We start from the raw sequence: 72,089 nt of genomic DNA, 5'->3' as shown, positions 1-72,089 counted from the left end.
TCAACACGATTGTGAATAGGACCTAGTTTTATCAGGCCCCACGGTGGGCGCCAAATGCTCTCGCCGGTTGACTCGGTTGCCGGTTGACTCGGTTGCCGGTTGACTCGAACGACAGCTTCAGGCCCCGCCTGTCTCCGTCTGGAATCGAACTTCCTTGGGTAGAAGAAAGCTTCACTTGTAAAGACAAAAGGGCGCCCTTATGGCCGTTTGCACTCCGACGCTCAAGACAGTAAGGGCTAGAGAAACAGTAATGTGTAAAAGCAGTTTCAGTCTTAGAAACGGCGTACCATGCTAAGGTTCTTACCACCCTATTTATAGGTTGTATCTAGGGTTACTTCTGCAATGCTCCCACGTCTCTTAGTGGGCTTAGGGTTCCTGGGAGAATGTCCTTGAACCGCTATTACACAATCTCAGCGTAATCTGACGCATAGGACTTCCCTTTTCTAAAGTGCATAGACCTAACAACGTAGCCGCCAAGGTACCTACTCATGTACCAGCGCTGCGACAAGTATTCACGTGTCATGCATGCAGTCTTTCCCTGGAAACCCTAACCCTAACGGGCCTTAGTGCCTCCAAGGAACACTTGCTTGTGCCGTACCCGAATGTACCATACACACCCCATGCATGATCCTCCCGTGACTTAGGTCCTTTTGGTATCTAGATGTTAACTCATACTATTCGTGGGGCCTAGCTTAAGTGACCCACTCTTGCTATCAGTCCATCGATGTGTGATGTCTTTCTCTCAGGCCGATGACCGAGGTCTGGTTTGTACAATATTGTTGAGTTTTTAAAATAAATTTTTCAAACTTTAGAAAACTTATTTGTAATGTAAAGTTATACTTTCAAACTTTTAGAGAATTTAGTTATAAAATTTATTGAATACATTAAAACTGTGTAGTTTTTAATTATTTATTTATAAATAGATTTAATTATATTTATTTATTGAAGTTTGAAAATTTTTGAGTGTTTTATTAGTGTTTTACCATAAATCTTTGGAATTTAACGCATGTTAAAAGAACCTTCATTATTTTGTTTAAGTTTTAGAATAAACCTTTGAAACTTAACAAAGGTTAAAAAAACTTCCATTAATTTGTTGAGGTTGTAGAATAAACCTTCATTGAAAGTTAAAAAAACCTCCCTTATTTTGTTGTGATTTTAGAACAAACTTTTGGAATTTAACGAACATTAAAAAAATCGTCGTTATTTTGTTGATATTTTAGAATAAACCTTTGAAAGTTAACGAAGGTTAAAAAAACCTCCGTTATTTTTGTTGATGTTTTAAAATAAACTTTTAAAATTTAACAAATGTGAAAAATAGCCTCTGTTATTTTGCCAAGGTTTTAGAATAACCTTTGGAACTTAGTGAAGGTTAAAAAGACCTACATTAACTAAATCAATTCCTAGGGTTATATTAACCTCCGTTAAAATCTTTTTTCTTGTAGTGTACATCCTTTTGATATACTACCAGTAATTTGAAACTCACGTATTGCTTTAACAACTAGACCACTAGTTTTTTTAGATAGAGAAGTTAAAACCATCCAGCCCAAAACTCTTACAACTATCACAATTCCATACAACTTTCCTTATTTTAGATTAAGAAGTCAATTAAATTAGAGTTGTATCATCCTCAGTTAAAGTTGGGAAAAGTACTTCATCCAGTTTAACTAGGGGTGGGCATGCATTGCATTTTCCAAAATTCAATCTAGATCCAATCCAAATCCAAATAAATGGATTGGATTTAAAATCCATATCCACTTTAACTAGATCAAATATATTTGGATTTTTTTTAAATCCATTTAAAGTGGATTAAATCTGTTGATCAAGAGTGATCAAAGGCTTTGAAGAATCCAAATCCAAGTGTTTGATGCGAGGCTGGAGTTGCTGCTGTGTTTAGGATAGGATCTGGGTAGTTTATTTGTGTAATCCACTCTTTGTTGAATCTAAAGCTAAAGTGTTTTTAAAATCTTTTAAGATTAAAGTGTTTTTCAAACTAAGTGAAAAACAACCTGTTGTTTTTTCGAAACAACTGATTGTTTTACTCTTAGGTGTTTTTGAAAAGGTTGAAAACTGTTTTGGTTGGTTGACTTGCTGTCAAACCAAAACAATCGATTGTTTCGTGATTTCAATCGATTGTTTGTTTGAAAATCCTAACAGAATTCTGTTTTGTTAGTTGAGTGTGCCTTAAATGATTTTCAACTGAATACGCTCCTGTATTAAATGCTTTGACCAATCTTTGAAAGCTATAAATAGTTTGTTTATGTTTTATAACAAAAACAAAGAAAAACAGATTTGAGCTTTTTAGTTGTGAAAGATTGCTTTCAAGTTTTGAACATTCACTTTTTAGCTTTGGTTTTCTCAAGAGAGAGTGGAATAGGATTACATCTGTATTGATTTCAGTTTGTTCTGTAAACAAGAGTAATTCGTTCTGAATTCTTTGTAATTTCCGGTGTTGTAAGCCAAGGAGTGTTGTATGCTTTGGAGGTTGTCAAGATCAACATTCTTGGTGTGTGTTGTGCCAAAGGAAGTGTGTTTCTTGAAGGGTTCAAGGTCACTTCTTTGGTGGTTTTGTGTGTAATTTGTATTTGATTGCTTAGTGGATTGCCCAGTGGCTTCTAGGGACTGGATGTAGCTCTTGGTTTAAGAGTGAACCAGTATAAATTGTTTGTGTATCTCTTTCTTCCCTTAAACTCATTTAAATTCAGTTGTTATTGCTTTGCTGGTGTAAACAACCGATTGTTTCGAAGAAACAACCGATTGTTTTTCTGGTGCTTAGCTATTTTGTGCTTTATATCTTGGCTAACTAAATTTCTGATTGAGTTTCATACAAAGGATTTTGTTCTAGCTTAAAAAGTTTTCAAAAAATCCCTTTAAACAATTCACCCCCTCTCGTTTAAGACTATATATTCTAACAAAATCTACATTAAATCCATTTTGTTAATTATATTGAATCCACTTTGTCAATTACATTAAATTCATTTTGATATGGACACAAACTAACTTGGCTCGAACTGGGCCTAAGTCGACTCAACCTGGACGTGGACCGACTCGACTAGACATCAGTCCGGGCTCGGACGACCCGACATCGGTTCGGGCCCGAACGACCCGTATTCGGTTCGGGCCCAGACGACCCGACATCGGTCCGGACCCGGACGACCCGACATCGGCCCGAGCTTGGACAACCCGACTTCGGGCTAGGCCTGGACAACTCGACAACGGCCCCGGCCCGGACGACTCGACATCGTCCCCAACCTGGACGACTCAACATCGTCCCCAACCTGGACGACTCAACATCGGCTCCGACCCGAACGACTCGACATCGTCCCGAACCGGAACGACTCGAAATCGAGCTGGGCCCGCTCGCCTCGACATTGGCCTGGGCTTGAACGACTCAAAATTGGCCTGGGCCCGCACGATTTGACATCGGCCCCGGCCCGAGCCCGAATGACTTAACATTGACCCGGGCCCGCTCGACTCGACATCGGCTTGGGCCCGCTTAACTCGACATCGGTCTAAGCCCGCTCGGCTCGACATCGACTTGGGCCTGCTTAACTCGACATCGGTCTGAGCCCGCTCAGCTCGACATCGGTCCGGGACCGCACGACTCAACATCGACCCCGACCCAGACGACTCAAAATGGGCCCGGTCCCAAACAACTTGACATCGACCTAGGCCCACTCGACTCGACATCGGCTCGGGACCGCTCAAATCAACATCGATTCGGGCCGCTCGACTCGACATCAACTCGGGCCCGCTCATCTCGACATCAGCCCGGGCCCGCTCGTCTCGACATCGGCCCGGGCGACTCGACATTGACTTGGGCTCGAACGACTTGACATCGTCTCGACTTTGCTTGGCTTGACTTTTGCTCCGGCCTGCTAGGCTAGACATGGGCCTTAGACTACTCGGCTCGACATGGGCCTAGGTCCATTCTGCTTGACATGGGCTTGGGCTGCTCGTCTCGACATGGGCTCGGGCCCGCTAGACTCAACATTGGCCCGGGCCAGCTCGACTTAATATCGACCTTGGCCCGCTCAGCTTGACATCAACCTAGACCTGGACCTGCTCGGCTCGACATCGGCCTGGGCTCGCTTGGCTCGACTTTAGCCCTGGCCCAGTGGTCTGGATATCGACCTGGGCCCGCTCAACTCAATATCAGACTTGAAAGACTCAACTCGACATGGGCCTGGACCGGCTCGACTAGACATTGGCATGAGCCAACTCGGCCCAATATCGGCCCCGACCGACTCGGGTCGACTTAATATCGGCCACTCAGCTCGACTTGGCCCAGGGTTGACTCGGCTTGACTTTGGCCCAAAATGACTTGGCTTGACTCTGGCCCATATCGACTCAATTCGACTTGGGCCCGAACGACACAACTCGACATGGACTTGGGTCGACTTTGCTCAACCTGGACCCGAATTGTCTTGGCTTAACCTAGATCGAGCCAAGTCAAAATCCAACCCAAAATGCAATTTGGATAATCCAAAAATATATCCAATCTATATCTAATCCATATCCAATTAAATAGATTAGATTTAAAATCCAAAAATATGGATTTGGATTTGAGATAAATCTATTTAAATGGATCAAAACTAATATGGATTTAGATAATTATGGATTGGATTTTGTAATTTGGATTTTTTTTCCACCCTTAACTTTCACCGTACAATCTCCAAAATTTGAGAATCGTTCCTGGAAGCTAATTTTGATTTCCTATTTTAGAATATTAGGTTCGTCACACCAAGAAACCCTAATTCTCAGGCCATTTATAGTATTGTGTGTGGCTTTCCATTAATTGTAGAGTGGTAAAATTTTGAATTAGAGTCACCTTTTTTTTAATCCATTTTACCCTAGTCTTTTGCTAATATAAAGCTTTTATTTTATGATTCAGCAAAGATAATTCAACCAACAATTACTCCTGATCTTTTTTTCCTGCTAAGCTTAGATTTTGAGAGTCGTCCTTAGTATCTTAAACTTTTATTTCCTCTAGAATTGTTTATTTTCTACAATGTAGGTTGCCAAACACGTCCCTATTCCAGTCTTTTAGCCCCCTTTCACAGTTTTGAGCTTTTCCTTTCATTTAGACATATAATTTCTACCCCAAACCTCAGTTGTCCATAGCTTTTCAATTTCCTTGTGAAAACCACTATGATCCTGCAAAAAAAATTCATAAATCTAAAGGGTTTTAAGCCCCAATCAAAAGATTTTTCCTTAAGGATATATAAGAGGACAATAGTAAGATATGCCCCTTCTAAAGCAAATTGCTTACTAAAGATTTGTGTTAAAAAATCACTTACAATACATTTTAAGCTCAATCCCATTACAAAAACGAGATAAAACATTCTAAAAATAAGATTTTCATCACCAAAATCTTCATTTTTTCAATATACTTAGAACTTTAAAAAATAAAATAAAATAAAATAATATATATATATATATATATGTCCAAACTTCTATATGATCAGTATACCTATACGATACGCTCAAACAATTATCATTAATTTATATTTTTAATCATCAGTTATCAATTAACTTACAATTAGTCCGTATTTTGTTGTGAAATAGATAAAATATTTGTACTTACTTTCTTTCAATAGGTATTTTATATCCACTATTATTTTAGTGTTAAATTTCCATGAAAGAGAAGAAACGTAATTTGACTGTGAAATAGATAAAATATGTTTGTAGTTACTTTTTGTGAATAGGTAAATCTATACCCACTATTATTTTAGTGTTATATATGTAAGACAATTAAAATTGTAATGTTAAGATAGAATTGCATATAAAGTTTTCACAGAGTGAAAAAGAAAGTCTCTATTGTATATCATTATTAATTATTAATATTGGTTCTGTCTTCTGTGCTCTCTTAAATATGTACTATGTGTTTGCAACTTTTTATGTAATACTTTTGAATCCATTATTATTATACCAAATGTTTCTACATTGTTGGTACAGCGAATGATATTACACTTAACCTTAAAAAAAGTGTACTTTTTGAAAATGAATGCCCAATTAAAAGATGCACACCCAAACACTTCACATCTTGTAAACATTCATGGGTAAAGAGTACAAGATAGCCATGCAAATGGATTGAGAGGAAGACAATTGTAAAATTTGAATAAGCACTGGAAAAATATACATTTTTGTTTATTTATGAACAATCCTTCAGAGCTGGTACACATCAAAATTTTTGAGTTGATGACAAAAATTGCTGAACTTATAGCAACCAAGAAAAAGAAAAGAAAAATCTAGAAATCCAGTACTCGTATTCTTTCTTCCAGTTACCTAGTTGGTGCGGAGAAGATTCTGTTGTACCAAATAGAATGAAGTATCATATGAAATATGTCATACCTGACGGGGTTCTTGTGCCAAAGGAAATGGTGCTGCACCTTTTTTACCCTCATCTGCAATCGAAGATACTCCTTTTCCGGGATAGAAAGGAGTATATTCTTCAAATTAGGAATATCCTTCTCCAAAACAATGACTGCAAAGGATTCCCAATTCAAAACCTCAAAAAAGGGTGGCACAAAATTGTCAGATATTATAACTGGAACACATTCGTAGAAAATGGCTTCCACTACTCTTGGACTGTTCACTTCATAGCCTTTGGCACAAATGCAGTACTTGCTGGTCTTCATGTACTGAATGTAGTTCTTGTTGCCCTTTGACTTTGGCAATCTCCCAAAGATTTTCATGTCAGGGTCTTTGTTTTCCCAGTGCTGCAACAATATTGGCCTCACATATCCATGCATGCTCCCTGCAAAAAATGCCAGCGTTGTCCTCTTTGAAGCTGAATTACCGCCAAAATCCTTAGTGGGGATTTGAGCATTCCGAACATACGTTTCAGGAAGAGATGCATCCTTCCCAAAAACAAATCCTTCTTTTACATCAGCATTACAAAGGGCCCTTATGCATTTAGCCATATCAACCTTAGTTTCTCCAGGGGCCTGCATAGTTCAGAAGTATTTCGTATCATAAGATAATCCTCAGATGACACTAATGTGGTAGGAAATATCCAAGCTTTTGTGTATACTACACATACAAAGAGACAGCGATTTGTTCAAACTTAGAAGTAAGATATTATTTGAAATACAAACTTTTATGATAAAAACAGTTTTTGCTTCCTTTTTGTGCAGCTTAAAGAATAATAATATTTTGAAAATGTATCATGGTATGTTAAATGACATGTAGTTAGTGATTCCAACATTTTAACACAGAAAGGAGTTGAATCTGAAAAAGCATACCCAGTCATGGCAACCAACGAGAAAATGATCAGCACCTCCTGTTCTGTTCCAGAAAGTATATTTCCCTGAAATCATTTCTACATAGTTATGCAGATATTGAACAAGGTTCTTATGATTATGAGAACCCTGCACATACAATGCTTCCTCTAGCATTCGAGAACTGAATGGTAAGTAAAACAAGTGGGCCTTCTTTGGGTCTTTAGTTACAAATCTGTCATTGGCTTCCATTTGCTTCATAAACCATCCCTCAGAAGCATACAGTCCTGTGAGAAATGGTGAGTGCAGTATTGGCTTAGCTCCTTCCGTGTATACATACACTTTTAGAGTCTCTTCCATTAATTCATAGCTCCTGAAAATTTTACAGTCGCAAGACTATTTAAAAGGTGAAATATTTAATAAATATCAAGCATTCTGCCACACCGTTGGACACTTCTTTTACAGAATCACCCTTAATCTCTTCTCCTATGAAGAACATGTAGTAGCATTAGATAATTTTCCATGCAAATGTAAAACCTCCTTAGCCCAATATTTTTACATTTAGCTAAATGAACAAATCTGCCAAACATAATACTCCTGGTGGAAAACAAGGACATCATTGGGAGTCAATAAATGTAGAAATGTTGATTTAGTGTGCTAGATTTTGTTTGAGGTAACCAAAACAATGATACATATGAGGAAATGTTTTAACTGCAAAACAGACTGCACTTGTTTCATCTGAATGTGAAGATACATGTTTTCTGAAATAATCTGTCAGTAACAGTTGTAGTTCACTTTGTCAATAAATATTCATATATTGGAAGAAGCAATTTCACTTCTAGAGAATGATTCTAAAACATGCTTTTACTGAGGAGGGGATTAACCAAATAATACCTCTTGAACATGGAAACATTATGATAAATTGGACCATAAAAATTTGGATCCTTCTTTACAATTGGTGCATTTTCAATCTCTGATCTTGTGTGCAGTAGCTCTTCATCAACAGCTTCAAACCACCTTGGTCTCTAAAATAAAATTAAAAACATAAAAAGCACTGTCATATAAAAAAGGAAAACATTTCTAATCATTATAATAAAAGCTTAAATTTCACAATTTACTCACATACCATAGAACGATACGAAGCGTGGCTTTGAAGTAATAACTTGTTCATTTCAAATACTATTGTAACTTCTGGAATTGGTGTATGATAATCTTTATTCTCAGTAGGCACACTGACCTTAGCATCCTTTAGTGATGAACTAACACTCTCTTCCTTCATGGAGTTAGTTATGTTGTCTTTCTGAAATAAAGATACGGTGGAATCATTTGATAACACTGCAGTTGTAATATCTGTGCTCACATTAGTTGAAGAAGCATATGGAGTTTCAGATTTTTGTTCAGATGATGAAACGTTGTGTTCTTGGAAACGGTTTGCAGAGAAACTCAAGCCGATAGTTTTGTTAAAACTGCAAGGTCCAGGATCTTCTGCCTGCTGTGTTTCAGATTTTCTGTCTGGTCTCATAATACTTTCCACCGTGGAACTTTGGTTAGAGCCACCAAATCCTAAAGATATGTTTGATGTGCGTTCTGGTTCCAAGACAAAACTAGTTCTTGGAATGGTCTCATTTTCCCCAAAGATCAAAGTTTTATTGGCAATCTCAAAGACATGATCAACAGTGAAGTTTGCTGGATTGAAAACTGTCACATTGCTAACCAATTTGGATTTAGAGGGCACATCTGAAGACTTGAAAGTACTACTTCCTGGTGTTGGTATCTTGTCAGCAGAGAATAGAGAGACTAGAACAGTTCCATATGGAAACTCAAGGTACTGAAAAGTTAAGATGACCGCAAAGGTAATGCCAATAAGCCACAACAATCTCTTTGTTTCCAGTTGAAGCAAGGATAAAAATTCTTGACCCATTTAGCTGAAATTCTTCAACTATTTCCGTTGAAGAGAATGTTCATAGCACCTCTGCAGGTAATACCAAAAATATAATAATGTCACTGTTAAACGAAAAATATGCAATTTTTTGTTCTGTACACCTCAAACAAATGCAACGTAAATACAGAGAACCATAGAAAAATTGACAAAAGCAAAAAGGGTAACCAAATTAAAGACTAGAGTAGAATTCACTTCCAGAAACAGATTTATCAATGTCCAAACAACAATGAATATACTTTTTCCCCAGTTTACACTAAGATACAGATGGCCTAAGAAAAACAGAAAATAGAAAAAGGAAGGTAATTGCTAACAGATCAACAACCAGCGTGGCGCAAAGAAACCAACTAATTTCCTAATTTTGAAGCAAGCAAGAGCCAAAAAGATCAGAAAAAAAAACAACAAATGCAGTACCTTCCTAACACAAAACCCACCAAGATGTTATCGTACCTCTTACCAGACACCAAACTACTAGTTTACAGCAACATGCAAACAAGAAAAGATAATTTCAATGACACCACCTATATAACACGCAAATCCCAATTCAACCAACAAGTCAAATTCCAAACTACAGCTTACTTTAACCAGTTATTTTTATATTTCCCAAGATATGAAATTAAGTAGAAAAAAAGATCAAAAGAAAAAATAATGAGAAATCACTTTGCAGGAACACAGTGAAAAATTTGATCACCTCTTTGGATATACGAACAAGAAAGAAGAATCCGATGCTTACTTGATATCAATAAATGAACTAAGGTTGCAAGATTTGTTCTTTTTGACTCAATCTTTTGCATGCAGCTTAGCAAACTCCAAGGTGGGGGGGCTGCGTGAAGAGTTGATTAAATTAATACTGATAAAAAGTTAAACAAAGAGTTAAATATTGGCTTGGAACCTTACGTGACACAGACACTGATGTTGGTCGTTCCTTCAACGCTCTTTCATTCACAGGTTGAGTTCTCAAAGTTGGAAACCATAAGAACGTGACTGAATTTATATCCACAACTTTCAAAGGGAAAACGGCAGAAGTTGTCATATTTTGACACAACACCCATTAGTCACGACACCAAGAAAGCCACCAGAATTTCCAATTTCACATTTCGAAACAAAACAAACTTCTCTTGCCTTATTGAATAAACTTTAATAAAACTTCAAACATGTTCTTTTTTATTAAAAGTTATAAAAATTTATGATTCTTACATGTTATTTAAATTTATTTTATTTTATAATACTCAATAAACTATAATCAATAATAGAAATATGTCAAAAGAAATAATCTATGGGAAAATGTGCCCTTTAACATTAAAATTTAAACGTATAAGGATATTGGAAGAGAATTTTTGATTATTTAGCTTTTACTACTTTTTAGCAATCTCTCCACCTTCTTTTTTTTGAAAAAAATATAGAACCTATTTAAACTCACTATACAAGAATTGACTTTGACTTTGTTGTGACTTGAGATATAATATTTCAATTTGACTTAATAACTATGTAATGAAAAAAAACCTTCATTCAGTATATTTAAATTTCAGTTAGCGATAATAATAGTAATAATATTATTTTATACATATATACTCGTTAAAAATATAAATTATACGATAAAAGATACTTATAAATGCAAAAAAGTGAATAAATTTCGTGTTTATTTTAAACATGTTATCATTTTACATAAAGAATCATAATTTTTAAATATAATTTTAACTTTTGACTGTAATAATTATGAAGAAAATGTTTGCGTGTAAACTATATCACTTATCCTAGACATAAAAATAAATGAAGTAGGCTTCAAATTTTATATCTATTTGTCAATCTTTGCATATTCAGGATGTTCATATAAAGGAAAAAGTATTACTACTTTTGAGAGCTATGAAAGATGATACAGAGGAGTGAGTACTTAATCATCTCTAAGTTATATAAAATCAAAGATAAGAATAGTAACTTTCAAATATAGAATACTCTTTAGGAGAAACTTAGAATGTATCAAGTTTTACTCTCACATCAGTTTTAACGTTATCTTTATTTCAAACCATGATCGTGATTTTAATTTGGTCTCTAACTTTGTATGGATCCACATTTTCACTTCGGAAATTGATTGGGAAAACATATATCTTTCATAAAAGGTAACAAGTTGATCTTTGGGTGAATTTCAATCATATCAATATCAATGGGCACTTCCTCGTAAACAAGATAGTCTCCATCTATTTTAAAATAGTTTCTAATTGTCGGAATGGTCTATTAAGGTATATATTATTCACTCATGAACACAGCCCTTCTTTTTATTTTGATGGCAACAAATAGTTGCCAATTGTCACGGAGCTATTAAGGAATAGATTATTCACTTATGATTAAACACAAGTCTTCCTTTTATTTTAATGACAATAAATAATATTAGGTTTTGATTATCTAACATGTTTATAGTGAAATATACAAAAGATTTACTCTCAACTTTCTCAAAACTTGTATATCATACCCATGTTATAGAAAATAGATCCACACGCAATTTGAAACTTTGGAAGTTTTAATTGCAATTTTATTCTATTGTTCTTTTGTTATTGCTTTTAAGTCTCCATGGCACTTAGAACGACTCTATCAAATCCATTAGTTGATCTTCCTTTGATCTTCTAGGACTTTTTATCGCACACACACAATTAATGAAAATTTGTTTTGAAGTATCTTTAAAAGAAAACTAGTGAAAAACTATCTGAGGGAACTTTAGTTAGGAAAGACTTGGTTCTTAAGTGATTCTGGTGACTCAACTCTCTTTTCTAGGAATGAACTCAGAGAAACATTGACTTTCTGACCTTTTGAGAAATTTCCAACCTTGAAAACCTTTTGTGAAATTTTTTATCACTCTTTGTTGAATTAAACCTTTGTAAAAATCTTTAGTTTTTCATTCAACAATGAGGGATCATTCCCATAAATCTAGTGTGCATGGGAATCTTATATGCAAAAAAGAAGAAATATCAATGGATGAACTAAAAACCATGTTTGCTTAGTACATGCATGTGCTGGCGGGTTTAGTTAAATCAATTTCAGTTTATCAAATTCCAAATCTTTTACTTAACAAGCAGACCAAGTCAACTGTAGTACAATCGAGAGTTGTCATATCCATAGGGAATTAATGATATCAAAGTATAATTATCTTTTAAGATGAAGTTATACATGATTTGGGGATGATTTGCGTATAATATTTATGAATAACAATTATAAATAACTCTGGAATCTCAAGATGCCCAAGGATTGAAGATTGAAGCAAAAAAGAATGCTTAAGGATGAAGAAAGCCAATCCACTAGCGAATCACGAATCACCTTGAATCCCTATGAATCCTATTTCGAAAATCTATAAATAGGGACATTGGGGCAATGCTTAAAGCATCTAGAGGCACCAAGAGGTATCAATAGGTATAGAGAAATATCAATAGATAGGGAAACACGGTGATTAAAAGAATCAAGTGAGATCTTGAAAGAAGTTTATATATGGAGATTCTGTCATATTAGACTCAGAGAGTCTAGAACTTCAAAATCAATCAGGCTACAAGGCCAAAACCTCAGAAGAAGTGAAGACCAATCTCTAGAGAAGGAAACTTGAAGCCAAGCTAGTAACAACACTCAAGGATCCGTGTTTGTTATGTTCAACTTTTCATCTTGAACTATTATTGTAAGGTATTATCATAAGTTTCTAAATCTATTTTGTTGGGATTGAATGTCTACATAATATTTTGGATTTTTTCTTGTTTATAGATGCATGTTTCTCTTTTATATTCACATTTATTGGTAATAAGTGTCATATTTCAGTAATATTTCATATTAAGATACAGGTCCTTGTGGATATTTATTGATAAAATAACTATAATTTAACCCCTAATTTATGAATTTAAACCTTTTTACATATTTTATGATTATAATATGAATAAGAATGATTTATTCCCAAATTTGTGTTAATTTCAGGATTTTAGGGGAAAATGGAGATGAAAGGCCTAAAGGAGAATAGACAAGATGAAAAGGAAAGGTTGAAACGCTTAAAACTCACCCAAAAACTCATTTAAGCTGGTCACTCCAAAGGAACTCACCTAAGCAAGCCTAATCTCACCCAAGCGAGATCACTCCAGAGAAGTTGGGCTTTTTCTCGTCCAACTCACCCAAGCAAGCCATAGCTCGCCTAGGTTAGAAGTCACTTAACCCAAGCCCAAATAGGTTAAATATGAGGCGTGAGGCATAACCCTACACATCATTGGAAGAATAGAAGGTGATAAAAAAACCTTAGAGAAGGTAGTTGTCAAGGAAAAACATCTTGCATATTCTTTTCTTGCTTTCCATGCTTGTAATTGCCAACATGAGTGGTTAATTCTACCCTTTGGGATTGGGAGTAATTTGTTCAACTCTTATGTATTGAGATGATATTTAAACATAATATTTTGTTCTTGATTGATGATTGGTATTGTCATTTTATTCTTAACATTTGTTTTATCATGATTTTGATCCTTAGATTTGACTGAAAAGTACTTCTAAGCATCTAACCTAAATGATAATGTTTAACATATTTGAATGCAAGAAATAGATTTGAAATGTTAATTGTTATCAACATCTATTCGTAACAATAAGGAGCTTTTATAAATATGTGAGGAATCGATATATAAGAGACTATCTTAATAATTTTATATGTGAGGAATCAATATAAATGAATTTTATATGGACATCAATATCAATCAAAGATAGAATATTACATGCTTTTCAAAATAAAAAAGAGTGAGAAAGATGAACCCCAAGCCCAATTTTCCTAATTGAATAAAACAACTCTTTACTTTACTTTATTTACATTCTTGCAATCTCATGCACAACAACCATCCAACCAACTTTTACTTATTGCTTTCTATTTAGTGAATATTATACTTGAGAATTCAATTATTCCTTGTGGGTTTGATATTCGTCCTTAGGGAAAATTTTATTATTTCTGACATGGTACACTTGCCGTAAAATAGTCATCAATTGGGTATGGAAGGAAATTTCGTCTTTTTGAACCCTATTCAGTCAACTATAGGATTCAACGGTCGCAGAGCATGGAGCTGAGACTATGGTGAACTATGTCATCCTAATGCAGAGGTAAATCATAACAGTGACTTATTATTCTAGATAACCTTGCACTAAGAATCGACTTGGTTTGGACAAAATAAGAACAAAGATTTTGAACAAAACATCACATTTATAAATAAAAATAACAAGTAAATTCACAAAGTTATTTCATTCCAACACATGTCCTATGTTGTTACTTCCTTGCTTTGTTGATTTGCCTAACACTTCACCCTTCGATCTAAATATTTATTATTATTATTATTATTATTGTTGTTGTTGTTGTTATTATTATTATTTATAGTGGTTATTTATGAATATTACTCATCTTAAAAGATAATTATACTTTGATATCATTAATTCCCCCTAGATACAATAATCCTTAGTTGTACTACATTTGACTCGATCCGCTTGTCGAGTAAAAGATTAGGGATTTGATTGAAATGAAATTGATTTAACTAAACCCACCACCAAGTTTTCTGAACATACATGCCTCAACAAGGTAATTTTAGGAGCAGACATAACAAGGGATCAAATAAGAAAAGAGAGCATCATAAGAATCTTCATTCCCAAATAAAAGAAGGGGTGTGTATTAATCGTTGCTATACTAGTTCTTATTATTTAACCCCTAAATATCATTACAAGTATAGAAATCATCCTCATTCTACAAAGCCTATAGTAGACATCCTTTCTTTATATGGAAATAAAATTTTTTAGGCATATTTAGAATGGGAGAGAAAGGTTAAGAAATTTTTTGAATGACACAAAGTACATGAATATAGAAGATTATCCATGACTAATTTAAGTTTTCAAGAATATTCCATGTTGGTGGAAACAAATATATGATGATGTTACAATTGGAAGAAAATTAGAAATATTGAATTGGAATGAGTTAAGGGTGTGTATGAGAAGAAAATTTGTTCCACCTTCATATGATAACAATAAAAAGCCTGTTGAAGATATAAAAGAGCTTATAGAAAAAGGAAGAAAAAATTTAGATGGAAAAAATGAATTTATAAAAAGAGAAAAAAAATATATAAAAATTACAAACTCTTAGTAGAAAGAAAGAAGAGAAACAAAAGAGGAGAAGGGAAGAAGAGGAAGAAAAGAGAGAAGAAAAGAAATAAAGAATAAAAAAAGGAAAGAAAAGAAAATTCTTTATGTGGAGTTAAACCAGACATTGACATAAACTCCTCTTTAGAAAAATTTTGTAAATAGTTGATTTTAAAGGAGAAGAAGAAAAAAAATAAGAACTTTTAGAATAATCCATAAGGCTTTGTTTGGATTAGAGGTTGTGGGTGAGTGGAAAGTTGAGGGTGTGGGGGAGTGGAAGTGTGAAGAAAGTGTGGAGAAAGTTGAGGGTGTTTGGATTGAGATATGTTAGAGTGGATGTGTAAAGAAAGTTTATTGGAAATTGTGAATGATGTGATAGTTGTGAGAGTATTTTAATATATTTTGAATAGTGTAAATTGTAAGATTACAAATTTACCCTTGTATATAAATAAATAGGAAAATAAAATATTAATGTTAAATTTTGTTTGTAGATAATTTTAATATTATTAATGATTATTTAATAAATTTTATGTTATATAAATATATAATTGTTATTAATTATGATTTTGATTACTATTAATAATAACATTAATATAATTTAAGAAAAGATGTCATGAACATTAATTAGTTGCAAAAATATATAAAGTCATTACATTTGATGTAGAGGGAGATAAATACATGTTAATTTGAAATTATGCAAATTATTACAATATTTTTTTATAATTTTTTTAATTTTAACATTAATAAATTATGTTAAGTCTAAAAAAATTAAAATCCTAAACATTATAAATTTTGAATTCCATTCCGTCAAAATAAATTTTTTAAATAAAAATTTCTATTTTTTATAAACAATTAATTTTTAAAAAATAATTACTTTCTACATTTATTATTAAAAAATCAGATTTCTTCTCAAAAGTTTGACTGGTTTTTTTAATTAATACAACAATTTTTTATAAAGTTTTTAATTATAACATTAACAATTTATGTCTGATATAAAAAAACCCTACAAATTTTTAATTCCATTCTGTAAACATATTATTTTTAATTTCATTATGCAAACATATTCATTTTAAAACATAATAATTATCTACATTTATTACTATAAGCTGAAATTTCTTATCTAAACTTTTTCTGCTTTCTTAACTTACTAAAACATTTATTTTGATTTTGTAATTTATAATATTAATTTATAAAAACCCTACACATTACAAATTTCTATTTCCAGTTGTAAAAATATTCAGTTTAAATAAATAATTTTTTTTCTTATAAATAATTAAATGTTATAAAAAATGACTACAACATTTTTTTAATGTTTTTAATGATAACATTAATAATTTATGTAAAATCTAAAAAAAAATTAACTAAACATTATAAATTTTTATTTCCATTCTGTAAAAATATTATTTAGAAATAAAAAGATATTTTTTTTAAAACAATTTAATTTTTAAAAACTAATAACTATATACATTTATTATTAGAAATTTAAATTTTTTCTCTAAACTTTTTCTGCCTTTTTAAATTACTATAACATTAAAATAAATAAATAAAAAATTAAAAGACCTGAATAAAATGGAGACCCTTTGATTTATGTGGCATGTAGGAGAAAAGAGAAAAGAAGGGTAGAAAAGCAATTTTATACATCTGATGTGGCACTTGCTATGCAATCTCCCCTTTCTCTTCATTTTGGAGAAGATGCAAGATCCCCTACACTTTCCCTGCAGTCTCTCCCTCACCCGCACACATAACTGGAAGCAAACGGGGTGGTACTGTGACTTCCGTCGTCTTAAACAGTACCACCCCTAGAAGCAAACGGTACCTAAAAGAAGAAGAAACTCTTATGATATCCCTTATACATATAGTTGAGAAAGAATCATTAAAGGGAAATTGCAATACTTTAGATTCTTCTTCTCTTTTAAACCATGATTTTAACTAATCTTCTCAATTTAAAAAAAAACACACTTTATTTTGTTGTTTTCTAACACAAAACAATGGACACAACAAATTGAAGAAAAATATAATTTTAAAATAAAGGCCCTTAAATTTATTCATCAAGATTTTTACAAAGATATAGGACCTTATTTTTTTTTCTTTTCTATAAATACTTTTGTCTTCAAATAAAGAAAATTATTAAAAAAACTCTGCTTGTTGTTTTTTTAGATGGATCTTTGATCTTGGAGGATATAAATAAATAAATAAAGGTGACAATCCCTAAGCATCACTCGAATTTGAGGACAGATCCTTCTCGAGAAGGATTGTATAATAAAATCCATCTAACTACTTATCATGAACTAAGAATATTGAAGAAGATGAAATCTTATTGGAGGAGAACACCCATATACTGCAATAAATTATTGATTTTGTGACAAAAAATGACTGACAGATTTGTGTTTGTCGGTAATTTTTTTATTACCGACGAATTAGTAGTAATAATAATAATTAAAATAATATAAATATTAATAATAATTAAAAATAATATTAATATTAATAATAATTAAAATAATATTAATATTAATAATAATTAAAACAATATTAATATTAATAATAATTAAAATAATAATAATATTAATAATAATTAAAATAATATTACATAATAATGTTAATAAGATTAAATAATAATAATAATATTATTATTAATTATATTATTATTATTATTAATATTAATAATTATTAATATTACTAATATTATTAATATTAAGAATATTATTATAATATTAATAATTAATAATATTAGTAATTATCGACAAATTTTGACTGTCGATTAAACCAATTTTATATGTAGTGATATTTGAAGAGTCTTCCTTCTTTTTAGCCTTATAAATAATTATACATAATAGTTTAGGAATTATATTGAGTCTGGTATTTTGGGTTAAGAAGCATGGAATTTCATTTTGGACCTTGTATTGAGCCAAACTTATATTAGGTCAAATAACTTAACCTTGGGAGAAGGGAGAGTCATCTATGGTATAAACCCTAGCTTGGGCATTGATAGAGTTCTCCTTTACTCCATGCTTGTTTGTGGGTTAGGATGATGAATTGATGGAGAATATGCAACAAAATTGGAAGAGATTTGGTCAAGAGTAATGGTATTTTTATATTTTTGTTTCCTCTTCTGCATTTCTCTTAGTCTGACATAGTATTGGCTGGATGGACCTCCATCAGACCCTTCTTAGAAATGATATGTCTTCAGATCTTCGTTATGCTCCAGGGTTGTCACCTTTATTTTTATGTTGTTCTTATCTCTTACCAGTTCATGAATCCATTTGTAAAATACAACAAACATTAGAACAATAAAAAAATGTGTTTAACAAATATGGGAAAATTATTGGTTTTATTTTTTCTAATAGTTTGTTGTGCCAAACTTGATTTGTTTTTTAGAACTATAACTGTTCTCCTTATGTATATATTTTTTTATTTTCTCCTTTTCATTTTTTTCTTTTAGCTTTATTTCATCCTCTCTTACTTGCTTAATGTGTGATAGAACATAAGAAAAAAAAATTCTTTGTAAAAGAAAGTGTGACCTTCATGTATAGTTCTATGGTTATATTATCAAAGTCTCTCATCATATCTCCATAGGGACAACATCAAACACAACATTTTTTTCATATTTACATATGGAAATTAACACACTCATTTGTTCTTTTACTAGTATGTCTCCATTCATACTAATCCAATCATGTTTGTAATATTTAGGATGGGGTGTAGTGGTCAAAGCTAACTTCTTTACCATCTTGAAACTACAACAATTACAATAGGAACCACTATCTAGAATTAAAGAACATGTATTTCTTAAGACTTGGCATTTGGTAAGAAATAGATTTTCTCATTGTGACTGCTCTAATTCTTATGGTTGGTTCTTAAGCAATTTTTTCATATAAATCCTCTTTACAAGGGAGAATCTTTTCTTCAGACACTACAAATTCTTCTTCACTGGGTGAAGAAGTTGAGTTATCCATGCTTCTAGTGTTCTATTATTTTGAAACAATATTTCTCTTTTGAGAACATTCAGAAGAGTAATGTCTTTTCTCAAGACACTTAAAATACTTGACATTCTTAGTCCTAGTCTCCTTAGAAGAGAGTCCTTGTAATTATATTTTTCATTTTCTTTATTATGATCTTTATCCCTCTCTTTTTCTCGTGATCTTTCTTCTTTAGATTTGGAGGAATGTCCCTCCCTCTTGGGATCTCTTTTGGAATAGTAAGAACTAAGGTAGTATTTTCTAGAAGAAGATTTTCTTTTAATTTGTTCTTCTACCCTAATACACAATTGAACCAAATCATTTTAATCATTATATGTCAAGAGTTCAACGATATCCATAATTTCTAAGTTAAGAACACTCTGGAATCTAGCCATTGTTATCCTAGGCTCTTCCTTAATGTCAACCCTTATCATTATCAACTCCATTTTTTTTTGTGTATTCTTATACTGACATATATTTTTGTTGTAGATTTTGGAGTAGATACATCAACTCCCTATCATAGTATGAAGGCACATATATTTTCTTCGGACAAACATAAGTTCATTCTAGTATTTTATTGTTAGGGTTATTATGAAACCTAAGTTATTTAACTAAGGTTATCCACCAGTACATAGCTGGTTCGTGAAAACTCAAAGTAGCTAGGGACACTCTTCTTTCTTGATCTATCTGGTGACAGTAAAAAATCTGCTCAACCTTCATCTCCCTATTCAAATAATCTTCTATGTTTTCTTTTCCAGAGAAAGGCGTAAGGTCAACCTTGGTTTCTCTAAGGTTATAATTATTGATATGTCTATGTTGTTCAGAAGGTTGTTGATAGTAGTCTAAGTTGTGATGAATATTATATTCATCTTCTCTATGAGAGAATTGGTTATGATGACTTCTTCTTTTACTTGAATCCTCTCCATGCCTACTCCTAGACCTTTCCTTATTTCTATCTAAAATGTCATTTTTTGTGTTTTGTATTTCCTCCCTAAGCTCATCCTCATCTTCCCTCCTTAAACTCCCATGCACATTAGAACTATATGATTGATTATTCATTGTTGAAATTAAAACTTCAAAAATATTTTCACAAATATTTTTATATTTCAACAAGACTAATAAAAGATTTCACAAAGCCTTTTTAAGTAGAAGTTTATCAAAGGTTGAAATGTAAGACTGTCTTCAGGTTTACTCCTAGAAAAGTGAGATGAGTCACTAAGACTAGTTAAAAACCAAGCCTTTCCTAGAAAAAGTTTACCTTAGATAGCCTTGATCACAAATGTTCCCTCAAAGAACTTCCAAATCAAGTTTCGATCGTAGTGAAGTATGTGTAATGCAAATGATAACTTATAGACCAAAGATGCCATGGAGACTTACAAAACAATAGCAAAGTAATAAAATGAAGTAAGTAAAATATTGAAAAGCAGAGTAATGCAAGTGAAGGAATATACTAGACATATCCTAAGTGAAAGTGCAATTGACATTGGAGCCAATTGACACACTTCCGCACTAAGTTCGATTTTATTACAATGCTTAATGAGATTTCATTGGAAGCATTTAACCAAACATGTAAACTACTTAAAAAAATTCACAAAATATAGCAAGAATTCAAAGCTTTCATGACACAAATCAAGCTTTACAATACAACAATTTTCCAAAATTTGAACTAAAACACTTCTTCTTTACTTGCATCGTGGTTCACTTTTAATTCAATGCTTGTGATTCAACTTCCTTTTGAGTATTTTTTCTCTTGATAACACTTGTCAATCTAAATTTATCTTCAAGATTCCAACTAGAAATTTGGCTTGCCTCTTCAAGCTTTAATGCACCACACTCAATTATAAAAGTTCAAGAATAAAAAAAAGCTAATTTGAAATAGCTAAATTGTTGTTTGACATACTCAACTGAATTCAAAAAAAATGGACAGACAAGAAATTATTAAGGAAAATAAAAATTGATTGGCCCTTCAAAAGAATAATTTCAATAGCTATAAGTAGATGAATAAAACCAACAAGAAATCACTAAGATTGATTATATGAAAGTGTTGATTCCTATATTTATGCAAATTTATCTAAAGCAAACTAAGATCCCAAATTTTTACCACAACTTGATAACATAATAGGTAATCCAGTAGCAAAATTACTAATGTAATGTTTACTAGTGGGATCTAGGTTTGATTCCTTCTAACAATCTAACAACATTAATAACAATAATAAATAATTTTAATAAATAAAAATAAAATTATTTTTAAAATAATATTATTAAAAAAATATAACATTCCCAATTATATCAAGACTTTCACTTTTCAATAATAGTAGTCAATACAATACCCCAATCGTCATAGTAGTAGTATATTATTTCACAAGTAAGAGGGAATTAAACCTAGGTTCAATGAAGAATAATATGATGGATTTCAATGTGATTAAGTTTTTTGGTATTAATACTCGTACTGGTAAAGTTCTTCGTCCTCTTCCTGTTAGATGAGAGTTTTCTTCACCTGGTTGGGTTAAAATTAACACTGATGAGATTGCTAGGGGTTATCCAGGTCTTGCCACTTGTGGAGGTATTTTTCGTGGGAGTATGGGGGAGTTTATTGGAATTTTCTCTGCATTTCTTGACATTCAGACTGCTTTGGTTGCTGAATTTTATGGAGTTATATATGCTTTGGAGGAAGCTCAAAAGTTGGGACTTACTAATGTCTGGCTGAAATGTGACTCTGCCTTGGTTTGTGTTGTGTTTACTGCTAGGACAAATGTTCCATGCATGCTTCGTAATCGATGGAATACTTGTCTGAATTACTGTGGAAAAATCAGGTTATGGTTACTCATATTTTTCGTGAAGGGAATGCATGTGATGATAAGTTGGCTAATTTAGGATTTATTCATAGAGAATCATTTCATTGGTATAATAGGCTTCCATCTAGTTTGTTCTTAGAAATCTTTATTAATAGGTATAGTCTACCTTTGTATCGTTTTTGTTAACATAATGAGTTTTGGTCTAGTCTCCCCATATTTTTGTATTTTCTTTCTTTTTCTTTTTTAATAATACTTTTTTCATGTGATGACAAATGATTGTGGTTACTTAAGGTGTCAGCTTAACTGAGATGTCAAGTAGCATAATGATGTCTAACATGAAAGCTTTTTATAAAAAAAAAACCTAAGTTCACTAAGTACATTAAAAACATTGTAACCACTAGACTAAGATATCTTAATAATCATTATTATTATTATTCTTACTATGTTATTAATATTAATATTATTATTAAAATCACTACTACTAATAATATTTATTAATATTCTTAATAATATTATTAGTATTATTATTATTACTACTATAATTAACAATATTATTATGATTAAAATTATTATTATTACTATTAGTAATATTATTATTCGTATTATTATTAATAATAAAATTGTTAATAATATTATTTTTAGTAATATTACTGTTAGTATTAATATCATTATTATTAAAATTATTATTATCCTTATTATTATTCTCAAAATTTTCATTATTATTAATAATATTATTAGTATTATTAATATTAATATTATTAATATTATAATAATAATCATTTTAATTAATATTATTAGAATTATTAATATTATATTTACTAACATTATTAATATTAATATTTGTTTAATCTTTGACAGATTTATCAACAAAATAGATATAAATATTATAACAAAATTATCTTTTATAAAATATGTCGGTAATCATATTTATTTTTTATTCTTGCTTTAAAAGTAATCATTATTTATTTTTTATTCTTGGTTTTTAAATTTTTTTCAGGTGATCTTGCTTCATTTCTTCTGAATTTTTTATTTTTGATCAAAATAATCAAGGTGAGGTGTGTTCAAGAGAGGGTTTCACAAGTGGTTAGGAGCTATTGTAGAATTCAAGATTATGCAGTGTTGTATGTTTTTCTTGTTTATTTAAGAGTTATGGTAAAACTTGAAAAATAGTGTATTAGCTTAATTAGGGTTATTAAAAACTGAATATAATATTCTTATGAGAGTGAATCGTATCTTGTGTATTTTTATCTTCTAACTTCTCTTTTATTTTTCTTTTTGTGAATATTGATATATATTTATATTGTTTTGAAATTTAAAGAATTTTGAATATAACAACATAAAAAAAACTATATTAATTTTGGATGTAATTTTGAATTTCTAAGTTCTTTTCTTAATTTAATTATGTTGAGTGACAATCAGTATATATAAGTGTTCCTATCAGGGAGATGAGACCTAAATAACTATTGAGAAGCTTCGTCTTCTTCCTTCTTATCGGGCGACTGATTTACATTTCCACCTATTCCTTCAGCCTTTGTGCTACTCTTTTGGGTCTCAATTGCTTGATCACTCAAAACTCCAGGGGAATGCCGAATGGGGGTAGTACCTGCAGAAGGTTCTTCAACGCTCAAATCAGCAAAGGGTGTTTCTTGGAATGTGCGCTATTTAATGGACTTACCTTGTTGGACTGGATTGGTGAGGTAGATCGTGCTTAGAGACGTATTATCTAATTCTTAATGATGATTTAACTTTACTGACCTTGATTGAACGTTAATGAATCGAATCTCTCAGTCGGCCTGCACGTGTACCATTCGGTTGGTCCGGTCGTGGGAGTCGAGCCTGATATTGAACATTCGATCCATACCACAATATTGCAATTTGGTAAGAATTTATTAGAAGATTTTGATCAATTAACATATAAAATTTTCGTAATAAAAAAGTTTATTTTTTTTTTCTTCGGAAGGTGGATCTCACGGACACCACAAGAAATGATCAAACCCATAATAGTTGTTGAGAATATAATTTTGTACCAAAAAAGAGTTGAGATTAAGTTTCTATACTTCCTTTTGGTTGTTTGTGGAGGCGTCCCCACACATGAAGAACCATCCCTCTAAAAAATTGGCTTGACGTGGCACAAAGGTATATTTTAAGTGGTGTCAAACCTTACAACTTGACCAATATAGAGTAGATAACTAAAAAAAGTTGAATCTCATGCAAATGGATCTTTCAAAAAGAAAAGTAAACGATGCATTAGTGGGAGTGATATAGAAATCTACCTAACAATACATATTTAGTTTGATGATTATCAATGTACACTCTATTTCTTGGTGTAAAAAAAAAGAGAGAAATACATTTAAAAAAATAGAAGAAAATGGTTTTATGCATGGAAAAAAGAACAAGAGATATTGAAAAACAAATAATAAGTTTGAAAAAGAGAAATTAATATTGGGATCCGTCCATTTTTAACTTAATTCTTAAACATAAATTTCTATATTTTCCACCAGTCACAGTTGCAGGATGATGTACCCTTTTGTCGTCACTGATTTCAAGATATTCTTATTTAATTGTTGATGCGTTCATTGCATAAACCAACAAACAGATGAACCTTCCTTGTTGGGGAGTGTAAAACTAATTAAAAGCCAAGATTGAAAACTTTCTCATTGTCTGCATTTATCAGATACAGATATAGCTATAGCTCTAAAAATGATTTTCCAAATATGCATTGGAGCATCATCACTGGTGGCATGATCTCAATTTTCAGGAACATGCCTTTCAAGAACCATGTACCAGTGTTCATCATGATGGGTCTTTCTTTCATTTCTAATGTTCAAGCACAATACAGTGAGACAGATACCATGCAAGATTTCCCTCAACCAGTTCGTCCAAGCAAGATGGTTGTAATAGTGGCCCTCTCAATATTGTTCACTATATCATTTATCTTACTTGTCTATATAAGGTTCTGCAGAACCACCCCTCTTGAGCTTATCAACAGAAGGAACCTTCATTCACCCAATTTTCAAGCACTAACTCAGTCAAGATCAAGGAGTTCAGGGATAGACAAAAAAGTGATTGAAGCACTCCCATTTTTCATGTTCTCTTCCCTTAAGGGGTCCAAACAAGGCCTGGATTGCACAGTTTGCTTGTCACAGTTTGAGGACACAGAGATTCTTAGACTCTTGCCAAAGTGCAAACATGCTTTCCACATGAATTGCATTGACAAGTGGTTTGAAAGTCACGCTACATGCCCTCTTTGCAGGAATAATATTGACCCCTTAGACATCAAGAACTTCAACTACTCAATCAGTTCAAGGTCCCTAAGAGTTCCTTCAAATTTAACCGAGGACACTAACCTTGAAATCTTTGTTCACAGGGAACCTTCGCATCAAGGGTCATCATCATCATCAAGGTTTAACATCGGAAGCAGGTTTTGGAATTTGAGCAGCAGCAGCAGAAAAAAGCTTCTCGTTGACCAAGAGGTTTCTGGTACAAATGGGACACACGTGCACAAGTTCTATCACAAAATTGTTGTCTCTGATGTTGTTAGAAGAAGCAGGTGGAGTGATCTCAACTCTTCGGACATGTTATCATTGAAGAGTGAGATGATTCATCACGTTTCAACAGGAAGATTCTCTCCCTCTAATGAATTTTTTTGCGGAAATTCGAGCCTTTCCTCTATTTTCAATGCGGATGAAAGTTCATTGACATTATTGAATACAGCTGAGAAGAGATCTATGTCTGATATTGCTCATGTTCCAAGGTTCATAGAAAGATGTGAGCAGAATAGAATGGAGCCAGGTGAGGCATCAAGTGGGAATAAGGAGAGGGAAGAGAGAATGAGAAGGGTTTGGTTGGCAATTTCTCAGCGAACAGTGCAATGGTTTGCAGGACAAGAAAGAAACTCAACAGATTTAGAGCTAAAACATTTAGCTCCGAATGTTTGATCGTGGAGTTGGGACAAGTTTGTAACCAGTAAAAAGTGTAAACTTTACTTTTTGTGTTCTTAATTGGAGATATATAAACTAAGATCAGATTGAATAACTATATAATTATTTGGGTACAGGTTATTATTTGTAAGGGTTTATATTTTTAACCTCTAAATCTTTTTACGGAAATGGATTTCGTTCTTCACTAAATTGTAGTGAAATTATTTTTTTATTTTGCATAGTTATCAAATAGATTCTAATAAACAAGCGACGTTAACAATTTTTCTCACGTGTCAAATGAATTAAAAATATATTTAATTTTAATTTTTTTACATAAAATAAAATCTTTTTTTATATAAAAATGTTTAAAATAAAATTTTATAATTATGAGAGCTAAAAATACATAAAATAAATATTATAAAAAAAACTTTCTTGACATAAAATATTATAACAAATCTTATTATTTGAATACTTTTACTTTGTATTTTGGGTTGATTATTTTTAGGTTGCGACGTGTGAACTCGTTTTCTCGATTCATCCTCTAACTTCCACTATAAGAAAATCATGAAATAGAAACCAATTTTTAGAGACCAAAATAATTAGTTGCAATAGTAACTAAATTAGATACCATTTTAAAAACTAAAAAAAAAATTGGTTTCTAAATTAGTTTCTATTATTGTTAAATAGTTTCTAAATGTGTATCTAATTAGCAACCAAGGCTTTTGCTACCAAATTTAGAAACTAAATAATTGGTAGTTAAAACTTTAGTTTCTAATTAGATACCGATTTAGAAACTATTTAACAATAATAGAAACTAATTTAGAAACCAATTTTTTTTTTTAGTTTTTAAAATGGTCTCTAATTTAGTTACTATTGCAACTAATTATTTTGGTCTCTAGAAATTGGTTTCTATTTCATGATTTTCTTGTAGTGTGTTGGAGATCCCACATTATGAGCCGGTTTTATGGGGTTGAGTTAGGCTTAAAGTCCACTTCGTAATAAACTTAGAAAATGTTAGTGCAACAAAACTTAGAAAAGGTCAATGCAACAAAAACTGAAAAGAAAATTTCTATAACTATTCTACTAATCTATATGCTATGTTACTATATGTACTACTTTAAAAAAGAAATGCTCAAACTACTAATTTCTTAGTAATTCCCTAGCAACAACACCAAAAACTTGATGGTGGTTAATCTACCTCTTGACAAGTGGACCGAGTCAATTGTAGTATAATTGATAAATGATTGTTGTATCCACAGGGACTAGAAGACAATGTAGTAGATGCATACATTGAAACCAAAGAATTTATAAGTTGAGTGGTAATGTTGGATAAAAACTAAAATCATGTGTACAAATAAAGGTCTTCAAATATGAAAAGATGTTAGCATTGAATAGACTTTGCAACCCATATGCACTCAATCATTATAAATGCAATACACTTCAATTCCTTTGTTCCTTAAGGTCAAACAAAGTTAATACCATAATCATGGTTATCTAGAAATCAAACTACCATAATGAATCCCTTGAGTTACAATAGTTTGATTCTGCATTAATGGTGGAGTAATAAAAGCCAACTATTACAACTCTCTCCTTAGACGTTAAAGTCCTTGGTTAATTTTACTTAGTTTTAAAAGTGAAATTATTCCCAATATCATTCCCATTCTAAAGGAAATAATAGTGATTCCTCGCTTACCAAGCATTAAGTACAAAATCAAATCAAATAGGAATGAATTTATTGACATATACAAGAAAAGGAATGCAAATGAATGCGTTGTCTTTCAATCCCAACAAAAAGAAATTTAGCTACTCATTATGATGAATATGATACAGTAAAATCCTAAATAGCTAGTAGCTTAATACATTCTAGTATTTGAAAAGTAAATTTTGCTTCATTTTCTTCCTCCTCTTTTCTATTCATCTTCACTCCTCTTCCATTGAAATTTGCTTAGTGCATGTTAATCTGCTTAGCGAATTAGGTTTCTTCGAGTGAAGGGATTCATTTCACTCAGCTCAGCATAAAGCCTTTCTATACCTCAAGGTTTCCCTTGTGCTCAATGCTTCACTACGTCACTCAACGCTTCACTACATTGTTCAACGTTTCGTACTCTTTAAATATGCTCATCTCTTGAGTAATTTTGTTTAGCACTACTTCTGGCCGCTTAGCGCATGGAGGTGGTTCTTTTTGGGCCTTCTTTGCCTTTTTGATGTCAACGCTTAGTGGATCATTTGTTTTTTGGGCCACTTTTGTTCAACTGTTATTTTTCTTCAAATATTTTCAAAATCAATCAAAATTCTCACAAGATTAAGCAATTTCAGTCACATTACATTTCTAAGTGGGAAGATTGCTATTTTCTAGATTTTACAATCCAAATCACTTAATTTTAGTGTCTAAATCAATATTCTAACAAGTAACATTGACACTTAGCAACTATGGAAGTACCATGACAAGGGTCTTCTTGCTTGAGTTAAGAACATCTACAAAAAGTACTATTTTATAGATTCGGGTCCTTTGTGGTTAGTTTTCTCCACGATTTTCTTTTAAAGATACCAATAGACGATGCATATGTCAAACAAACCCCTATCAACATCTTCTTAAAAAAATTGATTACTTTTTTAATTAGAGAAGTAAAATGGTAATTTTTTCTGTTAGAGATTGAAAAGAGTCATTAGATGTAAAACACATCTTAGTAAATAGTTTTCACATTAAAATATTTTTAAAACATTTTAATACATGTGTAGACCATCTAATTCTTGAGACATGTTTAGAATTATTTTTACCTAGATCGTCTTATGCATGACATGTAAGCATATAATGCTTTACACATTTTTGTGAATCATTTTTCAATAAAGGTCATGCCTAATAAAGTTTGTAGACATTTAAACATTTCCACAATAGGGGATTTTGTAAATATAACAATTAGTCTATCATCTTTGTATACAAATTGTAGGTCCAGAGTCAGTTTTTGAACATGATCTCTTATGAAGTGATTTTTTATTTTATTTGTTTAGCTCTGGGATGTAGTGTAGGATTTTTAGACAAATTTATAGTAGCACTATTATCACACAAGATAAGAAAACTAATCTTGTAGACATTGTAGAATAGTAGATGGTTATTGATCTTTTGTTACACTGTCTACTCAACAATCTTTTTTAGCAGAGCGTAAAGGTTTCATTCTTAATGGACCAACTCCAACTATCCTTCCATGTTGATTTTCTTTGAATATCATTGTTTTCATTTCTCTCAACTCTTAAAAGCATAGACTTTTCTACCATTATGTTCCAATATTATGGTCTTCTTTGATCCTTCCATGTTGATTTTCTCTGAATATCATTGTTTTCATTTCTCTCAACTCTTAAAAGCATAGACTTTTCTACCATTATGTTCCAATATTATGGTCTTCTTTGATCATCAAGAATATACAAGAGAAATAATTTTGTTTTTAGATAGTGATACTTTGTGGTTAGTTGACATATGTGGTTCCTTTTTAGAAATACTATAACACAATTCACTAGTAAATAATTTTTGTCAGACGCATAAGTGCTTTTTTTTATATTTTTTATTAAAAACCTTTGCTTCAAATCCAACCATTGTTTTATCATGAGATTTTCTTGAATTTCTCACAAAAAAATGTAAGGATTTCTCACCTATGCCAAATTGGAATATGACTTTCCTCAAATAAGACTCACTCCTACCCCTTCTCTACAACTATAAATAGAGTGTATAAAAACTAAAGAAGATACAAAACTCCTCAAATAGACTGAAAATATGTCAAAAATATACTGAAAATATGTAAAAATACTACGTAACTAGACTTTCAAATCTTAGGAATCAAACACAATCGACTTAGATATACAATGCCTAAGAAGGAGAAGATATAAATCACCTACATGCATTGCCAACCAAATCAAAACAAAAAGGAAGGAGTGCAAAATGGAAAACAAAAGAATATTATTCTTGTTTCTTTCTGCTTGATCTTTTCTTGCGCAAATGCAAACCTCATGAGAAGTGACCTATGTCAAGAAAAAACCTAAAACAACCCTAAAAGTAAAAAAAAAAAAAGTTAAATTTGTAAATTTTCTAACCTAAAATTATATATATAATATTAAGTAGATATTATTATAAGAAAATTATTAAATAATAATCAAATTAAAAATAAAAAATAATTAGTCATTATATTAACTAAATTAGATACTATTTTAAAAACTAAAAACTTATTGATATCTAAAATGATTTTTATTATTAATAAAAAATTATAAATTATTTTATAATTTTATTAATACAAATTAATTTAAATATTAATAAAGCTTTTAGTTTATAAAGTAGTCTTTTATTTAGTTAAATAATAACTAATTATTTTAATTTTTATTTAATGATTTTCTTAAGTTTATGATACTATGATTATGATTAACATATATTTCAAAAAAAAAATAGTAGTTCTAATTTAACTCAAAAGAGATGAAAAAAATAAAAATAAAAACTTCATTTAAAAGGTTAGGCGAATAACGCTAAATGCCTAAAGAAATTAAAACAATAAAGATCCACATCAGATTGCATTATAAAATATTTTGTCTCATATTTTAGTTTCAAATGAACTAAACAATTTCAAATTTGTCCCATTGAAACTAACACAGTTTTAAATACTCTGTACCGAAGAGAAAAACTCCACGACCACAATATTAAATAACCATTAGATAAAGGAATCACCCGTCTCCTACTCCGTAACAATAAATAAAAAAAATCAATTGAGACCATATATCTCCAAAATCACAAACTCATTCATAAGTTATAAAATTAGCCAACTATTCATAACCCATTTGTAATCTAAAAAATTCCCAACCCTAGCACTCAATTAAAAAAAACTAAACATTTTTTTAATTAAACCCAAGTAAAACAAAATGAACGCAATTAGAAAGCATGGATTTTTGCTAAAAAAGACATAAAATATATCAACAACTTGAAGTAAACTATGGAGTGAAAAGTTATTAAATGGAAGCACAAATGATTAACAAAAGAAAAGATTTCTCACTCTCAATGTTGGAACCCGTAGGATTGACTTTCCGTAAGGGGACCAACTTTGGAGTCGTTGGAGATTTAAAGGGGGTTTTTGAAAACTTTTTAAGCTAGAACAAAATCCTTTGTATGAAACTCAATCAGAAATTCAGTTAGCCAAGATATAAAGCACAAAACAGCAAAGCACCAAAAAAACAATCGGTTGTTTCTTCGAAACAATCGGTTGTTTATACCAGTAAATCAATAACAACTAAATTTAAATGAGTTTAAGGGAAGAAAGAGATACACAAACAGTTTATACTGGTTCACTCTTAAGCCAAGAGCTACATCCAGTCCCCAGAATCCACTGGGCAATCCACTAAGCAATCAAATACAGATTACACACAAAACAACCAAAGAAGTGACCTTGAACCCTTCAAGAAACACACTTCCTTTGGCACGACACACACCAAGAATGTTGATCTTGACAACCTCAAGAGCACACAACACTCATTGGCTTACAACACCAGAAATTACAAAGTATTCAGAATGAATTACACTTGTTTACATAATAAACTGAAATCAATACAGATGTAATCCTATTCCACTCTCTCTTGAGATAACCAAAGCTGAAAAGTGAATGTTCAAAACTTGAAAGCAATCTCTCACAACTGAAAAACTCAAATCTGTTTTTCTTGTTTGTTATAAAACATAAACAAACTATTTATAGCTTTCAAAGATTGGTCAAAACATTTAATATAGGAGCGTATTCAGTTGAAAATCATTTAAAGCCCACTCAACTAACAAAACAAAATTCTGTTAGGATTTTCAAACAAACAATCGATTGAAAACACAAAACAATTGATTGTTTTCGTTTGACAGCAAGTCAACCAACCAAAACAGTTTTCAACCTTTTTAAAAACATCTAAGAGTAAAACAATCGGTTGTTTCGACAAAACAACAGGTTGTTTTTCACTTAGTTTGAAAAACACTTTAATCTTAAAAGATTTAAAAACACTTTAGCTTTAGATTCAACAAAGAGTGGATTACACAGATAAACTACCCAGATCCTATCCTAAACACAGCAGCAACTTCAGCCTTGCATCAAGCACTTGAATTTGGATTCTTCAAAGCCTTTGATCACTCTTGATTCAACACAAACATACTCCATACTCAACAAGAAATTTTCTGGAGATGTTTCAACATCTGGAATACTGGTTCTCCTAACCCACTGTCGTTTGGAACCTCAGTTGAAGCACGACCCGTGCTCCCACTGCCATAAGTACCTCTGGCTGGTCTACCTGAACCTTTCCATGCTCGTTTATCCTGAATCTGACCTGTGGCTCTGGGTTTCTCTCTTGTAAAGACAACCCTCTTCTGCCCACGAGATTATGTGAATCGAACTTTGTTTATCTTCTGAATTGGGACGGTCACTCCCTCAGACGGTAATCCGACCATATACAGCGAACCTTTCTTTCTTCTGCGGGCCATGACAAGATTTCCCTTGACGACCTTCCACTGTTAATTTCCGAACTTCACTTCATGTCCCTATTCGTCAAACTGCGTAACAGAAATTAAACTTTTCTTCAAGCTTCGAACAACTCTGACATCCTTCAAAGTCTAGAAATCAACTAGTGTCTTCAACACTATGTCACCCATGCCCGTAACGTCAAGAGTTTTGTTGTCCGCTAGTCTTACCTTTCCAAAGTCTCCAATAACTAGATTCTGCAATGCTTCAGAATCCATGACCCTGGAATCCACACTGTTATCCGCTTAACAGACTGGAAGGTCCTCGTCCGCAAAGCCTTCTGCAATGTTGACTTATTTATCATTTGGGCATTGATTCCTGAAATGCCCCACCTTTTTACAGTTCCAAAATGTTACACTTGAGCAATCCCGAGTCTTTGACTGACTCCTTATTTTGTTCTTGCTCCCACTATCTCTGATATTTTTCTTACCTCTGATGACATATAGCGATTCACTAGATAGTTCCCCAGAACTCCTTCTTCGGACATCCTCGCCAAGAATGAGATCACAAATCTTCTCAAAAGTGAATCCATCGGATCCCACTGAACTGGTAACTACTGTAACCGTTCCGGACCAACTGTCAGGCAAAGACAATAACAATAGTAAAGCTTAAACTTCATCATCGAACTTAATGCCCATTGACGTAAGTCTGGCTAAGATCAAATTCATTTTATTGATGTGCTTAGTAACTGAACTAGCAAATCCTCAATTTGCATTTTGCACCAACTAAAATCTGTACCATCAAATTTTTCAACTTCCCGTCTTCTGCCATCTCAAACGACTAGTCAAGATACTCGGTACAACTAATTTCAGATCTTGACAATCTTTTTTTTTAAATCAAGAACACAAAAATTGCACCACCCAAAATCACTGACCAACAGACCTGGTCACAGTCCCCATTGCATTGGCGCTTCGTCGCATTGCCTGGACATGACCATACTACGAGCAAGCCACCTGCACAACGTCGCGAGCCACCACCACTCCTGTCGCGACCCACACCACTACACGTCGCACCGCCTACTGCGTGCACCTGCCGTGAGTCGCAGGTCTGGGCTATCGCGAATCCTGGGCCACTGTGAAACCCTAACTTTGGGACGTCATTGTAGCCCTTGCAAAACCCTAGCTTTGGGATGTTGTTGCCGCCTTTGCGAAACCCTAACTTTGGGATGCTACTACAACCCTTGCGAAACCCTAACTTTGGGACGATGTTGCCGCCTCTACGAAACCCTAGCCTTGGGACACTACTGCAGCCCATGTGAAACCCTAGCTTTGGGATGTTGCTACCGCCTCTGCAAAACCCTAGCTTTGGAATGCCGCTGCCGCCCCTACGAAACCCTAGCTTTGGGGACACTGCTGCATTCGCAATTTTCATGTCTCGTCGATTAATTCTGCTGATCGGATCTCTAGTGTGTAAACGAACCAAACTCTGATACCACTTGATGGGAAAAAACACAGGTGGAAGCAACACACACAATCACGATCAACTACAGAAAAATAAACGACACAAGATTTAACGTGGTTCGGTCGTCAACTGCAACCTACATCCACCCGGGCAACTATTAGGTTTTCATTCTGTCATGTTGCACACCAATTACAAGTACTATGATCTCTTTAAATAGAGATTATAAAAGGGACACAATGATTAAGCTCACTCACTAAACATGGTGTCTAATCAGCCCAACCTAGTTGGTCTTGGCTTCATACCTAACAATCTCCCACTTGATGTCACAAAACAATGTTCACCTGCGTTTCACTGTGTACAATGATTAAGCCCACTCACTAAACATGGTGTCTAGTCAGCCCAACCTTATTGGTCTTGACTTCATTCCCAACAAAGATTTCTAGCTTTTTAAAATTAGATATGTAATGTAGGGATACGTGATAGGAGAGTGTGCTCACTGACCCAATTCTACTCCTGCAAATTGTGTATTGTGGCCTTTTTATTGGATTCTTTGTCTTTTATCCCCCACAAGTTGGAGGTAGGAAGATGTTGATTAACTTCGACTTGGATAAGTTTACTTTGAACAACCGTGGAAGCAAAGCATTTGTAAAAATGTTAGTTAGTTGGTCCAAAGATAATACAGTAAGTAATCACATTATTCCATGTTGAATAAGATGTTTTGATGCAACCAAATCTGTGTGGAAGACTAGAAGAACCTGCTGCTATGTGTGTGCGTGTTGTCTAATAGTTTTTTACTTGTTAATTCACACCTTGTATTTACCCAAGTTCACTTAACTCTTAATCTCTTTTGAAATAAATATTTTCTTAAAAGCTGAGAAATTTTAGTCAATTGTTTTTTTAATCAACCAAAAGTTGCTACTCAAAGGTATTAAGGCTAAGACATGTTTTTCAACCTGTTGAATTGTTGAAACAACTGGTTGTTTGACACTTAGTGGTTTTTAAAATGATTTGGAAAATTTTTGCCTTGTTTTGTCTTTACTGTCAAACTGAAAAAATCAGTTATTTCGATAAAACAACTGGTTTCATTTATGAAAACCTTAACAAAAAATTTATTTCAATCTATTGTTTTGAAAAACAATATGTTGTTTTTATAACAAAATTTTGTTAAGTGTTTGAAACTGTTTTTAAATGATTCCAACTGCTTTTAACCACTTCCTTGAGTCTATATAAAGACTTTTTTATGATATTTTCAGGATCCTAAGATAGGGAGCTTATCAAAAATGTTTTTAAAGAATGAAGATCTTTGGATGATCACTTGTGTGTGGAGTAGGACTGAGTTTTTTGTATAATTCTATTTTTCTACTTTGTAAAGTCCAGGTGTATTCTATTTCCTTCACTTTGAACACTGTAATTTTGTGTATTTGGTGTAAGACAGTGTCAGAAAAGGGTTTCTGAAAACTATGGTGTTGCCAATGAGTGGTGTGTATTCTTGAGGGGTTTATGATCATCACTCTTGGTGTGTGTATGTAATCTTAATTTGATTACTTAGTGAATTCTCAGGTTAGTTGAGGACTGGATGTAGCTCTTGGTTAAGAGTGAACCACTATAAATCTCTTTGTGTGAATCTCTCTATCCCTTCTCTTTTACATTGTTTTAATCATTATTCTTTCTCAGTTGATATAAAGAACTTGTTGTTTTGAGAAAACAACCAGTTGTATTTTTGTAAAGAACATGAAAACTGAACTTTTATCCAGTTGAGTAGAAAATCAATTAGTTGATTTTTCAGAACTTTTCACTCTGCTTCGAAACTTTGCGAAAATCATATGAAAACAATTCTCCCACCCCTCTTCTTTAGGCCACTAATTCTAACAATTGACATCAGGAGTTGAGTTCTTGAAAGTTACTCAAGTTTCAATCATAAATTCTTTTTGAAAATGGCTGAAAATCTACCCTTTGAGGAGGGTGCTTTTATAAACAGACCACATTTGTTTTGTGGACTGAACTATCAATTTTGGAAAGTAAAAATGAATTTTTTTGTTGAATAAATTAATAAAGGAATCTGGGATGCTATCACAAATGGCCCTTTTATACCTATGCTTGAAAATGATGATGTTTTTATTGAAAAACCTTAGTCCCAATAGATTGAGATTGAAATAAAAAGGCTCAATATGATTGCATTTCTAAGAACATTATAACTTATGCTTTGAATTCAGATGAATTTTTCAAGGTCTCTCAATGTCGATTTGCAAAGGAGATGTAAGACATTCTTGAAGTTACCCATGAAGGCACAATAAATGTGAAGAGGGCAAGGAAGCATGCCTTGATCCAAGATTATGAAATGTTCAAGATGCTTAAAGGAGAAACCATCTCGAATGTGTAGAAGAGATTTACTCACATAGTAAATCACTATCTTGGCAAAATCTTTGAAAGATAGGAGTTGAACATCAAGATTCTCAAATGTTTGGATAGATCTTGGCAGCCAAAGATCACTGCTATTTTAGAATCCAAGGATTTAACTACATTGACCACTGCCTCCTTGTTTGGAAAGCTAAGACAGCATGAGCTTGAGATGAACGAACTTAATGACTAAGAAAATGAAGAAAAGCATGTGAAAAGCATTGCTTTTAAAAGTTGTTGGACAAAAGGGTGATAAAGACCTAAGTGAATGCAATGATAGTGAGACTTTCAACTTGCTCACAAGGAAATTTGACAAGTTCTTGAATAAAAATAACCAAGATAAAAATCAGCCATCAAAGAGGTACAATAGTGGAAAGTCAATAAATTTAATTTTACAAACTATACTTGTTTTGGATGTGGGAAATAGGGTTTCATCAAGGCTGATTGTCTAAACAATGAGAGAAAAGAGAAAGGGTCTAACAAGAAGTTTGAAAAGAGAGGAAAAGAAAGAAGAACATACATAGCTTGGCAAGACAATGATGACTCATCCTCAAGTTCATCACCAAAAGAAAATAAAGAAGTCAATATGTGCTAGATGGCAAAAGAAGATTCAGAAACCAACAGTGTAAGTTCTAACACTTCTGTGAATTTTGAAAACTATAGTCAACTTCTTGATGCCTTCAAAGAAACTCACAAGGAAGCTAACAGGCTAGCCCTATTGAAAAATCCGTTGAAATGGTTAAACAATTGGTTGGAAAATTGAGTCAAGACCTTGGAAGAAGAGTTGAGTCATTCAAAAACTGATTTTGAAAACCTGGAAATGATTTACCAAAACTCTTCTTGCAAGTGTGTTGATTCAAGCTTTTATGAAAATTGTGTTTCCCTTCAAAAGAAGTTTCACTATCTTTTAAAAACTATGGACAAGTTTTCCAAAGGTCAATCCAATCTTGAAATTGTTCTTGCTTCTCAAAATTGTGTTTTTGGCAATGCTGGGCTGGGATTTAATCCAAACAGCAAGAACAAACCTTTTTCAAAACCTTTCTCAAGTTCCTTTAAAAAAAAACATGTTGTTTTGTCGAAACAACCAGTTAAAACTTGCTTTTACTGCATGAAAAAGGGGTCACACTGTTAAATTATGCAGAGTAAGGTGGTTGTTTGTTCCTACAGGCCTTTTAAAATGGGTTTCTACAGTTTCTTAGGTTCCTAATGTCCTAGTTAATGCCTATGGACCCAAATTTATAAGGGAACCAAATCTTGCTCCTTAATCTTGTTTCTTGTAGGATTCCTTGACAACCAATAAACATATATGTACCTGGACAATGGTTGTTCTAAGCACATGACAGGGGGTAAAAAAAGTTTGTCAATCTACTCCTTAAGCAAGAAGGTCATGTGACATATAGGGAAACAATAAAGGTAAAAATTCTTGGAAGAGGAACCGTTGGAGACAAGAATACCTTTGTGATCAATGATGTGCTACTTGTATAGGGTCTAATGCATAGTCTCCTCAGCATAAGCCAATTGTGTGAAAAACATTATCAAATAACCTTCAAGCCCAACACTTGTGAGATAAGCTTGCCCAAATCACAGGAAGTATTATTGATTGGAAAATGATCAACAATGTTTATTTGCTTGATATTTCACATTCTGCACCTATAGGTTGCCTTCTAACCAAACATGAGGAATCATGATTATGGCATAGGAGGATAGCACACATCCACATGCATCATCTAAAGAAGTTGATCTTAAAAGTTCTAGTGGTTGATTTACCCAAACTCAAGTTTGAGAAAGACCACATATGTGAAACATGTCAAAAGGAGAAGCAAATTAAAAACTCTTTTAAACTGAAAAATATAGTTTCAACTTCCAAACCCGTTGAATTTGTTTGGTCCTTCAAGAACCATGAGTCTTGGTGGAAAATACTATCCACTTGTAATTCATTAAGTTCACATGGACACTATTTTTGGAATTCAAGAGTGATGCATTTTCTGCCTTTAAAACGTTTGTCAAGATATTGCAAAATAAGTGTTGCAGTAGCATTTGGGTCATATGTAATGATCATGGGGGAGAATTTCAAAATGAAAAATTCAGTTGCTTTTGTGAAAACTATGTATTTTTCATAATTTTCCCATTCCTAGAATTCCCCAACAAAATAGGGTTGTGGAAAGGAAGAACATGTCTCTTGAGGAGCTTGCTAGAACCATTTTGAATGAGTCTTCATTGCTAAAATATTTTTGGGCTTATGCTGTTATAACAACTTGCTATGTAATGAATAAGGTCCTCATTAGACCAATTTTGAAGAAAATCCCTTATGAACTGTTTAATGGGAGAAAACCCAACATTAGTCATCTAAAAGTGTTTGGCTACAAATGTTATATTCTAAATAATGGAAACGAATTTCTTGGTTATTCCTTAAGTCGCCATGCTTATAGAGTGTATAACAAAATATTAATGACGGTGGAAGAGTCCATTCATGTTGTTTTTTATGAAGCTAACCATACAGAACAAGACTCTATGAAGAAATATCCAGAAGAAGATGATCATAACACAATTCTGCAGAAGTTGGAGCCCTGTCCAGAAAAACAACCTGTTGAAATGCAAAACAACCTATTGAAATTATGTATCAGGATGATCTTCCCAAAGAATGGAGAATTCCAAGAGACCTTTCTATGGAAAATATCATTGGACAAATTGATAAGGGAGTTTCCACTCAAAACTCTATCTCAAATTTCTGCAAACACATGGCTTTTATCTTTCAAATTAAACCTAAAACCATTTGTGATGCTCTTAAAGATGAAAATTGGGTTGTTGCCATGCATGATGAACTGAATCAATTCACTAGAAATAATGTGTGGTTTTTTGTTCCTAAATCTGATTGCATGAATGTCATTAGAACTAAGTGGGTGTTTAGAAATAAGTTGGATAAATCTGAAGTAATAACTAGAAACAAAGCTAGGTTGGTTGCCAAAAGGGTATAATCAAGAAGAAGGCATTGATTATGATGAAAAATTTGCTCGTGTGGCTAGATTAGAAGATGTGAATTATTGCTTGGATTTGTTTGTATGAGTGACTTTAAACTTTTTCAAATGGATGTGAAGAGTTCATTTCTCAATGGATTCATCAATGAAGAAGTTTATGTCTCCCAACTGTTGAAGACCGGAGACTCTTCATATCTTGGCAAAGAGTGTGTTTGATGAAGCAAATCATTTTGAAGATTGTTGTATAGTAATTCATGGTTTCTTGTAGATTAGAGGTTGTTTAAATATGCCTTTTGCACTATTATCTACCTCATATCTCAGAACCAAGGTGATGAGCTCAAGCACAAGGGTATCCTACAAAGTTTTCTCATATCAGATGACACTTAGAAATTACCTTTTTGAATACAATTTAAGTGCTTACAGTGATAGTTTGAAATTCTTTTTGGTTTTTGAAAGCTTCTCTAAAAGACTACAAGTGTTCTTGTGCTAGCAACTCTTGGTTTGAGATTCTAGGTTTTGTCACAGTGGTGTTGCAGAAAGTTAGTTCTGTTTTGGTTTCTTGCATCTGCAATTCAAGTGTTTTCATTCCTATAACTTTCTTTTGTAAGGGTGTTTGTAATTGCACTTCTTGATAGGGTTTCTTGAAGTGTGGGTGCTGCTGAAATAGAGTTTTTCAGCATTGTGTTCTTTGTTCTTGGAGGGTTCAGGAATCAATAAGGTTTTGTAAAAGATTAATTTGTTTTAGTGGAATTCACCTTGAGGTAAGGTGAATATGGATGTAGCTCCTGTTGAGTGAACCAATATAAAATTGTGTGTGCCCTCTCTCTTTTAATCTCTACATGCAAGTATGGAGAATCTGATATACTGTGATAAAATCAATCTGTTGATTTTAATTTGAATTTTTTATTTTTCATATTTGGGCTTATTTGAATATTGTTCATCAAGATTCTGGAAAGTTTCTTGTTTGCTTAAAGATCACTGAATCTGTGAATACTAACAGGATAAACCAAGTAATAAGATCATCTAAATAATTGTTTTCTGGATTTAGTTTCATTTCAATACAGAATTTAAAGATTTGAAGTTGGAATTCTTGGTTTAGAATCTTTATAACTACTCCTGTTGTGGTTACTGATTGAATTGCACATGATCTATTTTTTGTAAAGTTGAAAATTAAATCCATTGGTTCTAAAATCAATCTGTTTAAGTTTCTAGAAGTGCATGTGTAATCAGAAAATTAAATCTATTTTAATTTGAATCAATTTGTTCTTTTTGTCAAGATTTCTGAAAACAATATTCTTTGCGAAAATTTATAAGCTCAATTCAACCCCCCCCCCCTCCCCCCACCCCCTTGAACTTAAACACTAATAAACCCAACACCAACCTCCCGGCTTTGAAAATCACCAACATTCTAATCATGTGTACAAGTTGAAAAAGGCACTATATTGACTAAAGCAAGCCCCAAGACAAGTGGTATGAGAGGATTAGCAATTTTCTGAGAGGAAAAATTGATAAAACTCTTTTTATTAAAAAGTCTAAATCTGCCATTAGTCCAAATTTATGTTGATGATATCATCTTTGGGGCTACTAACGATTGCCTATGTGAGGAATTTGTTATGACTATGTAGGCAGAATTTTAAATGTCCATGATGGGGGAGTTATAATTCTTCTTAAGGCTGCAGGTCAAGCAATTAAAGAATGACATTTTCCTAAGTCAAACTAAGTACTGCAGGGAGATTCTCAAGAAGTTTGAGATGAAAAACTGCAAAGAGGCATCCACAACAATATAAATAAGTTGCTACTGGATGCAGACTTGCTTGGAAAAGTAGTGGATCAAACAAAATTTAGAGAATTGATTGGATCTTTGCTATATCTCATTGCTAGCAAGCCTGACATCATGTTTATTGTTTGCCTATGTGTGACATTTCAATCAAATCCAAAAGAATCTCACTTCAAAGTTGTCAAACAAATCCTAAAATATTTCAAAGGCACAACCAGTGTCGGTTTATGGTATCCAAACTTTTACAGATTATAATTGCCCTATGTGTATTTTCATATATTTTAAAAACTATTACGTGGTTTTTATTGTTAATATTATTAAGAGTATTTGAGATTCTAGTCTATAGGAAGAAAAAACGTAAATAGTATGAACTTTTCAAACAATAAAAGTATTTCCAAGTAGAGTAACATTGATTCTTTTTTCTCTTTACATGAGATTGTGTCGAGGCATGTGTTTGTGTTATTTGCTCATAATTTTTTAGTATTAAAGAAGCGAGAACGCTAAAAGATGAATTAAAAAATTGTGTTACGAAAATAATACTTTTTTATGTAGCCAAACAAATTATTAATTACTTTTTTAATTTGCTCATAATTTTTTAGTATTAAAGAAGTGGGAACGCTAAAAGATGAATTAAAAAAATGTGTTACGAAAAGACTACTTTCTCATGTAGCAATATATATATATATATATATATATATATATATATATATATATATTAAATACGTTTAAATAAAAAAAAAGATTAAATATCCTTTTTAGTCTTATATAATAAAATGAGTAAATTTTGGTTTTAATCCTATAAAACTTTATATTTAATTTTTAATTTTTCTAAAATGAAAAATTATTACTTTTGTTTCATAGTACTATATGAAATTAATTAATTGCCTATAGGTTTATCAAAATGTCAAGTTTCAATTTCAAGTAAATCCTAGTATTATGGGATAATATTAAAAATTACAAAAACAGTGACTTGAAATTTTCAAAGACGAAAAATAAATAAAGTATAAAGATTAAATTAAAATTCACACATTTTTATAAGAACTAAAATTAATAATTTTAAATTTTAATAGAATTAAAAAAAATAACAATAATAAAATATAGAACTGGTTATTTTATATAAAGTAGAACCATATTTAATAAAAAAATACGGAAAGGAATTTAATCTAGTTGTTACTAAAATTGTTCAATAGATAATTGGTAACAACAACAAAAAATGAATCTAAGTTCTACCACCAAAATTAAGAAAGTAAAAGAATCCAATTTTGTTCATGTGATGGTTTTTTAAATAGTTTAATTGATATGGGATTAAGTAAGATCATATTTCTACGCGAACAAATTGAACTGTACAAAATCACAAGCAAGATAATTTATTTGTAACAAATGCTTCAAACAAACAAAAAATTATTAATTAAGTGCTCCAAAAGAAGGATTGTCACATCCTTCACCCATGCATGCTTAACCACAAATTTTTAATAAATAGAGTTATAAATTATAATCCAACAATAAATATAGAACAAATAACAATCTCTCAACTAATTAGTGGTTAGTTAGTTTGTTTAAGTTGAGTTTAATTCCTCCCATAATGGGCACATTGCCTTCAATCAACAGCTACAATCATACATTGCTCTTCAATCATCTCCACACCCTGCTTCCACTCATTCCCAAAATATTGAATGGGGTTGTCATGCTCAGCAAAATTGGTATGACATCTTCTTACCTGTCAGAGTTTTTATTTTTATCAGCAAAGATTAAATCAATTAAAAGAAGAATTCTTTATCTTTATACAAGTGTTAAAAAATTCATCACCTAATTTACAATTCAAAAAACATTACAAAGCAACAGAAAAACTTACAAGGCATAGGCTTCTATAACACACCCTCCCTACTCTTACATTGGCAGATTTATGCAGCAAATTTTGCATAATTTCCCAGCACTAACAAGTTTAATTACACAATGCCTTTACAGCACCAATTACCCTTACATTTTCTTACATTTGCAATCCCAATTGCCAGAAACACACATGACACTTCCAAATCCAGTGTTTGAGAAATAAACAAAGTGACTCACCAAAATTCTCTTCCTTTATTGGATTTGTTATGTATGTAATTTTATATCTTAATTAGATAAGTTGTGTAAACTTGAATAGATTTCATTTTGAATAAGTCGTATAAGATTACACGATTTTAGTGCATTTAAACTGATATAGAGTGATACTGATATAGAGTGATATCGAGTAAAATGACACAATTTTCGTATAATCAAATTTCAACTACAAAAATGCAAAGATATCATGACTTATCTATTTTAATAAAATGTAAAATTGCATCACATTCATAAAAATCCCACCTTTAGTAGTGTGTAGCAATTTGTGAAAGAATAAGTAGTAAAAGTGAGAGATAAGGTTAAAAATTCTAGTTTAGTTGTTCACTTACCTATTTTCTTGTTGATGAAACTCGGCGTAGTGAAGGAACAAAGCCTCCCGAAGTACCAGTTTTACTCCCAAATCCGTGACCCACATTTGATGTTCCTACTAGCCTTGTTGGTTTTGACACATTTTCTGTGGAGACTCTGGGCATAGCAGTGGACACAGCTGAATTGTTCACAGTCTGCAACAGTTTTATTACCATCAAATGTGTTACTTCAGTTAAATATGTGGATGGATATAGTTAAATCAACAACTATAAACACATGTGAACATGCATCTTAGAAATATAAAACATGTAATTGTTATTGGCCACAAGAGTTTATGCACACATTAAGAATTGAGTATTGGATTTTCATTGAATAAATAATCTCTATAATGTGTGAATGCAAGATGTTTAAACCTTAACCACTATGCCACTTCTATCAAGTTTGTAAAATATAGTAATTTGTTCCTGTATTTCACTCACAAGTTCATCCTAAAATAAACTATAAATTATTCAAATTTCTTCCCTGTTACTCCCCCTCTGTGGTAACAAAATGGGCAACACAAAATGAAATTAATAATAGCAAGGAATAGAAGGTAGCTTAGTTTGAATAAGACACTAAAATAACAGAGGCAAGAAAACAATGGTAAAACATTCATCAGGAATATACATGTTTCTCTGATGCAATTTTGGTATTAAGATTCTGAATATTTGATGTTGTTTTGAAAACCCGTTGAACATTGATTGGTGTTCTTTCTACATCAATTTGAGTGGAATCATTGACTCCTGAAAAAGGAAATAAGGAATCAGATGTGTTCAATACAACAACATTCTCTTGCAGAGAATTATCTCTATAATGCTATCTCAGATATGTTCTGTGAAACAAATAAACCATATCAACCAAAACCTAAGTATATCAAATGATACTATACTTTTCTGGTTTCAGCAACAAATATCTTCAAAAGTTAATCCATTAAAATTTTGTTTCTTTTTTCTTTCTTGAATGGTCACTAAAATATCACCTGCTGAGAATTTTTTTTTTTAAATATCACCTCAAATTTCTAACCCTTTGTACTATGAGCTAGTAACCTCACCATGGAAATCACATAACTTATAATACAAAACACCATGTCAAAATGATAAGAATTGATTCTTCAGATACCTAATACAAGACTGAGTTTACCTTTATTATTATCCTCCTCCACTTGTTCAAGACTGGTAGGCACAGCTAGTGGAGCCTAAATTCCAAAATAGTGAAGTGAGATATTCAATAAATCAGTACATATTTAACACATAAGTATCAAAAAACCCACATATCATTATTCATTATCCTGTAATGAAATCAGAAAACCATAATTAAAAGAAATTTTTTTAACAGAGATTTGAAGTTAAGAGAAAGAAGAAAAGCACTACAAACTCTTTTGGATTAATGTTTTATAAACACTTTTAAGGAAACAAAAATGGAAATAACTTCTTCAAACACTTAAATTAAGTCATGTATAACTTGATTTTAACTTATATAAGCTTATTTATTTTTCTCCTTTTTCTACGTAAGTGTTTACCATAAACCTTATTGAGACAACCTCTATACCATGAGAATGAAGGTTACATCTTTACAGAAAGAACCATGATTCATTGAAAATTAACTTTTTCTCTATACCTACTCTACAACTCTCAATATTATTATTTTAATCATTTTTATATTATTTAATTACTAATTTATCTTTTATTATATTATTTTTATTAAAACTTTCATAAAAAATTATATATAACTCTCCATATTGTGAAAGCATAAACTTTCTTAAAAAAACTCAAGAAAATGGTGGAAAAGGGGATGGGGATTGGGTGTTTAAAGCAACAATTCTCTGAAAAAGGCTTTCAAAATTACTGAACAAGGAAAGGAATTACTGACAATTGGTCGACTTTGTATCTTTTGTTGTTGCATCTGTTGATATTTTAGAATAGTCCAATCAAATAAAGAGTCAGAATCATATCCTGCTAAAGAAAATTTTATAACATTAGCAGAGAAGACAAATATTACACCACAATGTATAACAGATAAGAACACCAACAGTGCAATTAATGAAGTACATAAACACATCAATGCATGACACTTTATAACTTATTTATTCCCAACTACTAACAACCAAGATTTAAACCCTAAATTTATCTCAATAGAATAAGGAAATTTAGTATATATTTAGAATTATTAACCTACAATTAAGCTGAACAGAATACAATCTAATATATATTCTCAATCTTTCTTGTTTTTTTATTAACAAAATGAATTAATAAATATGATTCACTTTAGGGGTGATCCAACCCTTATACAATCACGCTTTAACCACCTCCACCCTCCCAAGAGACGTCTACCAAACTAACATCAAGGTAAAAACACTGAAAACCTCACCAAACCAACCTCATACAATCCAAAGGGTTCAAACACCAATTAATATACCCTTTACATGCCTAGGACTAACTATAGGTGGTAATCCATCTAGGTGTTCCTTCTGGGAGTCTGTTCTATCAAAGATTAGAAAGAAACTTTCAGTATGGAAGGGGAGGAACTTGTCCTTCGCGGGAAGAGTTTGTCTTATAAAATCTGTCATCAACGCCATACCACTTTTCTTTCTATCCTTTTTTAAAGTCCTGGTAGGAGTGTGCAAGGAGATCACAAAACTACAAAGAAAGTTTTTATGGGGGTGGGGAGCAGAAGGGATAAAAATCGCTTGGTCTAGTTGGGAGAACATCTGTAAAGCGAAAAAGGAGGGTGGACTAGGAATCAGGAGAATCGATGTGTTCAACAAGGCACTCCTAGCTAAATGGTTATGGAGATTAGAATCACCAGAGACAGGACTTTGGAAGGAATTTCTAGATTCGAAGTACGGTTTGAGGAGGCTAACAAACTCATCTAGATGGTGGAAGGATATAACAAAAGTCAGAACTTCAGATCAAGGCAATAATTGGTTCAATGCGAACTTAGTCTGGAAAGTGGGATCTGGGGAGAAAATCAAATTTTGGGAAGATGAATGGTTAGATATTGGTCAACTCAAAGAGAGATTTGAAAGATTATATAATAACTCAGAGTTGAAGGATAAGACCATAGATAGATGTGGAAGATGGACTACAGAAGGATGGGTGTGGGAATTTAGATAGAGAAGAGAGTGGTTTAAGTGGGAAAAAATAATGGTAGAGGATTTTATGACAATAATATCACAGGTGTCATTACACCAAGGCACAGAGGACAAAAGGTTTTTGAATGACCCTCCATCATACTCGTTTTCAGTAAAATCAGCTTATAATAAGATAGCAAATCACACAACTGGGAGGGGGTTGGAGGTGTTTGAACATCTTTGGGAATTAAAGGTTATGCCCTCAGGCCTGTTTTATGTGTGGAGGGCTTTTTCGAATAGAATCGCGACTAAACAGAATTTGCAGAGAAGGGGTGTTGCAATGGGGGATACTTTATGCGTTTTATGTGGGAATGAGGAGGAGACAACTTCACACATCCTAGTTTTATGTGAGGAATCAATTAAAGTTTGGAATATGTGCCTCAGTTGGTTGGGGATTAGTTCGGTGAACCACAATGAATTGATTTGTCATTTCGAACAATTTTCATGCTTATGCTTAAATAAAGAAGGCAACAGATTATGGAAAAGCATGTGGGTTTCAGTTGTGTGGTGTATATGGAAGCATATAAACAGGGTTATTTTTAACCAAGGGAAGGTAGATGCAGAGAAAATCTTTACTTTGGCACAAGTACAATCCTGGGTTTGAATGAAACATAACGAAAGGAAAGTGAATTTCTCTTATTCTGAATAGATTTTATCACCCCTAACCTGTATTAATATGGTAACAAAGTAAGTTCAACTTGTTGCAATCTGTGTAACTATTTCATACTCTATTTACAAAGCATGAAAGGTTGGATGGTACTAAGAACTGTGTTTGATTTGTATATCCATGGTTATGGAACATTCTGTTTTTATGTCACTTGGGTGGAATAGAAGGTAGTTGCTTTGTGTTGCAGGTAAACAGGATGAGGAGATGTCAATAATAAGTAGCAGAGGACAGAGAAGTTGTTGTAGTTGGAAGGGTGAGGTTCAATATTCAGTTGTGGTGCTGTGATGAATATATTTGGAATTTTTGCAGGGAGGAGTAAGAAGTGTTGTTTAACGGGCAAAAAGCTAGTATTGGTAAGAAATTCTTGCAGACAACATAGTAAGAGGAAGAAAACAAGATGTTAAGAAAGTGAGAGAGCTGAACCCAATAAGTAAGATAAAAGGCAGCTTTGTCTAGATGGAATTCGGCTTGGATATTTTGAGGAGCAAGGATTATTGAGGGGTGCAAGGTTCACCTTTTCAACAAAAAGTGATAGAGAAGATGGCAGTCATTAATGAACAACTAGGTAGAAGGTACCCATTCGTGATAATTTATCTAAGAAAGTGGGGGAAGGGTAAGATGAAAGGTACGTGAAGAGAAAGAAAAGGTTATAATTAGAATGCGTAACAATTAGCCAAAATGTGACAATGGTGAAGGAGTTTTCTATTGTGGGAGTACGTGAAGCATGCTGGTATGAGGAAACAAATTCTGCAGATTTGTTGCTATCTTAGAGAGGTGGATCAACACTTGTAAAGGGAAACAAACTTTTTAATGTAATTTCTATTAAGTCATGAACAATTAGTATAATATAGCAATCTGATCAAGATGCAAGAATAGGTAGAGAGTAGGTTGTATAAGGGTTGGGACACCCCTGAAGTGTTCCTTTTATTTTTTAATTTAATTAATTATTTGCTGAAAAAAAATGACCTAAAACTAGACTTAGAGTAGAGCCAAGACCAAACCTTGACTTTTAGTATATATTTAGAATTATTTAGAATCCAATCTAATATATATTCTCTCTATCTTTCTTGTATAGGTAGTATTTACATTTATATTTAAATCTATACCGTTTATCTTTTTTTCTTCTTAGTATTTGGAGTACTTGTGAACACTTTGCTACTTCATGACTTCATTATCCTTCAATGTTAGTAATTCTATAATTCTTAGACTCAACTCTACAACCTACCTATTATGGCGTGAACAAGCCTTAATCCCAAAAGACAATCAAGAGACTTGATCGGTCACATGACAAATGATGATTTATTCCCCACCCATGCACTAAACCAAATCCCAATAACATAACAAACTCAAAAACTTTGTCACAAAATTAACAAAAAGATTCATTAGTTGGTAAAAGGAATATCGTCTTTCTCGAGAGTTGATAATTGGAACACTATCTAAATAAGTATGAACAGAAAATATATTTTTATTTCTACTGTTTTGCAAAAGAAGAGTACAATATTACTATATAGTCTCACAATATACTTTTCAAATTCATGTGTTATCTAATAATATACTATACTATAAATTACATTTAAAATCATACTATAAATGATATTCAAAATCAGAATAAAAGATAATAATTATTGGTTATTCAAATCTCCATGGATTTGAGTTTAATGTTTAACAAATTCCTTCCTTAAACTCAAACTTTTCCTATTTTTTATTCCAATCATCTCCTTCAAGTTTTCAAACAGAGTTGTTGGTAGAGTCTTTGTCAAAAAGTTTGTTACTTGGTCACTACTTGCTACATGCATTATTTGTACTTCTCCATTCTTCACATGTTCCCTAATAAAATGAAAATGAGCATCAATATGTTTACTCCTCTCATGATGAACCAAATTTTTTTGTCAATTCAATAGTTGATCTGTTGTCGACTCATATTTTGGTTACCTCAAGTTGCTACAAATTTAACTCACATAATAAATTTCTTAACGAAATCGTGTGACACACACACCAAGATGTTGCAGCATATTTCGCCCCATATGTTGCAAAGTTACGATTGGTTGCTTCTTTGAGAGCCATGTGAATGTTGTATTCCCATGTAGAACATGTATCCTACTGTACTTTTTCGATCATCTACATCTCCACATCAATCACTATCAGAGTATCCAACCAACTTAAATTCATTTTTCTTTGAGTAGAGTAGCCCAAGTGATTTTTTTCCTCTGATGTATCGAAGAATTCTTTTAATAGCTTTTAGGCGCTAACATCTTGGCTCCTGCATGAATCGACTTACTATACCATCTGTCGGCCTTGTACATGTGAAATATTGAAGACTCCTTACTAAACTAAGGTATTCACTTGCATTCCCTTGGTCTCCTCCCTCGAATTTAGAGAGTTTCATATCAAGCTCCATTGGCGTTGTTATTGGATTACAATCTTCCATCTTACTTTTCTTCAAGATATCCTTCGCATATGCTTCTTGTGACACAAAAATTCCAAAATATCTTTGTGTAATCTCAAGGCCAAGAAAATATTTCTTCAATCCTAAGTCTGTCATTTCAAACTCTCACTTCATAACTTCTTTAAAATCTGCAGCCATCTTCTGATTACTCCCCGTGAAAATAAGGTCATCAACATAAATAGCAATAAAAAGTAAATTACCTTATTCTTTCTTTATGTACAGTGCATGATCGTAAGGACATTGTAAAAATTAAATTTATTCTTTTTGAAGTATGTATCAATTAGGGTGTTCCAGGCACATGGCACTTGCTTTAACCCGTACAGTGATTTCTTCAACTTCAATACTTTGTTCTCCTTTCCATATTTCATTTATCCAGGCGACTTCTCTACATAGACATATTCTTTAAGGATTCAATTTAAAAATGCGGATTTCACATCCATTTGATAGATTGGCCACTCAAGTTATGCAGCAAGAGACAAAAGAAGTCAAATTATCTCCATTTTTGCAACTGGAGAAAAAACTTCATCATAATCAATTCTTGTCTTTTGTTTGTAACCTTTTGCATCTAAGCATGCCTTGTTCCTTTCAATCTCCCCTTGGAAGTTCATTTTTTTCTTGTACACCCATTTTACACCTTTGGGTTTATATCCTTTTGAAAACTCTACTAAGTCCCACGTTGCATTTCTTTCAAATGCTTTTATCTCTTCATCCATTACATCTTTCCATTTCTTGTTTCTTAATGCTTCCTCAAATGCAATGTTCTCCGAGTCTGCTAATAAGCAAATCAAATGCACTTCATCAATTGAGTTGTAAAGATCTTGTAGGCTCTACATCTTAGGTTGGTGTGGCTCTTCTTCTTATTCATCAGGATTTGGGGAAACTATTGGAGTATTTATTGGTGCAACACTCAATGACTCTTCTTGTTTCTCCTCCATTTGGTTCTTCCAGTCCCATGCACTTTCTTTACTTACTTGTACGTCTTGACTAACAATCACCTTTTTGGCAATTGGATCAAACAACTTCAAATCCTTTGTCTTCTCATCATACCCAATAAACACATATTTCTTACTTTTATCATTAAGTTTGATTCTTATTTGGTCTGGTACATGCGCACTAAACATTTTAAGGTGTGATACAATTGGTTTATGACCACTTCATACTTCATGTGGTGTTTTATTCACCAATTTTGTATGCGAACATCAATTTTGCACATACACAACAAATTGCACTACTTTCGCCCAAAATTCTTTCGACATGTTTTTGCTCTTCAACATTGATTGAACCATATCAAGTATCAGTTGATTTTTCCTTTTCACGACACCATTTTCCTAAGGTGAATATGGTGTAATCTTCTGATACATTGTTCCTCACAATAGTTTGTGGAAGCGGTTGACATGTATTATGTGCTTCACTGTAAAGCCTAGATGTATAAATTGGTTGTCTTTTATCACCTTAATTTTTTTAAACACCTGAAATGCTTATGATTTTTCCTTCAAAAAATAAACCTAAGTCTTCCGTGCATAGTTGTGAATGAAAGTAGTGAAATACTTCTTCTCACTAAAAGACTTGGAAGTGATTGGGCCCCATATGTTGGTATGAACAAACTGAAGACATCTCCTTGAATGTAGTCCATGTCCGGTAACCCATGGACCATCTTCTTCTTTGCTAACTCTTTTAGCCCACCATAGTGTAAGTGTCCAAACTGTAAATGTCATATATTTTTAAGTGGAGTTTGAACATCCAATTCTTTGACGTCTCCACATGTGCAAGCACTCTATCATTTTTGTCCTTCAAGTGTAAGATTCAGTCTTTCATGAAAACTAAACATCCTTTCTCCAATAATTGTCCCATACTAAAAATATTACTTTTTATTTCAGGTACATAATAAACGTCCTCCATAGTACCTTTTTCTTCGTTCTTTTGGGAAAACATATTTTCCCTGGCCTTTGACTGTAATCTTTTATCTCTTGTATATCAACAAAGAGGTTTTTGTGCCCACACATATGATTACGAGCACCGATGTCTAGATACCATACCATGTCATTATCCAAAGTGACGTCTTTATTGGCCATTATTAGAATCTTTTCATCTTTTCTCTCAAATTCCTCGACTAAATTTTCATTTTCTTCCCCTTTCTTCTCGACATAGCAATCCTTTGCATAGTGTCCATATTTTCCGCAGTTAAAACATTCAACATTTGGATGATTTGAATGACCACCTTTTCCATGATCGTGACCTTTTCCATGCCAGTATTGCAGGCTCATTTGTCCCCTATCTTCATTGTTGTTTCCACGAACACAACCTCCATTGCGGCCAAAACCGCGACCTCCGCATCCATGTCCTCTTCCTCGATTATGTTGCACGTACATTACATTTTCTTCCTTGATGGTCATCTTTTTTTGTAAGGCTTCCTCCAAGACATCTTATTTCTTTTTCTTCTTTCGTTATTCATATGCTTTAAGAGAACTTGCGAGATCATCAACGGTCATTTCTCCCAAATTTATTGACTCCTTGATTGCACATATAGAATTTTCAAAATCATCGGTCAATGACCAAATAATTTTCTCCACAACCCTTGCATCTGTGAGAGTTTCTCCATTGCATTTGAGTTTATTAACTACCGTTTGCACACGAGTAATGTAACTAGATACATTTACTGAATCCTTCATTTTCATGGCCTCCAACTCACCTTGTAGAGTTTGAAGGCACATTTGTTTAACTCGGACGACACCCTTGAATACCTTTTCCAAAATGTCCCATGCTTCCTTTGAAGTTGATGCACCAACAATCTTCTCAAAAATTGCCTCATCAACAACTCAATATAACATGTACAAAGTTTCCTTATCTTTCGATCGTGTCTCTTTCAATATTTTGTTTTGGGACACCGAGTATCCTCTGGTATTTTCTAGTTCTTCAAAACCTTCTTAAACCTTAAGGCTTTCATTTGCATGCTCTAATTGTCATAGTTTGTTGTTTTTGTTAATTGGGGCAGTGGCAAATTATTGGTTATATTGGTCACAACTTTGATACCAATTTGTGAACAAATAATATATTTTTAATTTTGTTGTTTTTCAAATGGAGAGTGCAATATCACTATATAGTCTCACAATAGACTTTTCAAATTCACCTATTATCTGATAACATTTATACTATAAATTACATTTAAAATTATACTATAAATGACATTCAAAACCAAAATTGAAGGTAATAATTATTGGCTATTCAAATTTCCACGGAAAACAAAATTGATGGCGACTTTGAGTTTAATGCTTAACATGAAGCACTTGCACTCATTGTTGGCTTAGAAATTATCTATGCTATTTGGGAAATACTCATTATTTTTTTATGTATGTAGATGACATTCAAAAGAAAGAAATAATAAGCCTACGGTCTAGAAGCTTAAAATTGAGTTGAACGATGAGTTTGAAATAAAGGACCTTAAAGCTACTAGGAAGATATTGGGGATTAATATCATTAGGCAACATGATTTGAAGTATCTATATGTGTCTTAGGTGATTTATCTCAGAAAAGTTCTTGAGAAATTTTGGTTTGACTACCTTAAAACCTATATTGACAACTCTTGCATCTCACTTTAAGTTGAGTGATGAACAATCTCCTAAGGCGATAGAGAAACAACATTACATGGAAAGTCTTCCACATGCCAATATTTTTTTTTTTTATGTACATGATTGTATGAATGTTCCCTAATATAGCCTATGTTGTGAGCATTGTTAGCATGTTCATGTCAAATCCTGGGTGAGCTCATTAACAAGCTCTTAAGTGGATTCTTTGTTCACTTGAAAGAGTTCTAGTTTATGGTGGAGCTAGATAGTCTGTCAAAGATGCTTCCATAAAAGGATTTGTTGATTCAGACTTTGGTAGGTGTTCGGACACCAGAAAGTCTTTCAACCACTGAAGTATTGCTATCAGTTGGAAGGTTAGATTATAGAAGGTAATGGCTTTATCAACCACTGAAGTAGAGTACATTGTCATTACAGAAGCTGTGAATGAAGCCTTATGGTTGAAGGTTCTAGCCAAGGAGTTGAAGGCGCAAGACCAAATTGTCATCTTCTATTGTGAAGCATCGTGATACAGTTGTCCTAGAATCCATTCTACCATGAAATAAATAAGCACATTAATGTCAAACCGTATTTTGTGAGAGGAGATTGTATGAGAATTTGTGAAGGTGATGAAAACAAATTATAATCCCTCTGATATGATTATGAAGGTTATGTCAGGAAACAAGTTCTTTCATTGCTTGAATTTGATCTAGCTAGTTGGAGACTAAGCCGGTAATGGGCTTAGTGGCAAAAAATAACTCTCGCTCAGAAGATTTGTTTTGAACCATGGTCAAGATTTATGATCAGTAAAAATCTTGCTTAAAGGTTCCTAAAATTCCTAACCATGCTAGACCATCCAGTGTTAGATATACGATTTATAATATTTGGTAGATTGTCTCAATAAATCGTCTAGCCTCTTAGCATCTACTGAGTTATGGATCATCTGGTGAAACCTTCTAAGCGACTGTCTAGTTCAATAATGAGGAACATTGTTCATGTGTCTTCCTTGTTAGACTAAGTGTGTTTCACATGTGTTAGCTATAATATGTAAATAAGACCTTTGTATCTTTAGATGAAGCTTACGTTTGAGTTATACTTTGAGTGAGGGTTTGCTGAGAGAGAAACTATGTAAAGTTGTAATTTTTGCGGTTAGTGTATTCTCATATGGATGTTGATTGAAGTTCATGAATACTTCAATTGAACCACATTAATTTTTGTGTGTGATTCTTTCTTATTCTTTCTCTTATTGTTTACCTTCTACTATTTATTCTACGGATTTCTATATTATCGTTCTTTAAATGTGTGGTACACGATGTATAGTGAATTTGAATGAGTTAATTCCTTACACATGGTCTGTTAAAAAACAACCAATAGTCTTGCTCCAACATTGAAACTATATATAAGACGATTGAAAAGACTACAGGTGAACTCAAATGGTTAACTTTTCACTTGCCTTCTCTCTACTGTTATTTTGTGGCAATATCACTACCCTTCACATGACCATCAGTATAGTCTTCCATGCTCACAACAAACACAAATATACTGAATTATCATTTCATTCACAAACAAGCTCCACTTGTTCATATTGCCACTCATCATATTTTTATCACCGATCAAGTTGTTGAATTATTTACTAACCTTGTCTTCAAGGTTATTCTCATGCATATTTGAAACAAATTTCCTTTATCCTAAGCCTTACTTTGAGGGAGGGTGTTAATACTAATAAATTGTTAATGGATAAAGATTATGATAATTTGTTGAACGATTAAAGTGCTTTAAGCAGCTCAAATCAATCCACCAGATTAACCAAATTTTACCAAAATATGATAAGCAAAATTTATTTTATATTTGGAATCTATTAATTTTCAATAATGTAGATTCATTGTATGCTTTATTATATATCTCTATCTTTTATAGGTATTGTTCATGTTTCTTTTTAATTTTTTACTAATGTTCATATTTTTAATAATTTTCTTCTTGTGGACAAAAATATAAAATAGTCAATGTGAAATTCATACATTTTACTTTTTAAGCTTGAGCAATATAGTCAAGTATGTGGCCTAAACACGTCAAAACACACAAAATTAGAGCTCAAATTCACAATAATATACATTCATTTCATTTTAAATAAAATATCATACACTACTACAATTAATTTGGTGGGAATAATAAACTAACAAGCAAATTAACTTCTACAACAAGGCATGAGTTGCATGCATTTTTTATCAGATAAATCAAAAGTTAATACCTGCACGAGTGAACAAATTATGAAATAGACGCTTCAAAAGAGAATAATCTGGTCGTTGATCAAATGTCAAAGAGCGGCAATAATGAAAGTAAGAAGCAAATTGCACAGGATAAGACTTGCAAAGTACCTACAAACATAAAATGTAGTAAGTAAACTTATATGCATAACAAAAATTTCAATAGGAAAATATCTCTTAGGATGATGATGACTGAGTTAAACATTGATTAAACCTTGATACCATTCTTTAAAAAACTAATAGTTTGATTATAAAGTCAAGGATTCAAGTTTTCAAACCCAAGTTACCCATGTTTGTCTAATTTTTATTATCATTTTTCTCTATTTTTTTCACAATTTGACCCTGCCTTTCATTATTCAACCAAATAAATGAAGAAAAAAAAAAGAGATGAAAAGGAAATCTACACCAAACAAACTCCATTCCAGTTTTAGTAGTAGTTTGTGGACCATAAATGCATCATAAAATTTTCTCATATACAACTTAAGAAAAAGAATCATTCATAGTAAAAGTGAAAATGATCGGTGAACACACCTCAATGGGTGTTGATAACTTCTTTTTGCAAATTTTATCATACTTTTGTTGTTTGGTTGCAGCTTGCAAACCTTGCCATGGAAGACTAAAAAAATTCAAGAACCAAGTAGTCAAGCTATACATAGTTGGAAAACCTAGGCAACTAATAATCACATTTTTTTTATTAAATCTAGATTCCTTAAGATTACATTCAATAGGATTACACATACCTTCCTCTTAAAAAGTACATTAAAACATAGCCAAGAGACTCCAAATCATCTCGACGACTTTGCTCTAAATAAGTAAAACAAAAATTGAGAGAGATTGTAAGTTACAATTTATAAAGAAAAAATAAAGAAAAATTCTTTGTACTCACCAATTCCCAAGTGAGTATTGTAACTTGCATAACGTGCAGTCCCTGTTAAGCCTTTGTTCTCTCTGGATGAATTTATCAATGTAAAAACAAATTTTAAGCAACAATAATCATAATTATCTATTGATATATAAAATTGATTTTGGTCCTTAGTTGTCTTAATTAACAAAAAATTAAAATTCTAAATATTTTTAGTATGTTATAAAGAGACATGCTAGAAGTTTTTGAAATATCTCCTTAAAAGATAGCTCTAAAGTAGTATATAGAAATATTTTATATATTTAAGCAAACTAGTATTTGAGGAGAAAGTTCTCTAAGACATCTTGTAGCCATGAAATTAAGTATGTGTTGTCAAAATCCCAACCATGGTACATACAGAGCCATTGGTGTAAATAGGGTGATTGTCCTAGAGTTTCTAAAAAATCAAAAAAACTAGAAAGTGAAAAATTCAAAAAAAATAGATAGTAATCAATTATAAGTACCATTTTTCTCCAAAATTCTAGTCTCTTCGGTTTTCAAATGTTTCCTTCACCACTAAAATATCATTCCATCATATTGGCATCAAAGATCTTATCTAAAGTGATGGCTACATAGGCATGATTCTATTTTATGTCTCAATTTTTAACAAAAGCAATTATGACATGGACCATCAAGGTGAAGCCTTTCTTTAGTGTGCAAAATGTTCTAGAGATAATTATGAAGGTCATACTAAGCTAGAGAACGAGGATAATCTTTCTCAAACTCAAAGGGATAGCCGAGAGACCCAAGAAAGAGAACAAAAAGGCTTTCTATCTAATATATCAAGAATTATATCACAATGATTTTAAGAAGATATTGAAAGAAAAGTTGGAAAAAGAATCATGGAAGAATCGTCAAACTTCATACAAGGAAAAGTTCCTAATAAATAAGGAGTGTCTTCAAATTTTAAAAGCCAAGTTTGTAAGATTTCAGGTAAAATCATATTGATTATTTCTCTATAGTCTAAACGGTCACTAATCAACTTAAGACAAATGGTGAAAGGATTGATGATATAAAAATTATGGAGAAAACTATTATATCATTAGATATAAAGTTTGAACATATTGCTACCATCATTGAAGAAACAAAAAAGATTTTGTGATGGAGGACCATCCCCACGTTACAATCCACCACACCTTCAGCTAAGAGTAAAGACGACTATGAAGCTCTACAAAATAGGTTTCATCTAGGCCTTGTATTATGGACCACATTTAGACAAGAATAAAAGTACAAGCTAGAAAGAGTATGAGGAACTTCTAGAAACCCTCACATAAGGATTCAAGCAAGGACTTCTAGAAGCACTGCACGACCTATTGAAGGTTTCTAATCCTAACCCTAACTTGTAAGGGAGCTTGCACCACACGGTTCATACTCTTCCTCTAGCCTATAAATAGGACATTATGCTCATTGTAATTTAGACTTTTGCAAATTGAGAATTTTTTACTGAATCAGAATTCAACTCTCCTTGAATCTCAAAATCCTCTTTGCTAGAGTTCCTAGAGAACTAAGCTTAGAACACCTCAATAAGTAGGTCTAACCTCTTCTTGAATCCTTCATATTTTCCACACTTCATTGTATCACAGGTTCAATCCACTTCCAAACACTTTCATTGTCAAACCTTCAATCATTCACAGTTCAACTTGCTAGATGAACATTCAATCTTTCCTGACTTGCATCATGTGGTAATCAGAACAAAGAAGATCCATCTCACGGCACACTCTCCAGCTAAGTGTTTAATTTGTTTTAAAATAAAATCCTATAAATCTATGTTGTTCATCACATTTCCTTACATGTCTTGTTGTTTCATTGATTGAAATTGAATTTCTACCGTTTGTTTATTCTTTTCCACGGTTTTACATCTCATATCCACTGTTATTTTTCAATAAAATCGGTTAATCTTTCCTTTCAACTGTTTAATCATCTTCTCTAAGTTTTTAATCAGTTCAAACAACAAATTAATCGGTGCAAATCACCTCAAAAAAATTATGTATCGTTCATGTTCATGTTCATAGGTTTCTCACAGTTTGTTCCTATGTTCTTACTATTTTTACATTCAGACTTATTTTGCATAATTTTTAGTTTTAATTGGTCAAAGTGTGCAATTAGGTGTTATTTTTAGTTTGTAATCCTTTCATGTCATGTCTTACCTCTTGTTCTTTCCATAATTGTCAATTAATCTACTTTTCCAAGTAGTTTACAAATTGTTTGTGACAATGTCTCATAGAATGCAAACAATCTGATTGATAAAATGTTTTGCATTCATACACTAGCATAAGCTTGGGTGCCTTTTGATTTTATGATATTTGTGTTTCTACCTTACTATTAGTTAATTAGTAAGCATCTTATTTCATTAATTTCATTGTGTTTTGTAGTTTATAAATTGTTTAAATTCCTCAGGTTTCCTTCACTACTAGATTTGTGTAATTTTTACCTAATTTACAAAATTTATTTTGAATTGATTTTGGGTTCAATTTACATGAAATTTATATTTGAGATTTGTAATATTTGACTGATCTTGGTTAAAGGAACGTAAAAAACAAAATAGTAAAAACATATTAAATCATAAAAGTTTGGACGTTCTAAGTTGAAAACTTTAATAGTTAATGTTAAATACAAATTTGGAAACTAATTTATAATTTTTTATTAATAATAAAAACTATTTTAAATATTAATAATTTTTTAGTTTATAAAATAATATCTAACTTAATTAATGAATATAATAACTAATTAATTTTTATTTTTAAAATTAATTTTTATTTAATAAATTTTTTATAATGAATCTAAATCATTATAAACTTCAATAGATACTTAATACAAGATTACCACACAAAGATAAAGGAGTTGCAGATAATAAAATATCTATAATTTTGTTCTACTATTCCTTTTTATATAATAAAATTGGATGTTCCATAATTACTGAACCTGAACCCTAACATGGCATCTCCTTTGAACCATACACACACCATTAAGATATGTAACAATAATAGATTAGATAAAATAGTAAAAACAGACAGAAAAATACAAGTACCTGTAAGGGATATGCTTATTTGTGATTGGATCCCTATATCTTTTTGCTAGTCCAAAGTCAATCATGTATATCTGATAGTGTTAGAGATTGCACCAATTATATATTAAAAGTTGAAAGCTAAAGAAAATACTAAGTAAAAAAAATTTATCCACACATTCTTAAACTAGCAATTGAAGAACTAATGATAAAGCTGTACCTGATTTGCTTTCTTTCCAAGACCCATAAGGAAGTTATCCGGTTTAATGTCTCTATGCAAAAATCCTTTGGAATGCAAATACTCTATCCTTGTAAGCTGTGGTCAATTAAATAAAATCATATCAATGTGCATTTCATTTTTACTTTTAAAATGAATATATTGGTTTTCAAAATTAGATAATTAAAACTAATTTAAATTGTTTTTAAAATAATATATAATTTAATCAATATGGTAAATAATTTTTTTTTCTCTTTATTTAATTAATTTTTTTTTGTAATGAAAAGAGGTTGAACAATATGAAAATAGAGGAAAATGAGTAAACATCTTTCAATTGTTGTATTTTTGCTATTGGAAATAAAGAACTCAAGCTCCTAACAAGTTTTGGGATTTTAAATACAATTTCCAAAACAAAATTCATTGAGTAAAAATTGAACTGAAATGAAATTTTACTTAATCTCTAAATACTTGTATCTTTTTTCTAAAAGAATTATAACTTGTTATCCTACAGAAATCTTATTTTCTTTATCTTATTATCACATTACTATAACAACTAATTACTTACAATAGGATACACAAAATAGGATAAGATCTGCATAAAAAAACTAAGAAACAGGTTCTGAAATGAATCAGTGATTACCATCTGATCAGCTAGCATCAAAACTGTTTTGAGTGATAATTTATTCCCACAGAAGTAAAAGAGATCTTCAAGACTTGGTCCCAGAAGTTCAATAACAAGAACATTGTTGTCCCCATCAGTACCACACCATTTCATTCTTGGAATTCCACCTTCAATTCCATGACTATGTGGAATCAGAATCTATTAACACAGCACAATACATGGAAACTGTTGCAACAGCACTTTTTGAGCTTTTGTTAACTTACTTCCTCCTTGAAGAATATTATATAACTTGGACTCATACAATAGCTGTGGTTGATTTGTTTTCCTGTTCTCCTATTGAACAAGAAATTGCTTTTTAGAAACCCTTTTTACAATATCTATAGTTTTCATAGATATAGAAAGATAATAGAAAAAATGAACTGTAATATAAAAAAAAATTAAATAAAAAATAATTAATTATTATATTAATTAAATTAGATATTATTTTAAAAATTAAAAAAATTACTGATAAATAGTTTATATTATTAATAAATAATTTATAAATTGATATATAATTAACTATTAAAATTTTAGTTAAAAAAAACTAAAACGTGAATAGCTAATTAAATACTAATTTAAAAATTATTTATCAATAATAAAAATTACTTTAAATACTAATAATTTTTTTAATCTTTAAAATATTATTTAATTAATATAATAAATAATTATTTTTTGTTTTTATAATTAATTTATATTTAATAATTTTCTAGTGTAATGTACAAAAGAATTTATTTATATTTGATAAAAATATATAGATGGGAAGTTATCTGAAAATTAAAAGAAAAACTAAAGGATAGTTGAAAGTTATTAGATGACTAATAAATCTTATCTGTACTTTCAAAATTAATTGACAGGCATAAAAGGATAATAGAAAAAGTGAAACTGCTTGCAAAATGAAAGTGTAAATGTACAAAAAATATATGTCTACGATGTTAGCTCAAAGTTAAAAAAACTAATTGATAACCAATAGTTGAAACTTATAAAACTAGTTAAGTATTAGAATTTGAGAAATTATCTATTAAAATAGTGGCTAAATGCAAAAAATGGCATATCGAACATATTTATATTTATATTTAAAAATTTAATTTAATTATTAAAAATTAGCGTCTTAGAAAACACTACACGTTATTAAAAGCTAAATATTAAAAAAAAAAATAGTTTACCAAACAAACCACTAAAAAATTCATTTGCCAAGTAGGTCAAAGAAGCCTTTTAGCTGATCAAAATAGATAAAAAAAAAAAAAAAAAGGAAAAGATCTGTGCATATTTTTATTGCATGTGTGTATGTTTTAGTCTCTATTATTAATTTTCTATTAGTTTAAAACTGTTACAAAATAAACAAAAAAGATTAAAATGTAAAATAAAATTTATATCAGAACTAAATCATATAGTTTCTTAGTCATAACACTAAAATATAGATTTTAATTAAAGACTAAGAAACAACTAACATAGGTATTGACAACAAATAACTAATTAAACCTAATTTTATATGAATTAAAACTAAAATTTGAAATATAATATAAGAAACATATTTAGTATTATTTATTGGATTCTCAATATCAAATCGGGATAGAATAACAAAGAATTAGGACAATGATAATTGTAAATCACACCTTCTAAAGAAAAAAAAAAACAAAGAATATTTGTGTATTAGATATTGTTGTATTAATACAAGTTTATATCTAGGCACACTACAAGAAAATCATTAAATAAAATCTAATTTTAGAGACCAAAAATAATTTGTTGGTATAATGATTAAATTAGAGACCATTTTAGAGACTAAAAAAGTTATTAATTTCTAAATTAGTTTCTATTATTGATAAATAGTTTCTAAATTGCTATGTAATTAGCTACCAATGTTTTAACTACCAATTATTTAGACTCTAAATTTGGTAGCAAAAACCTTGGTAACTAATTAGATACCAATTTAGAAACTATTTATCAATAATAAAAACTAATTTAGAAACCAATAATTTTTTTAGTCTCTAAAATGGTCTCTAATTTAGTCACTATTCCAACTAATTATTTTTTGTCTCTAAAATTAGTTTCTATTTAATAATTTTCTTGTAGTGCCATCTCTATGACCATTGTTCGGTTGCTCTTACGTAGAGCTATAAGACAATTACGACTTAGTTAAAAGTACTCATAAACTTCTAACTAACTGAATTGAAAGAGTTGCAATATTGTTAATATTTACCATCTAAGTCTAATATAAATAGATATTCTAGCCAAGTAAATGTGTCTAGTTAGAAGCAGAAGCTTTGTCAAACACTCTAAGCTACTTAACCTTATAACTAGATGCTTTTGTCCTCAAAGAAGTTTAATACACAATATCCTACAAACTACACCTTGTACTACCCTTAGTTTTTGTTAGAATTACTACCAATAATCCAAAATCAACAAATTAAATTAATGCATGAACTTGCTTCTAGGAGTTGGCTTATGTGAAAACATCTATGAGATTCTCCTTGGTGTCGATCTTCTTCACTTCAATCTTTTCTTTTATACAAACATATTGATCTTTGGCCTACTGCACTACACTTTGACTAAATATATTACATTCAAACTATATGAGAAGATGAATGTCTTCCCCTGAGCAAATCCAGAATTGCATCAAACCCTTCAATATATAATATCCCTCCTGGTGTATAAAATCACTATTAGTTAGATATTAGTTTTCCAACTTACTAGAGAGTTGTCAACTGGGAAAGCATAATCAATACTAGATTATCACAAAGTCAAAGTCTAAGAATCCTACCACAACACATTGTGAATCAACTTTGAAGATTATTTCAATGTCTTTGATCCCCTTTAGATATTCCTAGATCCTTTTTACGTTTGTCAATGCTCATTCTTAAGTTTACTAGCACACCTGCTCACCCAGACTAACAATTTGATAAGGAGCAGTCTAGTGCATATTATTGCATACATAAGACTTCCAACCACACTAGCATAAGGAGCACAAGATATGTATTCATTTTCCACAATAGTTTGAGTGGTGTTGAGTTATAAAGAGATATATAGAAGTTGTCAAAGGTGTGTTTATGACTTAAGCATGTTCCATCCCAAAACATCTCAGAACTTTATGGATATAATTCCTTTGGCACAAAAAAAAACTTCTTTTGGACTCAATTCCTCTTTATCTTCATCTCAAAATCATCTCCAATATGCTCATATCTTTAATTTTGAATTTATTTCCTAGTAATGTATTCAATCATTCACCCTCGTCTTAAGATGTTATCAATATGCCGTCTATATACAACAATAAATATATGGACTTACCTTTTCTCCACCTTTTAATGATAGATGCATGGATCATAAAGACATTTATGAAACCTTGAGTGATGATGAATTGGTGAAATATATTACATTATTTTTATGAGTTTGTTTCATCCCGTACATCGATCTCTTCACCTTACACAACACACCCTCCTTCTGACCGTAGACATTAGCTACTAGTTGAGCTCTAAATTAGATGTAGTTTGACGTAGACATGTTACTAAATATTTTACCGTTAGATATCTTTTCTGATGTAGATGTTTCATCAGTCAAACACTCTTCTCAAGATAGACACATTACCATCCATTGTGTCATCAAACGTTGAGATAAACTCTTCAACAAATACTTCTTTTTGAATATCCATTTGCACCCAACAATACAATTGATTTTGGGTGGTCTTACTAGCTTCCAAGTCTCATTTTTATGCAATGATTTTATCTCTTTGTGGATGGCTAGAATCCACTTTTCACCTTCAACACAAACAACTACCCTAAGAAAAATAGTTGGTTTAGACAACTTCACCTAGTGTAGCTGGCGCATTTGGAGGTGTACCATTAAACCCATATCTCTCATATTAAATTTTTTGCCTTGATACCTTTAAACAAAGGTTTGATGATCAAATTATTATTGTATTATACTTACTAAATATTCGCATGACTCGTCTATAGACACTAAAGTTATAGCAGACTACTCCTTCAAAGAGAAATCAACATGTTCCTAAACTTTTCTAAATATCTATCCCTACCTCCTAAGACTTCCCTTGCATCACAAAAACTTCATTAAATACAATGTCTTTGTTGACAATCTCCCGTGCTTTAGAAAATTATCATTTTATAAAACCTTTCATCTCACTCGTGTAGCTCACGAACACCTTTTTCTTATATCATGTTTAAGTTTATCATCATCAACATGATAATAAATTGAACACCTTAAAACCTCCAATATTAAATTGTCATCCAACAACTTCCCCCAATCATATCTTAACCAGAGTCATACATTTAATGGTTGTAGATGAAAAACTATTCATTAAATAGTGCTTAAATTTTATACGGATGCCTTTTTTATTTTAAAACTATTTACTAAATTTGTCTTCTAAGCTTTTTTTATAAGGTAAGATTTTATTTTATTTTTCTCTACTTCTATCATAAGGTAAGATTTTTATTAATTTTTTATATAAGATACAATTTTCTTATTTACCCGTTTATTAAATAATTATTACTACAAAAAAATGATTTTAACGGGAGTTTGTTTTTACATTATTCAAGATTAAAACATTTATTAAGTTATTTTTCCAGGGTTGCACTTTCTCTAGCTAAATCATTCTTGGGAAACATGTTACCTTGGGTTTTTTTCAAACCTCAAGAAAAAAATTTCAGAATCCTGTTAAATGCTATGGGTTTAAGAACCTCCGTAAAATACCATGTTTTTCAAAACCTTCGTTAAGTACCATGGGTTTAAAAACTTTCATAAAATACCATGAGTTTCACAATTTATGTAAAATGACTTGTCGTTTGAAATAACCTTCAACCCCATTTCTCATCATCTTTAACGATCCTCTTGACTTCTCTCTTCCATCCTAGACACACTGTTCTACGGCATAGACTCAATGACTGTCAATGGCAGTCCTAGCAAAGAATCACAATTCAACCACACTTATGTATATTATATATAAGGAGAAGAAATACTAGATAAGGCATTATCTTCTTCTTAATCCAATATTGCTTCTTCAATCACCTTACTGCCCCAACTTCAAGCCACTATTACCTAGCTCGACAACAACTAGTGTTTATCATTACTTTATATATCCTAAATAATTGCATTATCTGTCAAATGTGGGCTTTAAAGTCATGTGTGTTCTTGGTTAAAGATTGCAAGAACATATTGCGAAGAGAAATTAACTTTATTACTTTTCACTTTCACATTGAATTAATTTAAATGCATTTTAAAATAAAGGCCTTAATTTAAAATATTTCAAAATTATGAAAATTAAATATTAACAATTATAACTAAAACTAAAATTGCACATAAAATATATGTACATCAAAAGCTAAAAATAAATAAGTCCATTTTTTGAAGTATGAGATCGTAACAAAAAAAATTATGCATTATATAAATCAACTACCATCAAGCATAAGAAATATGTAAATACCATTGAAATACTTATTATCCAAGATTAGTTGTTGAAATACTTATTATCTAAGGTTATTTTGCTGATTTTTTAAAATAAATTTTTGAAACTTTAGAAAACTTATTTGTAATGTAAAGTTACACTTTCCAAATTTTAGAGAATTTATTTATAAAATATATTAAAAGTATATAATTTTTAATTATTTATTTATAAATAGATTTAATTTTTTTTTAATTTTAAAAAATCTAGAGTGTTTTATTGAGGTTTTACAATAAATCTTTGGAATTTGACGAAGGTTAAAAAAACCTCCGTTAGTTTTTTGAAATTTTAGAATAAACCTTTGAAATTTTACGAAGTTTAAAAAAAGTTATTTTGCTTAGGTTTTAGAATAAACCTTTGAAATTTAACGAGAATTAAAAAAATCTTCGTTATTTTACTAAGGTTTTAAAATAAACCTTTGAAATTTAACGAAGGTTAAGAAAACCTCTATTATTTTGCTGAGGTTTTAAAATAAATATTTGAAATGTAACGAAGGTTAAAAAAACATTTGTTACTTTGTTGAGATTTTAAAATAACCTTTGGAACTTAACAATGGTTAAAAAAACTTTCATTACTTTGTCGAAATATTTAGAATAAAACTTTCAAATTTAACAAGACTAAAAAAATCTCTGTTAATTAAATCAATTCCTATGGTTATATTAACCTCCGCTAAATAACCTCTGTTAAAAGTCTTTTTTCTTGTAGTGTTAGTTTTCTATTTTTTTTATAATACTATTTATTTAATCATTTTATTAATTGCAATATTTATTTTATCATTTTGACACTACACTTTAAAGTGTTAGAATTGATAGACGATAAATTACACAATTTTTAACCATTATATGTTAATTAACATATAAATGTAATATATATTTAAAATTTTGATATTTTTATTTGGAATGATGAATACCCTACCTAAATGATGAATTCACATGTACCTTATCCTCTTTCGAAATTTCCAAAATTATCCTTCATTTTAAAAATAAAAATCTGGAATTCAAAAAATTCATTATGAAAAAGAAAATCCAGAATAAATTATTGTGTTATGGAAATGAAATTTAGGAATAGAAATTGAAATTGAAAATCCCATTTTGGAAAAGCAATTCCATAATGCAAAAAATACGTTCCCAAAAAATTCCCTGGAATTCAGAAAAGTGTTCCATAAATCTAAATCCAGAAAGAAACATGTTCCAAAAAGGGGTTCCAAAAGTATTTTTGATCCACGCCTCCACTTTTATTTAAGGACATTTGTATCATTTAAAACAAAATGGGTATAAGTTGAAATTGATCGAGTACAAGAAGTAATCGTCAATCCTTTTCCAACCCGTTTTACCATCCTTTGTTTTTCAAATCAAGAATATAAACACATCCATATTATAAGACAACCAAAGAACTTATAATTGCAGCATGTACACAAAAGTATATATAACTAGAGGTGGTACTATAAAAAAATTAAAAAATAACTTGTGAGTCCACCAACTCATCTATAATAAAATGAGTTACCAATTTTAATTTGTATAATTTTAACGAGTCAGTTGAATCAAACTCATCTCATTTTTAAAGAACCAGCGATGGAACAAGTCAATAGCCCAATTTTGGCACTCTTAATTATTTTTGCAGAATAAAGTATGGAACATCCATCTTAGAAGGCATGAAGAACAAGGTGAGTTTGGACAAACAAAGGACATATCAGCGAGGGTGGTTCTATAAAACATTCCTACCAAAATGTGGAAAGTACAAGGACAACTAATTATGTTATAGTATAATTGATATAACCTTGTAGTGGAATGGACAAAGGTAAGATGTAATCAGTTAGATGCTTTTTCTGAAAGAGAAGTACAAGTATATACCATCAGAGATAAAAACCTATGTATTCTTCTTAGTCTACATATTATCTTTAAAAAAATTCAAAACTATATCATTAATATATTTTATATTATTCAAACAAAATCTTTATTTAAATTATTTTTATAAAATGAATGATTTAATTTTTCTCTCTTTTTTTATTTTATTATTTTTATCCAAATATTTTAGCTCGTTTTGAAATTATGAATCAGTTGATCCACCAGATTTAAACCCTTATTTTTATATATATAATTTTTGATAAATAACATGATAAAAAAAATAAAATATTTGAAATATTTTCATATAAATTTTTAATTTTTAATATTGAATCATTATAAATAAATTACTTTTTATTTTGAAATATTTTTTAATTTTCACAAATATACCATTTTTATTTTATTTTTAACGATGTAGTATATTTATGAATACTTTTTATAACGTGAAAGTCATTCATTTGGCCAATATAATAAATAATATCATCATGGTAATGTCATTACCATTACATTTAATAGAAGAAATTAGAAAGAAAAAGATAAAAAGCAAAAAATAATAGAAATTGAAATAAAACCACTCCTGTTTTACCAAAAGAAAAAAAAGTATTTAACTCTTAAATATTTTTAGTCAAAAAAATCACTTCAATGAGGTTAAAGAATGCCATAAATGGAAGTCAATAAATTTGGAATGTCGCGATCTAGGAATTAAGACTCACCATTTTGATGGCTACGATTTCAGAAGTCTCAATATGTGACCCTGAAAACAGCAATAAAACATACACAACTTAAACATATAATATATATAATAATAATAAACAAAAACTATATAAATTATTGGATATATTTTCTAAAAAAGTATTTACTAAATTAGTTCTTTAAAAATAAAATTTATTTTATTTTAATTCTGTAAATATTTTATCTCAGAAAGTACTTTATTAACTAAATTCTTTAAAAAGTAAAAGTTATATAAAAATTTATTTTAATGTTATGAGATATTATTTTGAATTTTTTAATGAAAATTAAATTATTATAGATTCTTTTATCAAATTGATGAACAAAATATATGAACAGTAAATAAAAAAATAAAATATAACCGATTAAAATTAAATTGTGGACAAAAGTAACATTGAACATCAAAAAATCAAGTTACATTACAATAATTTGCTATCACTATGAATTTAATAAAAACAATTATATTAAGTTTGAAAATTTTCAAAAATCATTTGAAATAAAAAAAAAACTTATTTCACAAAAATAAATAATACCTAAAACTTTTCCTACCAATGTGAATTTCACCGAATGATCCGCTCCCAATTTTTTCACCGATTTTATACTTTCCGCCGACGAGTCTCGCCATTGAAACATGAAACGACAACGTTTTGCTGATACAGGGAGAGAACGAGTTTTGGTGTCAGATGCGTGCATTGGTTTGGAATATATGAAGAAAAGAGGAGAGAGAGGAGAATAGATTACATAGTGGGGTTAGTTTCGGAATTACGTATTTTATATTTAAAAGATTTTCGATGACGTAGGTGGACATGAAATATATCCAACAACGAAGCGTAGCGTGCATGAGTCGCATCACTTTTCAATTCCTTGTCCCTAAAATCACCCGTAAGTCATTTTATGCTTTTATTATTTTTTATTTTTAATTAATTGAACCTTTTCGCGCTGTGAATTGGATATTAAATTGTCTAATCTTAGAGGGATTCTCATCATAGCTCTAATTTTAATATTTATTTACCAAATGATTTTTTTTCTTCTATAAACTCAAAATAAATTCCCTTAATAAATCAATATTTATTTTAAAAAATAAACTTAATTACTGTTGAAGATAGAAAATTGTCTTCCCGATGTCTTAAACTATGTAGCACAGACACTGACACGAACACTGATACGATACGGACACGGATACGGAGATACATAAAATCTCTAAAATGTAGGACACGGGGATACGGATCTATATATTATATAATTATTAATTATATAAATTTACAATAAAGATTTATGTGCACAAGTATATTTTTTAGATTATTTTTTAGAGCAGAAAGGATGTTTTTCATGACTGGTTCACAAGGATTTATTTCTTATTTTTATAATCATAATACCAATTTATATAATAAAATTTGAATTTTGAGAAAATTAATGTATTTTTTCTTTTTAAAATTATGTTAAAACCGTATTAGAATTGTCATAAATCTAACAAATACTTGTTAAATTGGACACTTCATGGATACGTGTCCAATAGGTGTCATACAAGTATTAATATCCAATACGAGTATTGGACACCGATACCCCATTTAAGAGGAGTGTTCGAGAACTTCGTAGGTCTTAAATGTCGAAGGCAAACGTGTACTTTTATGTTTTGATTTTATGCTGAAAGTTCACTTTTACGGAGTCGATTTCGATGCAGATTTTTCTTTTTCTGCATTATATTTAATAATTTTGAAATGAAATTTTTAAAAAGTTTATATTTTATTTAATTAATATTTTTTTTCAGATTATTAAAAATATATTTATTTTTATTTATAAATATTAATATTGATGATTAATATTTATATTAATATCAAATAAAAAATTAATATTTCATTAAACAATTAACAGAGATTAAATAAATAATAATAAACGTTTTTTTTTCGGTTTTAAAAAATAAATTAAATTAAAATTAATTTAGATAAAAATAATAAAACAATTCAACGTAAATGAAAATTAGTAGTATTGTTTGATTTATTTTTTTATGTAAATTGTTAGTATTAGTAACGATTGATATAAAAGTTTAATAAAATAGTCTAAAGAAAGGGAAAAAATATTATTTTATTATGGGTTGTCCTGCAATAATTTGAATGAAGAGTTTGGGTTTTTTTCCAATGTTAAATTATTTGTCATAAAAGCATCATTTTTTATTTCTACCAAGTCGTTAAGAATCTTTTGATTAACAATTAGAAATTAGAATCAGACATCTAATTTTGTGAGTTGTTTATAGTCTTTATAGTCTATTATTTCAATAGCTGAGAAAAAATCAGTTGTGTTAGAGTACAAAACTTTTGGGATTAATATTGTAACTATTAGAACTTTTCATGATAGTCCCTTTGATAAGTACTTTAAAATAAAGTTTTTTTTTTTAAGTGATGGAGTTAGGGTTTGTGGATGAACTTTTTATAGATGTTTTCATAAGCATTATAAAAAAAATTCAATAGTTATTTTAAATGAAGTGTAGAATTTAATGATGCTATTACCAGGATATTGAAACTTCTAAGGAATCATCTATGGTACATGAACATTGATTAATATTGTTAGAAACACTAATTAAGAGGGGCTAAATTGTTTTTTTTTTTTAATCTTTTTAGTCACTAATAGATCTTTTGAAAAATCTTTCTTTTAAGAACTTGACGTGAGAGTAGGTTTAAAGAAGCAAAAAGGTTTAAAAGATAGGAAAAAAAATGATCGAAAAAAGAAGTTGTAGACTGGTTCAAATCTTCTTAATTCTAGATCCATTATCAATTGTTCAATTTTATAATGATTATTTTCACTATCAACCTCTTAAACAACACTTGAGAGAAATACAAAAATCTACTACATAATTCTTCATAAACAAGTTACAAATGACAGAGATATAACCTTAAAAGTGATTAATTAAGAAAATGTAGAACATTGACTTTTTCAACAACAAGATATTACCACACAAGCTTTTAAATGATCTTTTTCATACATAAGCTTGCTTCTTTCGAAGAAATTCTTGATTGTCAAAATAAGATAAACTTTTAGAATGAATGAATTATATTCAAGACCTATCTTACAAATGTATTTATAAAGCAAATCAAAGCTAAACAAATAATTATTTTTAACATTAATCAATTATTTTGTTCTACGTATAATCTAGAAATAAAATCTGAACAAAATAATAAGTTATATTCCAATCTAATCAATTAATTGTGCAAGCCATGCTTTGATACATAAAAGAATAATTGCTTATATCAAAACTTAATTAATTAATTAATTATGAAAGGTGTAGCAAATCAAATTGAAAGATTTTAAACATAACTGATTATCTTTAATTTTAATCGATTAAATATGAAAGCAATGTTGAACACTTTGAACAAAATAATGGATTATGTCCTCTGCTAATTGATTGATTGAATGTGAATGCATGAATTTGAAAAGTTAAGACAAACTACTTAATTAATCATAAAAAAAATAATCGATTAAATGCAAAATCATGGATTTTTGAAAAGCCAAAGACATTGAATACCTATGTAAACTAATAATTGATTAATTTCTAAGCATGGATTTTGAAATATTTGAATTTTGAAATATTTGAATTGTACAAGACATAATCAATTATAACTAATGATAATCAAATTTTGATAATTGATTATAATGTAAGGTAATTGATTAAAATGTCCATAAATTTTTTAAAAGATTTGTAGAACATGAAATTCTTTAAAAGTTTGTGTTGTGGCTCGCTTGTGCTTAGTATCAATGATGGTAC

General features: G+C 31.0%; 3 protein-coding genes across 5 annotated transcripts; 1 reads left to right on the top strand and 2 right to left on the bottom strand.

Annotated features, from left to right (window-relative positions):
- Positions 1-6,090: 6,090 nt before the first annotated feature.
- LOC137813536 (probable glycosyltransferase At3g07620) lies at positions 6,091-10,198 on the bottom strand. The gene is made up of 6 exons (XM_068615858.1): positions 10,057-10,198; positions 9,893-9,982; positions 8,347-9,192; positions 8,115-8,245; positions 7,245-7,593; positions 6,091-6,947 (listed from the first exon to the last, which is right to left on the bottom strand). The coding sequence occupies exons 3-6, from the start codon at positions 9,139-9,141 to the stop codon at positions 6,282-6,284; spliced, it is 1,941 nt and encodes a 646-aa protein (XP_068471959.1). The 5' UTR covers positions 9,142-9,192; positions 9,893-9,982; positions 10,057-10,198; the 3' UTR covers positions 6,091-6,281.
- A 14,430-nt stretch (positions 10,199-24,628) lies between these two features.
- LOC137813535 (putative RING-H2 finger protein ATL12) lies at positions 24,629-26,094 on the top strand. Its single transcript, XM_068615857.1, has one exon. The coding sequence runs from the start codon at positions 24,742-24,744 to the stop codon at positions 25,963-25,965; it is 1,224 nt and encodes a 407-aa protein (XP_068471958.1). The 5' UTR covers positions 24,629-24,741; the 3' UTR covers positions 25,966-26,094.
- A 16,263-nt stretch (positions 26,095-42,357) lies between these two features.
- Positions 42,358-69,054, bottom strand: LOC137813534 (casein kinase 1-like protein 3). Of its 3 annotated transcripts, none has more exons than XM_068615853.1 (15): positions 68,866-69,054; positions 68,317-68,357; positions 60,541-60,610; positions 60,296-60,444; positions 59,659-59,754; positions 59,463-59,533; positions 56,420-56,481; positions 56,274-56,337; positions 56,065-56,149; positions 55,518-55,644; positions 45,336-45,418; positions 44,607-44,661; positions 44,094-44,209; positions 43,448-43,621; positions 42,358-42,732 (listed from the first exon to the last, which is right to left on the bottom strand). In XM_068615853.1, the coding sequence occupies exons 1-14, from the start codon at positions 69,023-69,025 to the stop codon at positions 43,448-43,450; spliced, it is 1,353 nt and encodes a 450-aa protein (XP_068471954.1). In that variant the 5' UTR covers positions 69,026-69,054; the 3' UTR covers positions 42,358-42,732. The 3 variants fall into 3 exon arrangements, with proteins under 3 accessions (XP_068471954.1, XP_068471955.1, XP_068471956.1); XM_068615854.1 differs by having other exon boundaries at positions 42,402-42,732; positions 68,882-69,038; XM_068615855.1 differs by lacking the exon at positions 68,866-69,054 and having other exon boundaries at positions 42,427-42,732; positions 60,296-60,458; positions 68,317-68,335.
- Between the last annotated feature and the right edge of the window lie 3,035 nt (positions 69,055-72,089).

The sequence above is a fragment of the Phaseolus vulgaris genome, chromosome 1 (assembly GCF_000499845.2).
Source record: "Phaseolus vulgaris cultivar G19833 chromosome 1, P. vulgaris v2.0, whole genome shotgun sequence".
Taxonomy (NCBI): Eukaryota; Viridiplantae; Streptophyta; class Magnoliopsida; order Fabales; family Fabaceae; genus Phaseolus; species Phaseolus vulgaris.
This window is presented reverse-complemented; position numbering and strand designations above follow the sequence as displayed.

What these genes read in the sequence shown, in the direction of transcription:
- LOC137813536 (XM_068615858.1), bottom strand. Translation starts at nt 9,141, where the DNA reads ATGGGTCAAGAATTTTTATCCTTGCTTCAACTGGAAACAAAGAGATTG. An exon ending in ACGCTTCGTATCGTTCTATG is followed by an intron (nt 8,246 to 8,346) that starts GTATGTGAGTAA and finishes ATTTTATTTTAG; the next exon opens with AGACCAAGGTGGTTTGAAGC. An exon ending in AATGTTTCCATGTTCAAGAG is followed by an intron (nt 7,594 to 8,114) that starts GTATTATTTGGT and finishes TAAAATTTTCAG; the next exon opens with GAGCTATGAATTAATGGAAG.
- LOC137813535 (XM_068615857.1), top strand. Translation starts at nt 24,742, where the DNA reads ATGCATTGGAGCATCATCACTGGTGGCATGATCTCAATTTTCAGGAAC.
- LOC137813534 (XM_068615853.1), bottom strand. Translation starts at nt 69,025, where the DNA reads ATGCACGCATCTGACACCAAAACTCGTTCTCTCCCTGTATCAGCAAAA. An exon ending in AATAAGCATATCCCTTACAG is followed by an intron (nt 56,482 to 59,462) that starts GTACTTGTATTT and finishes AAATTCATCCAG; the next exon opens with AGAGAACAAAGGCTTAACAG. An exon ending in TAATTTGTTCACTCGTGCAG is followed by an intron (nt 45,419 to 55,517) that starts GTATTAACTTTT and finishes TTTCTTTAGCAG; the next exon opens with GATATGATTCTGACTCTTTA.